Source organism: Sander lucioperca, chromosome 12, assembly GCF_008315115.2.
Source record: "Sander lucioperca isolate FBNREF2018 chromosome 12, SLUC_FBN_1.2, whole genome shotgun sequence".
Taxonomy (NCBI): Eukaryota; Metazoa; Chordata; class Actinopteri; order Perciformes; family Percidae; genus Sander; species Sander lucioperca.
Genome location: NC_050184.1, coordinates 16993606 through 17065694, shown reverse-complemented (window position 1 = coordinate 17065694; position 72089 = coordinate 16993606). Strand labels below are relative to the sequence as shown.

Sequence of the window (72089 nt, the reverse complement as noted above, 5' to 3'; positions counted from 1 at the left end):
TTCCCAAGGTCTCTCTATTTCCCAAGGTCCCTCTATTGAACAGACACACGGCACACACACACACACACACACACACACACACAATGTTGGGCAATGTCAAAAACCTTGTCCTATGTCATCTGTACATCTCTTTCTTTCTCCTCATTCAAAATACAGAAAAAAACATTAAAGCAGCCATATTATGCTCATTTTCAGGTTCATAATTGTATTTTAAGGTTGTACCAGAATAGGTTTACATGGTTTAATTTTCAAAAAACACCATATTTTTGTTGTACTGCACCGCTCTCTCTCACTGCTGCAGCTCCTCTTTTCAGCTGGTCTCTGTTTTAGCTACAGAGTGAGACCTCTTTTCTTCTTCTTCTTCTTCTGTACTATCTTTGATTGCACTGCACATGTGCAGTAGCGCAGATGTAGATCATGTCAGCTAGCTAGCTCCATAGACAGTAAAAGAAAGGCTGTTTCTACAACTTTGGTCAGTTACAAGGCAGGATTAGCTGGGAGACTTCTAAATGAGGGCGCACATGGAAGTAGTTCTTTTGTAGATTATGGTGAACTTGTGTGTGTTGTAGCAGTGCTTTGCTATTGAGAACGAGGTAGCATGCTAGCGTTAGCATTAGCGTTAGCATGCTAACGCTAACGCTAACGATCACTTCACTGCTGAGTAGACGTCTTTATTTATCCAATTGGTTCTGAGGGTGTTGGTTCTGTCTGTCAATGTGTCAAAATTAAAGGAGAATTCTGGCCAATTTTTATGTTAATCTTGATCGCTATAAATATGCAAGTACAGTCGACAGAAAAAAAACTGAGCCAAATCGGTGCGGTCAACACAGAGTAGCTGCAGCTATGTCTACGAGCTTCCACTTAGCTAAAACGGCAGTTGTCGAGGCAAGTTTCAGAGTGCCTTTGTGCCTCTTAACAGACACAAAATGCAATTAAATTGTCTGTGCAACATGAAAAGGGCCCCTACGTGACATTTTCAACTCAGACATGTTTAAATTCACCTACCCTGTCTCTATCCTGTCTGTCTCACCTACCCTGTCTCTAATTGGACGGAATTCTCCTTTAAATTGGTGATAAAATGATTATCTTCTGTGGCATATTGCCTATTAGGGCCATAGGTAATAATAATAATAATAATAATAATAATAATAATAATAATAATAATAATAATAATAATAATACAAAATAAAAAAAAAGAATATATATAGTGCCGGTGGGAGGGGGGTAATATTTTGAGAAAAAACTCATAAATTAGTGAGAAAAAACTCAGAAATTCTCTGAACTGTCATCACCACAGGACAGTCACCTTTTGCCGGCTAAATTGGCTAAACTGCAACGGCTGCCGAAACGGGTGCCCTGTACACAGCTCACACTAACCTTTTCACGGCTAAATATAACTGTAAAGGCCGCTAAACTGTGACAGGTCGCCACGTGAAAGGCCGGCGGTCGCCCTAATTTTGCAGGATATCATACAAATTGCTGTGCATAAGTTTTCTTACGATATCATACAAACCCGTTCATCAGAATGCGATGCGCGCAATTAAATCTTGGGTGAATAGAATGAATGTTCTTTGAAATAAAGCTATTTAAATATCAATCTGTATTGGTCCTCTCCCGTATGATCCCTGACCTAATGGAGAGATTTTCTTCTGGTTAAGTGTCCAGATCCCATTCTCTCAGCCTACTCCACTTCTCTAGTGTTAACACACTCTGCACCAGTCCCTACTGCTGCCGCCACACTGCATATACTGTATATACACACTTACACACAGATAGACGGGCAGACAGACAGGCAGACACACAGACGCACACCTGTCTCCAAGTTGATTTGTTTGTTTGTGTATCAGTAGTTTACAATAAGCAGCCGTTGTTGCGGGACTGTGTGAGCGGTGGTGGTGGTGTTGTGTTGCCGCTGGCTTCCTGTCTGTACTCTACCAACCTGTTTCCTGTGTGCGTTTGCCTCCATGACAGGACGCCTACAGACTTCCTCCCCCAGATTAGTGTGTGGCTCTGCTGATAAAAGTGTAGTGGCACTGTGTTTTTTTTTTTTTCTCTCTCTCTCTCTCTCTCTCTCTCTCTCTCTCAATCTATTTCTGTTTTACATTTTCTTTTCTTCTTCACTACCTGACTTCACACCATCACCAATGGAGTGGTTTGAAAATTGATGGCCATGTGAACATATATGTATATATACACATGCACACACATGTCCACATCTATCTTCATTGAAGCTAATAGAGATGGACAGAGGACAGAGGGTCTGAGAGAGAGAGATAGAGAACATCTATCACATGGGGGGAGGGGGGGGTTCCAGCCAGACGAAGGGACTGAAGACAGACTGAGAAAGGAGGGTAAAGGATGATTTTAAGATGACCAATATTAGGCATTCTTCTCACATTTTTTTCTTTCCCTTCATGCAGCGAGCTCCTCTCTCACTCGGCCCTCTCTGCCTCGGCAAACAGATTGCTTGGCCTTGGATGGAGTGAGTGTGCTCGAGTAGATGGAGCGTTGGAGGAGGGAGATAGAGAGACGCAGAGACTTTGCCCTGATTTATGCCCTGTTTCTAGGCCACAGCCTTCATGTAACACCCTACAACTTCCAATCTCCCTGTCTTCTGTAAGGTTTAAGGAGTCATTGCTACTTAAAATGCCCTCTCTTGTGCATGAGTGAACCAGCCTCAGATGCTTTAACATCAGCTTGTGTGCATACAAAGAGCTCAAATCTTGTTGTTAACAGTTATGGTTAACTATCGTATTGTTGAGTTACTATTATGAATGCCTTTAGGTCTCCTGGGAACCAAAACTGGAAACATTGCTTGGAATTCCCAACAAAGAGGGCCCTGCATGTCCCTGACTCCAGAAAAATGCTGTTCACTCTCTCGCTCACCCTTCTCACCCTGCTGTGGCCCCATTGGCTGTCAGCGGGGCCATTCATCCTGGGAGCGGCCAATGAGCGATAGGCTCTGAGTTAAGCCAATCAAACTGCACAAAACGGTGACATTGAGGGAGATGCTGGGAATAGCTGGGCCAGTGTTTATGGGCTCCTGCCTGTCTGACAGAAAGCAGAACCCCCTGACGGGGGAAAAAAAAGCAATTAGGCAATTACACCATCTTGTCCTATAAGGATCCCACATCACACTTGTTTTCTTAGCCTCTACGTGGGCCGATAAGGGACAGCCGCCGCCACAGCTGAGGCAGAGCTGAGAAATGGTCAGTGGAAAGACCTGTGGAGGATGGCAGAAAAGAGGGATGGGGAAAAGCTGGAGGGATAAGAAGGGGATCAAGAAGTAGAGATGGGCAAGGGGCAAAGAGAGGGGGGGATAGAGTTCAGAGACAGGATGGAAGGAGAAAGTCAAGGAAGATGCCTGTTCAGGGTAGAAAGATGAGTTCTCTGGCTAAAAAAAGGTTTGATTTGAATCTTGACTGCATAGTTTGAATGGTGGAACAAAGGTGATCGGCTCACCTTACATAAATTATACCAAGTAAAAAAGATGCCATGATGCCAGATTGTTCAGATAATAACAGGGACTTTATCAGCTTACTAAAAAAAAAAAAGTAAACGTAGTTACTATACATATTTAATTTTGTTTTAGCACCCATGGTCCACCCACACAGGTGTCACCCTATTTGGCTCATGACTGTGTGGGCGTGTGCTGTGCTTATAAGGCTGGGCAACTTACACTTCGGTCATTTGTATTGGGACATGTACAGAAGTATGGTTTAGCTCCCCCTAACTTAAACCAGAGCTCTGCTGTGCATTTGATTTGTTCCCATACCATAATCAACTAGGTAAGACAATACAAAGTCTTTAACTTGGGGGTGTGTTTTAATGTACAAACTCAATGCTAACTTATCAGGCAAGAAGGTAGACTTTCAGGATACATCTACACTACTACGTAGCAGAACTGAGGAGGTGGAACTGTTACTGAACTACAAAGCAACCTTGGAGATTTCAAACCAAAATGGGGGCAGCAGTGTTTTCAACTGTCTCCATTTTAGGGGCTCGGAAACAAAAGATATTTGTTTTGAAACCAAAATGTAGTGTAGATGTAGCCCCAAATTAAAGTGGACATGTTTTACTAATTCCTTCTCCATGTTTACTCAAGCAGGAGTGAGTAGAAATAAAAGATAACACTGCAAATCACAAACTGGGTTCATCCTTTCTCTTATGTTGAATAAAGCAAGAGCTCATTCCAGCTGAACTTCATAAACATCTTGTCATGGCATGTTGCTCTACAATACTCTCTCTGCATATTTGAGTGGAAGATTAATGAACAGAAAAGATGCAAGCACTTGATTCAATCATAAGGACAAAATGTACATCTTAACTCTCTGATCCAGGTTATAGAGTCATGGTGCTGTGGATGCTGAGTCACAGGATCAAACCTGAAGCTGGCAATAGAACAACCAGTAACCAATCCATCTTACTGCAGTGAGGAGCAGGACACCTGGGTGGTCTGGCATCTCTCACCCATTCTCTCCTTGTATGTCTTTCTTTTCCTCCTCTTCTGTTCGTTGCTCCTTCACTCTTTCACACCCTTACTTTTCTTTCTGTTCATTCTCTCTTCTCTTGCTCTCCATGCCTCCTTTTAACCATTCCTTTGTCAAGCAAGCCTATCCAACTATCCAAATGCACCATAATAACCTAGATAAAAGTCATAAAAAAACCTGTTTTTTGCAGTGCTCCTTCATTTTTCTCCTCTCCTCCACTTCTTATCATCCACAACTTTCTCTTTGTTTCAAAGCCAGTTATTCTCTCTTTAAGTATGCCATTGAGAGACACATAAGGTCCTCTAAGACCATTTCAAAACTAATAAACAATTGTCAAGTGAGAGGGAAAGCAGAGGGAGCACAAGCCACTTTAAAAGCACATCAAAGGCTGGAGGAAGGAGAGGCATGAGGATGGGAAACGTGGATGGATGAGGACACACACACACACACACACACACGCACACACGGATATGGGGAAATGATGTTCAGAAATTATTTCAAAGACTTATTGCTGCAATAGCAATTTACATTCAGAAATAACCTCGCCATATAGTCATTTTTATTGTTGGTGGTGAATTCAGCTCTTCAGATGGGTTCAGATTGCCTACCTAAGCATGAGGGATGTAATCCAGCTCAATTTGATCTCATTGATATCAGCCTCACTGTAAACAGTTTACTCTCCTACAGCTGTATCACAGTTACATTAAAGGGACAATTCAGCCATGTATTAACCTTACCTCTATCTATCTGAATGAGGGATATGGTGTGAAAAAAAGCCTCCAGTTGTTTCCAATGTGGCTCTATGTCTTGCCAGCCACAGCTGCAAGACTCTGCTCTACTTCTGTCCTCCAGTGACATCACTGGTGTATGGAAGAACTACAGAGTGCTACTTTAGCTTTGGTAGCTGGGGGCACAATGCTGTTCACAGAATGCTATTGTTCTCTTCTCTTCTCGTATTGCAAAATAGCTACGTTTCAATCAGCAAGAGGATATTATGGACAAGATTTTTTTTACAGTGTACATTTTACAGTGTTTTGACTGACTGGTGCCTACATTACCCACAATGCAGCTCAATTCCCGACAGTCCAGTCAGAGATTTGGGTGTGTTTTGCTAGTAGCAGGTAATGTGGCTTCGGGCTGCTAGCCTCAAGCAGATATGAGGAGCGGACTGAGGAGCGGACTGAAGAGTCCCCCCCCCCACCTCCTTCATTTCATTTTAAAAATTAGTATTCTTCAGCCCCAACCAACACTGACTCAAATGACATCACTTGAGGTAATTTGGCAGATTTCACACAGCTCCCTCTGGACAAACGATCCACATTTCATACAACTTCTTTCACATATGTAGTTGTACTCCCAAGACCTGTAAACAGACATTGATAATGCCCATCATTTTCAGAACAGGTGGATGCCTGGAAAAGAATTTTCCTCTCACACCTCCACTGCCTCACCCCCCCCCCCCACACACACACACACCTCCCACACCCAAATCTCACCCCTATTCCTGCTGGAGGAGCCAGGCTGGCTGAGACAGAGGGAGCCAACCCTTGGAGGAGGTGGAAGAGGGGAGGCGGAGAGGATTGGGAGAGGAGGGAGATAAGTCGACTTCACAGCCCGTGACATAAATCACATCAAGACATGACAGTAGGACATTGACCAGGACCACTGATAAAGCCCAGCAGGGAGGGAGAGAGAGGGCAAGGCAGACAGAGAGAGAGAGAGTAAAAGAGAGAGGAGCAGGCGCAGGAGGAGGAGGAGGAGGAGAAGAGGCCCTTTCAGGTTATTATTACCCCTACAAACTCCCAATCTCTAGCGATCAGTGGTCACTAATGAGCGAGTCCGAAGAGGTTCCACAGTGAGTGGGTGGGTGGCATTGTTTAATACAGCTGTCTGCTTCTGCTGCCCTCCATTGTTACAAGGAGGCTGGTTGTGTTATTGTGATGGGGGGAAAAACTCATGAGCTCATAGTCTGTGAAGAAAGATTATCTGTGAGGTGATTAGATGGTCTGGGAAAATGGGTGTCGATTGATGCAGATGCTTTGTGTTATTGGGTAGGACAATGGAGTCCACTTCTTTAGCAATGTTTTGACAATAATTCATAGGACATCATCGGCCATTAGTCAAAGGCCGTCATCAGGTTTTAAGTAACACTCTAATGAAGCCCATCCACATATCACGGAATATATGAAGCTTGGTGATGTAGTGACTACTCACAGGGCTAGTTGATCAACTACTGCAGCTAGCGAGCTAACTGCTAACATGTTGGTTGGCTGGGAGTATACTCCCCTTTGCGCGATGTAAATGTCTTCATCCCATGTCCGCTATAGGTGCAGCTTGGACTCCTATGTGTACGTCCACATGCAGCCCAAAATGTGTGACCACAAGAGTGTCGTCTGCGCACGCTTGATCTGTTGGTCCAGTTGGTGGCGAATGCGACTCTAGCTGGTTTACAAAGAAGACGAAGGTAATAAAGTGGACGCTTGTTTTGGAGAGTGGATGTGCGAGGAGGGTGCGATTTGCTGGGGATGCGTGGGATTTTCCTCTTTCTGGTCTACGTATACCTGCCTCTGCTGAGTTATTTTTATTCCCAGGGGGGACAAAATGTATCTTCCCCTCAAAGTGATATCGCCAATAGGTGACTATGAGCTGGTGAAAATATTTTGTTTTCGCCGAAAAGTGAACTTGGCTCTCCGGCTTGAAAGCGCTGTGTTTTACATTGAATATTGAAGTGCATATTTAAGTGTTTGGCATGCTTGGCCGAGTGGCACTATATCCATGGTATTGCAATGGGGATTTCATTCTTGCATGTTTTGTTGTGCATGATCAAAAAACATCCCCCCCTTTGCTTTTTTCACAAATCACACCCTGCGTATACCCATATTTATATAATTCGTCTTTAAAGGAATAAATAGATCCCACATGGCGTTGGACTCTTGGCGAGAGATTATGCAAATGCTGGTGAATTGGGAAATGGGAACGCATGGGACACCAGACCGACGCGGACACTCAACTGTAGTATGAATGGAACCACCTGTACGTACCATTTACTCCTGTTTGTTAAATGTTTGCTAAAGTAGTCAGTTGGTTGGAAAATTATATGGTGCAGCACAGCTAAACTAAAATAGATTTTTCTAATTTGGACTCCATGGCTCTCTGTTTCCTCAAAGGCCAACATTGTCAATACTTATTGCTGATGGTGAAAGGTGCAAATTCACCGGCTAAAGTTCATCAAAGATGAACTCAAATTAAATGACCAAATATCTTGTTTGTCCATCATGCCTAGACAAGTCTATATCCACTATGTTCCACTTCCGGGATTGCTCCGGTGCTGCCGGATATTCCACCGGATGTCACTCTTTTCGGCCGGATGTCTGTCACCTTCCGGACTATGGTTAACTGCTCCTCAGATCTCTGCAGGGTAAATCCAGACAGCTAGCTAGACTATCTGTACAATCTGAGATTTCTGTTGCACGACTAAAACAACTTTTAAACATACACATTTTCCACCAAAACAAGTTCCTTCCCGAGGCTATTTTGCAGGGCCAACGTGACTCTTTCCGGCGCTCAGCACTGCCCCAGACGATTGTGATTGGATTAAAGAAATGCCAATAAACCACAGCATGTTTTTCTCCCATCCCAGAATGCTGTGTGAGCTAGCCAGACCCTCCTCCGCAGCGATGTGAAAGAAGGTCTGGCAATGCGTGACTATGCCTAGACCAAAACATAGAAGCGTTTTCTGATTTAATGCCACTTTTGGCAGGATGACATAATTTGTCTGTGTCTTCTAAAACAGTTACAAATCCTTTTAGAAAAAATACATCTGTTTTATGATGTGACCATGTGATGGCTAAGGTTTGGTTTAGTTTAGGCACAAAAAACCCAGACTTGGTTAGTTTTTGGGAAAGGATTAAAATAAGCACTTAGTCAACGTTATGGAAACATTGGGTTAAAATTACAACAAGGTTAGGGGACCACTTGACAACTTAAACAAATATTACTGTAAGAAATATTGGCAAAAATCTGTTTGCTCAGGTCTGCTTAGGCGCTATCAAACTAAAGAACAATTCCTTTTTCAGTGCTCTCTTTGCATATGAGGATTTTTCTCCCTCAGCTTCTGTTCTCTAACTCTGTGGGCACAATGAAATAATGGGGATTCGTAAACTGTTTGACGGCTCTACATTCTGCCGCATTACTGTTTACTCGAACGGCTAATTTGTTACAAAAACCAAACGTCTCTCTGTATACCAAAATGCCCTCCTTGGTTGCAGAAGGCCTGTACATCACTGCGACGGCCATTAAAAGCCAAGCAAAGAGTGAAGATGACAAATGGACAGGCCATCATTCTGAGGCCTTGTAGCGCATAGGCTACATCTAGAAATCTGATGACACATTCAGCTGTTGAAATTAATCATCGGCTACAGCACTGTATGGCACAGTATTTTGTTACCAGTTGCAATAATGACACATTGCAGATCCTATTCATGCGTGTGACTGGCTTTTTCTTCATTGCAACAGCAGCTGAGGCTCATGTGTATCGTAGTATTTAGAGTCAGCCATCATTAAACTAACAACACAAGATAATTTAAAGTGAGATAACATCTGGATCCCCACACTCTTCAATTCAATTGTCCTCTAAACAATATAGGAGAGACACAGAAGAGACACAGCAATGTCATTGTAAATGGTTTACTGTCAACTTGGGACCAACCTAAGCCACACAAAGGCTCAAGACATCAAAGTTCAAGAATTCATAGTCCTCCACTACACTGTAAAGCGGGATTTATGCTTCTGCCGAGGCTCTATGCAGAGCTTTCGCCATAGCCTACGTAAGTGGACTGAAGTTAATACTTGTGCGTTGGTGTGTGTGTCGATCTCTTTAAGAGAATAGCAGGGCCGGCATGTGTGTGTGCGTGGGGAGTGTGTGGTAGAGCGAGTGAGAGCGTGACGGTGTGGAGCGAGTACCGACTCGAGAGGCATGGTGGGAGAAACAAAGTGTTCCCCCTGTGTATTCTGACCACGGTCGGAAATCTGTAGCAGGAAAAGTTAACCCTCTACTTAAAAAATCTAATCAGACAGCTACGATGGTTAACTGCTCCTCAGATCTCTGCAGGGTAAATCCAGACAGCTAGCTAGACTATTTGTCAAATCTGAGTGTTCTGTTGCACGACTAAAACAACCTTTTAAACGTATACATGTTCCACCAAAACAAGGTTCTTCCTGAGGCTATTTTGCAGAGGCACCATCATTGTGTCCGGGGCCTAGCGCCACCCAAGACGATTGTGATTGATTTAAAGAAATGCCAATAAACTAGAGCAAGTTTTTCTCCCACCCCGGAGTGCTGTGTGGACTAGCCAGACCCTCCTCCGCAGCGCTGTGGAGGAAGTTCTGGCTATGCGAGACTAGGGGCACTGCAACGCTACCAAGCCACGGCCAAGCTGACCAATCACAGATGTTGCAGTCCGCGTCGCCGCAACGTTTAGTTAATTTTTTTGAGAGGTGCACGGTCAGGCTACGGTGTAGGGTATGGGATAGGGTCCGTATCTCCACGTACCTACGTACGTACCCACGGTGTCGATTTAAGTAATAATATAATAATAAATTGGCCTTAAGTCCACAGCCCCCTTGTAGACCTTATCAGAGAGCTGTGATGTGTTTGCCAGACTTGCTGCTGGAGATGGAAACTCCACCGACCCACCATTTTTACCGAGTTAAAACCTGGAAGTGATGGTTTCTTCAGTGCTGCATGTTAGTCATCACTCACTGGGTGATTTACTGGGTGAAGAGACAATGGTAACTCCAGGAGTCAAATATGAATGTGTGTGTGTGAATTAGAGAGAGAGATGAGGTCTAGGTGATTGTAATATAGAATGTGTCTTTTTGTGAATGACACAGTGTTTGTGTGTATGTACGTGTGTGTGTGTGTGTGTGTGTGTGTGTGTGTGTGTGTGTGTGTGTGTGTGTTTGTGTGTCTGCGTGATGTATTTGGGTCTGGATCCCCCTGGGCAGTGGGGCCTGCTGCCTGTCAGGGTGAGTGGCCTTATCTTCCCCAAACATTTACTTAACCCTTTGTCTTACAGGGTCCAGGACAATGAGACAGGCACGAGGAATCCCAGCACACACACACACACACACACACACACACACACACACACACACACACACTCCCTGATTACATAGAGTTGTCTCCACTCTGCCCTGCACACGTTCTGGTCATACTTCACCCCTTATAGATATACATTAATACCAATCAATCATCATGCTGCGCTGCATCTTACAGCATATGTATGTCATCTCTATAACATGCAGTACATGCTGGACTTCAGTCATACACATGAAAAGGATGATCTCTCTTATGACAATGGTTCTCCTATGTGTAATAATAGTGAAGATGAACCAAAAATTACAGGTTTGATTTAGACTTCAAACTTAAGATGTTTTAAAGAAGTACTCAAGGGTGATTATTCCACTTTCTTCTCAAACACAGACAAGAGTGGAGTGGAGAGATATAATAATTGAAACAGGTGTTGATGAACAGGAAAATTAATCATAAGTTCAACTGAACACCCATGGGAAGTTTTGGAGTGACGTGTTACACAGCGCTCTCCGCCACCGTCATTGAAACACTCAATGAGGGAATATCTTTTGGAAGAACGTTATTGGACAGCCTTGGTGAATCTATGAAAAGGAGCTATGCAGCTGTTCTATGTGGCCCAACCCCTTAATTAGACAGTTAATGTTAAAATGATTTTTATTGAAAGGTATTTTCTAATATATAGTAGACACAGAAATGTGCTCAGCTCAATAAAATTCTAAATCCACTGAGACATAACCAATTTACAAAATCCAGTAACAAAGAGAGATCTCAGGGTCCCATGCTCCCAAGTTGGAACAGAATTTGTGACAGACTGTAACCAAACAAGCCACTTTTCATCACAGTTACACTCATCCCCTTGTTTCCTTTCCTGTACATGTTGCTAGTGAAGTCCAAGCTGTTCCAGGCATGAAACCAATTTTATGGTTATAAGACACAGTTTTAACATAATTGGGCCATTTGTTTGATTGCCCCGTCTCTTGTTCTGGCCGAGCTGGCTGAAAGTATTTATTTCTTCTTTTCTCGGCTGCTGTAAAGACAGTTATCTGTACGTTTAGCTGATGTATGAGAAGAATGCAGCAATCAGCCTTTGTTTCTGTGTCAGCTGAGAGGAGGTAGGATGCCGGGATTAGGTAAGTGTGTGTGTGTGTGTGTGTGTGTGTGTTTATATGTGCATGTGTGTGTGCTTATCCTTCACTGGCTTGCCTGAGGTATTGCAGTGGAGCCAAGTAAAGCCCAATGTTTGAGGGTTAACGGGAGTAGATATTGTAGATAGCTATAGAGAGAATTTGATTGATGGCTCAGCGTCACATTTTACAACCCGATTTTAAAGCTATAGTGCGCACTTTCTGTCGCCCCCATGAGGAATTCTAAGTAATAAAACAAACAACACCACGCAAGCCTTATGGCAGTTACACACCAGGCCGATAATCGGTCATTGACTCGAGTCTGTTCGGTGTGTTCCGTGCCGTTGTCCGTTGGAGGGGCTGTTGGCCTTCATTTTGGCCGACCTGACATGCTCAGTCGGAGACAGGGCAGTTGGAACTCTCCCGGAAATGGCAAGCGGGATGAGTGTGACTCTAAGCCTCTCAAAATCTGACGAAAATCTTTTAAACTGACCTTTGTCGATCTGATTCAGCAACTGCATGGCCTATTTCTCGCTTAAAATGTTTTCAGAAACACGTTTCGGTGAACTATTTTAGTACAATATGAGATCGTACTTTGAATGAGTTGCCAGTAAAAATCCGGAAGCAGCAGCCAGACCCATGTGACGCGTTCGTCTAATCAGCTGCTGTTTTTCATTTTTTGGGAGACAATACAGATTAGTGCCGCCTGCTGTTATGGAGACGTATTACGTCTCGTCGCTTTGGTGTGTTCCGAGGCACTTTTTTGACCAACTCGGGGAAACTGATCAGCCCAACTGCCTTTTCTGCCAACGGTCGGCCATCTGGTTGGTGTGTAACTGCCTTTAGGTGATCGCGCACCACCACCACCTCTCCCCCACCCCTCTCCCAGTAGCTCAAGGAGGACACGGAAGATCGAAAAAACAGGATTGACTCTTCAGAGGAGGTAATCATCTTGTAGTTTTTACGTCCTCTTCGTCGCCAAAGCTGACCGTTGCTGTTGTGCTTTCTCAGCGTTGACGTAAAACGCATCACTCCTCGAGCTTCTGCGCGCAAAATTCGCTGGAAGGCCCCCTTTTGTAAACATAGCCATATTGAGAAATACAGAGAGAGTTATGTGGAGCTGATAAGCTTAACTAGCGGTGTATCAACTCATTCGGCAATGGCTTATATGTAACGGACATTCATTAATATAAATAGTTGCACACTAAACGTTCAATTGTTGATATCACCACTCCAACAGCAGACCGATGTACAGTATTGCACGTGATCAGGCTGTGTTGAACTTTGAATATATCCCTTGCAGTAACTGGGTTTACATTCTTATAATTTATTCGATATTGAGCGACGGTGGTGTCTAAGCACATGCTTAGATAACCGCATTGCGTCTTTAGTTACTGAACAGGAGACTACTGCTGTGTTTTCATTCACACATTCACAGTGATACAAAGTGGTAATTGGGGTTTGTTAGTTATAAGTTAGGTTATAAGTTAGGGAAACTTATAGATCTCTTACTGAAACAGGACTTCCTGGATCTTGTTTCATCACTTCCCTAGTACTGAAACAACATGCCCCCACTGGTCTCGCATTGCCAGACCTTCCTCCATAATTGCTGCGGAGGAGGGTCTGGCTAGTCCACACAGCATTCCGGGATCGGAGAAAAACGTGCTCTGGTTTATTGGCATTTCTTTAAACCAACCATAATCATCATGGGCGGCGCCGGACAGAGCCACGGTGCCTCTGCAAAATAGCCTCAGGAAGGAACTTGTTTTGGTGGAACATGTGTACATTCAAAGGTTGTTTTAGTCGTGCAACAGAAAACTCAGATTGGACAGATAGTCTAGCTAGCTGTCTGGATTTACCCTGCAGAGATCTGAGGAGCAGTTAACCATAGTCCACAAATCGACCTGTGTTTAGAACACCAACACAAAGAAAGCGGAAGGTAACGGACATCCGGCCGAAAAGAAGGACATACGGCGGAATTTCCTGCGGCAACGGAGCAATCCCGGAAGTGATACGTCATGGATATAGACTATGCCACCACTAATCATACCTGCATACTGTACATACAGTGGGGACAAAAGTGTAAGAATATAGCATAGCAGCAACAACATGTTTATGTAATGTCCCTGCAAACTCTGAGAGAAAAGCAAGAGGGACAGTGCGCCAGACAAGCCTGCTTTGACTCAGCATAATCATGCCCAGCTTTACACTCTCTCCACCAGCTTTGTCTCTATGGAAACGAGTAAATTTAATGCCCTTTGCCATCACCGTTTTGAATGGGAAAATGTCATCCACGTGAATCGTGTAGATCCGAAGAGTTTTTAATTTGTGGGGTGGGGGGGAGCTAATACAGCACTGGTGCCTTAACGACCGTTATCTAACGGACCGAATTGCAACGTGGATTTCGGTGCCTTATTTAGGTGCCACTGAAATGCCTGCGCTTCTCTCTGATGCTCCGAAATGAACATTAGAGGCAACCTAAACATCGCCGCATGTCACGCGAGTTAACGCTACACTTGGCAGCAGGTAACATTAGCCTACCGGTAGCTAGCAGCTGGAGTGAAATGCTGACAGGTGTATAAAATGTGTCACCTTTTTCAGCCCTTCTGAGTTTGGAGGTATGACTAATGCTGGCCCTTGCATGTTGTTTTTTTTTATAAAAAAAGGAAAGATTATTTCCGTGAACTCTTGATTCAAATGGAATATGAGTACACTGAGAAAAGGAGTAAAGGAAGAAAAGATGAAGTGCTCACTCCTCCATCTAATCAAACAAATCATGATTAAAAATACGTCACAAAAGAGAAGGTTCTGGGTCGGATCTATGAATCCATTCCTCCTCTTCTTTTAATCATTTCTTTCTTTCTTTCTTTCTTTCTTTCTTTCATTTCAAACAAATAACAACGTCAGATATTGCCAAACACTTTTACAACATGCAAATGCTCAACTGAACAGTGAGTGTATGGCTTCAATTCAAATTCTCTCTCTCTCTCTCTCTCTCTCTCTCTCTCTCTCTCTCTCTCTCTCGCTCACTCTCTCTCTCTCTCTCTCTCTCTCTCTCTCTCTCTCTCTCTCTCTCTCTCTCTCTCTCTCTCTCTCCCTGGGTAACCTAGCGGCCCAACTTGGCTAAACCCACTGCAGCCAGTCAGTCTTTGGTCTGCGCATTCTTTCCCTCGTGGAAATCAATGAAATAAATAGGGTGCATCTCAGCGCAGGAAACAGAGGGGAGGCTGCCCCGAGGGTTATCCAGAGTGCACATTCAGAAGCTCAGACAGAAACAGATGAGCCAGAAAGACGGATGAAGGTAGGGACGGAGAAGTAAGAGAGAGAGGGAGAGATGGTAGCTGACAAAGGCGGGGGAGAGAGAAACAGATGAAGGTAAAAGGAATGAATAAATAGAGACCAGGGAAAGAACTTAAAACGACAAGAGGGAGGCTTACTCAGTCAAAAGTTTGCAATGGAGATTTGAAAAAAAAGGAAGATCAAAACCAAAGGAAATCACCAAATACTGGAGCAAGACATAAGCAGACAGAAGTGTGTGGAGAATAACATACATAGAAAGCGGAGTAACCATTGAAATGAATGAGAATCCCATACTCTGAGGTGAATCTAATAAAGCTTCAGGATTTCCATATACCCACTTAAAAATGCTCAATAACATGCAACAACATACTTTCCATTATATTTTTGATATATTTAGAATTGTCATCTGTGTTTTTTTTTGTTTTTTTTATCTTTGCATAGGCTAAATAAAGGTATTTTTATAACAAATTGGTTGATAAAAGTGTATCAGAATGCAGGAAATGAAGTCTTTGACACTCAAAATGTCCCTGGTGGAGGGCACCCAGACCCCCCAATATGATATAGGTCCCATTCTGGCCCATATATATACATATACAGTACAGTATACCCACTACAATACATTAGACTACAGCACTGCAGCAGACAGTACAGCGATAGAAAGAGGAGAGGAGGGGACAGATAGAAAGAAAGAAAGGAAACAGGGGGGGTGGCTGAAAGGAGAGATAATGGAAAAGGATGAGAGAGAACTCCATGTGCAGCGCTTTACGATGGCTATTATGATCATTATTTAGTGCGGCAGCAGCGGGGATGACTTCACCAACTGGAGCTTCATCAGAAGATCAAACACAGTGCCTGTCGGGGCCACTGGCAACACACCGTACAAAGCTTAACTCCACTGATGTATCTTCAAAGTGTAAGAGGAGAATATACACAAAGGTAATACAACAGCCCTGAGTTTTCTGGAGCAGACCAAGAACAGATCAGCGCTGGCAGAAAAGTGTGACAGTGGTGGTTGTGGTCCATGGCAGTGGTTCCCAAACTTTTTCACATCAAGGACCCCTTAGCCTCACATTGCCAGACCTATCTCCACAGCATACTCCTGCATAGAAGACAAAACGGTCAGGGGTTGTTTGCATTTTTTTTAACCAATCACTCTGGTGGCGCTAATCTACGGTTGCAAAAAAAGGGGGATCTGGTGGCCGGGTTGGATCAGTGGGTAGAGCAGGCGCACATATACTGAGAGATTTATGTCTCGATGCAGAGGTCCAGGGTTCGAATCCGACCTGTGATGATTTCCTGCATGTCTTCCCCCAATCTCTCTCCCCTTCCTCACCTAACTATCCTATCAAATAAAGGCGGAAAAGCCCAAAAAATAATCTGGGAAAAAAAAGGTCTTGTCTAGGTGGAACATTTGCACCCTGCTAAAGAAACACCACATACAATATTAAATTATGTAAACTGTTCACACAATACAGTAATGTTAGATATATAAATTAGCTGCATACATGGTTAAACGTCATTTGCACTTACCAGTGTATTGCCGTGTGTATTTTGCCCGTAGCAAATCCCTGGCAACTGGTCCCAAAACATCCCAGTTAGAGAGTAAATGCCCTAAACATATTCTTTGTAAATCTTTACAATCATTAATTTAAAGAACCAAGTAGGCACAATCCAATTTTTTTCAAAACTTGCCATTTGTTTTGCGTGAAATGTTAGCTTACTTCCTCTGAGGTTCCAGTTGCTGTTCCTTGAAGCAAAGAAAGCAGAAGGTGAGGGACATCCAACGGAACTATCCGGTAAATGAACCCTTGTCGATCCAGACTGAGGACACCTAAACTGACACAAACTAGACCAGGGACCCCATTTTTCAAGATTTTGTCCAAGGATCCCCCATCTGATAGGATTGTTGCTTTTTGATGTTTTATTACAGAAAGTGTATGAAACACATGACCAAAATAGTCATAGTCATACATTCTGTCATTGTGTAATTATGGATGGAATTATAGTGAAAATCAATTATTCCCCTTGTCGCTAGGGATCCCATGGAACCCCCTCAAGGACGCATGGGGGCCCCCCCTCACACTGGAAAGTTAAGTGCTAAACAACCACACAGAAATTACATCTTTGCAATATGTTGTAATTGTAATTGTTGTAGGAAAACATGATGGAATAAGAATCTACAGCATCTACTGTACCTAGGCACAGCTAAATGCTAACATCAGCATGCTAATGTTTGCAGGTATAATGATTACCATGTTCACCATTTTAGTTTAGCGTATTAGCATGCTAACATTTGCTACTTAGGAATAAACACAAAGTACAGCTGAGGGAGTAGCATTAGTTTTGCAGATATTTTATCATAGACCAAAGCACTGGACAAATAAAATCTACAGATGGTGGATGATGGCGCTAGTTAAAAAGTTATTACAATTTATACTGAGGGGAAAGTGAATGTCTGTGCCAAATGTTATGGCAATCCATTGAATAGTTTTTGAGATATTTTAGTCTGGACCCATACTGCTAGCGTGGCTAAAAGTCACCTGTCATGTCAAAACATCACAAAGGTTCGGCTACATATCATTTCAAACATTGTATGAATGTAAATAAAATGTGTTGCCTGACAAAAGGCATCCTTCATGACTGACGCAGTCTGGCAGACAGTTCTGCTGATTCTAGTTGCTGCTGTTTTTGGGCAACACTGGTATTTTCCTTTCATCCTGGTTTACTGCGGAGATGTCACTGACTCAAATATGCCGCCTAATGTGTCAGCTGAAAAAGTAAAAAAAGCAGAAGTCTGACTGACAAAGGATAATATAAATATGCAAAGACTTTTAAACAATATATATAGAGAGCCGAAGTCACGCCCTTCTTCTTCCGGTCCATGGGACCTATCTTTCGAAAAAATATGAACGGGAGTCAATGGAGAGATAATTATTTTTTGGACCGATTTGAATTGAGCCATGAAGTACACATATGATGTTCATCAGTTTAATAGAGAATTTTGCAAGTCAAGAAAGTCTCAGTTTATTGTTAAACTGTTGAAGTATAAGACTGTGAAAATACGTAATTAGAAAAACTACACACTTCAAAGTTGCATGGATGACATCTCGCTAAAGCTACGATGTCTGTGTGTATCGTACCAGGGATGTAACGTGACTCAAATGAGCAGAGGACCTTGCTTGTTCTTTTGCTTATCTGCTGAAAACACTTCACTAGATAAAACACATCTGGTAAGATAACGTTACATGTGTTGTGGAACAGAGCTATGCTAGCTAGCTAGCGAGCAAGTTGAGCATCAAGCTAGGTGATGTAAATTGTGTGAGACGAGAGATGTAGTTCACTGAGCGGTTTCACACAAAACTAAGTGGTGATATGACAAACCTACGGCTAACTGAGACTTTCTTCCATTGAAAAATTCTTTTAAATTGACGAACATCATATTTGTAATCCATGGCTCAATTCAAACGGGATCAACAAATAATTTGCCTCTCCCTGTTCACTACCGTTCATATTTTTTCCGAATTAAGGTCCCATGAGGTCCATCGGAAGGGGCTAGACTTTGCCTCACTATTTCCTTTTAACGTGAACATTGCCTCTTACAGTATCTGCTGAGTCGCAACATGCTGATACTGAACGTGTTTCCAAAACATTCACTGACAATGTATTTCATTAGTTTACCTATACAGTATCTGCGCATGATTAATGTATATTATGCTTGTGTTTAGGCACTCAAAGCACTTAATGCTAGGAAAAGATGATAGTCTTGGTTAAATATTAAGAAACTCAAAAGTAACTTTAAGCAAGAGACTTATAAACATTTCACCAAAATCACTAATCTTGACCACATGCTGAAACATTACCATAATAAACAGGAATCACACGCATGACTCTGGATGCAAACGTCTCGGCTCTCGCCTCTCGCCTCCAGCGTCAAGGTCTATTTCACAATTGGAAAAAATGTTGCAGCAAACTTGCATTTTTTGGGTGGCCTATTCCTTTAGGATTCACAGTTTTGGAGCTATACAATTAAATTATGAGTGTGCTGTCAGGCTCACAGCCTGGACTATGTCACGTTTAAATTCAAAGTTTTCACATGACAGAAGCATTTTTTAGATGAACCTTTACACGCAAACACCTCCCAGCGGAGAACTGCAGACACAGGAGTATAATTCTAATTTTAATGCCGGGTCAAATGTCTGTCGATATGACGAGCCAAAATGGGGAGGACTAAAAGTTCAATTCTGGCATATGGTCAAAATGGAGAAGCTGTGAGTTGCCAAGATATCTTTATATCAGTAAAACCTTCTTCTCACACTTTCATCGGCTCTCACATAAGCACAAGCACATTTTTTTCTCATTTTTAACACAGGTTAACCTCGATTTAGCACCCATTTCAGCCCAGGAGACATAGGCCTACACCATTTTAACCCACATCCATAGACTGCAGGTGAAGAGTGCAATTCTATTATTAGAGTCTGTGCACAGTTTAAAATGCTCTTTTCGATGAAAAGGACATATGTCATTTTTGCCTTAGTGTCGCTTTGCCAGACCTTCCTCCACAGTGCTGCGGGAGGAGGGTCTGGCAAGTCCACACAGCATTTTGGGAAGGGAGAAAAACGTGCTCTGGTTTATTGGCATTTCTTTAAACCAATCACAATCGTCATGGGCGGCGCTAAGCACCAGCAGCAGGCCCAGTGCCTCTGCAAAATAGCCTCGGGAAGGAACTTGTTTTGGTGGAACATCAGGGATCAAGGATCAAAGGATCAAACCAAGGATCAAACTTTATTCTTAATCGTCACATACACACAGTACAATGTAGTGAAATTCTATTACTGCATTTAACCCATCCTACGTATTAGGAGCAGTGGACAGCTATACATACAGCATTCAGGGAGCAACATGTGTACGTTCAAAGATTGTTTTACTTGTGCAACAGAAAACTCAGATTGGACAGATAGTCTAGCTAGCTGTCTGGATTTACCCTGCAGAGATCTGAGGAGCAGTTAACCATAGTCCTCATTTATCCACCGGAGTTTAAAGGTCCAACACAAAGAAAGCTGAAGGTAACGGACATCCGGCCAAAAAGAGTGAAATCTGGCTGAATTTCCAGCGAGCAATCCAGGAAGTGGAACGTCGTGGATAGGGCTGTCCCAAACGATTATTTTTTAAACGATTAATCTAGCGAACATTTTCTCGATTAGTCGACTAATCTAACGATTAATTTTTCAATTAATCTAACGATACATTTTTCAATTAGCGATTATTTTCCCATTGCTCAATTATTAACAATTTACACAAAACAAATTTTAATAAGGTTCAAATCTCTATTTATTAAAATTGTTTAACTCTGCACTGTTCAAGTAAAATGAATGTGTAATGCAACCTGAAGCCAGATGTAGGCTATCAATCCAATAACAAAATAAAGTCACTTTCAGGAGGAATACAAAAATAAAAACTTAAAGTAAACAAGTGTAAAAAGAGTAGTCTGTATTTGCTTTTTTTTAGCAGTAGTAGGTAAAATAATGAATAAGCTCTTGTTTAACCTCCAAGCTCTTCTCCCTTTAATCTTACAGTAAGCAAGTGCAATTTTAGCAACATATGAAATCAGATGTATCAAATAAATCCAACATAAGGCAAGTTGCAGAGTGTCTAATATATGTAATCGATTGGGTCACTCATGATGATGGTAAACCAAAAAAATAACACTGCCGACTGATTTTGATGATGCTTAATGTTAAGTCATAGCGGGGCATTAAAACGAATCAACGGACTAACATACCATTGGGCTACTACTGGGAACACATTCCATGTCACTATGTTGATAATCGCACATGCTTGGGAGTAAAGCTTAGATCGGGCCCAAAAAATCAAGCCCGACCCTACCCGAGCCTGTGCACGTTGTGTCCTGGCCCGGCCCGGCCCGGCCCGGCCCGACACATTAACTGGAATTATAAGCCCGAGCCCGATTTAAACCAGACAATTTTTTAATACGTGGGCTGTTATAACTGACATTATAAAGGACTCGTGAGATATCTGAAACAATCTGGCCTTGTTGCGCAATTATGGAAGACAGGAAAGAAAGTAAAAAAAGAGTAAAAAAAAGAAAGTAATGATTAAAAAAACACAAATGCTTGATTAAGTGCCCGGCCCCGCCCGGCCCGAGGATAGTGGTGGAAAATATCGGCCCGACCCGGCCCGTGGGTCAAGTTCGGGCTCGGGCTCGGGCAGAGAATCTAAACTCTACTTGGGAGGGAAAGGGACAAAAAGGTGAGCAGAAGTTACGGTGTTTTGCTGCTGTTATCCTGACTTAGGGATTTTTACAAAGTCTACAGACTACCACATTGGCTCAGATTGGCATTAAGAGTAAAATACTCCCACACTTTAGAAGACCATGTGCAAGCCTTTTTATCAACGTGTTGTTGAACTTGCGAGGAATCCATACTGGCGCTGTTGCTGGAGGCAGCCATGTTGTTTTTAGACTTCTATGCGTGACGCGTTGACGCAAATTATTTGTGTCGCCGCATTTACGTAATTGATTACGTCGACGAATCGTCCCAGCCCTTGTTGTGGATATTGACTACTTTTGCTTGAGCCTTCTTTTATGAGAATAGCACTTCTTAAAAGTTGGTTGGAATATTGAGAAATAAACAAATAATAAACAATATACTGGACCCCTGCTGTCAGTAGAAAAAACTATTTCTGGAGTCTGTGTGTTGAAAAAAAGACTTGTTGGCCCTTGCTGAGGGAGATCAGGCAGTAGTCCATCTCTGATGAGTCAGTGACCTGCAGGCCAAATGGGAGGTGATGTGTGAGTGTGTGTGTCCGCATCCCTGAGTGTGTGTGTGAATTTGTAAAAAATACCAGCAGACCCTTGGAGCCTCAGCGCCGGCCATCGCCGACGCCACCCTGACATCGACTCCAAGGTGGTGCTCTGGGAACTGTGGACACGCCCACTCCGGAGGGCTGTACCTGGCACACATCACTCTGCACCTCTCTCTCTTTCTCTCTCTCTTTCTCTCTCTCTCTCTCTCTCTCTCTCTCTCTCTCTCTCTCTCTCTCTCACACACACACACCCACCCACCCACATTCTCTCACACCATTCTCTCTATAACATCTGTATCTCACTTTTACATACCCATTTTTTTTCCTTCATCCCCTTATTCCTCTTGTTTACATCCCCCACATTTTACTCCAGATTTGACTCCCTATTTCCAACATTAGTAGTGCAACATCCTCCACAATATGGTCATATATTGTTTATTAACTGAAACAATATTCTTCCTGTAGTCCCAAAGACATAAGACATAACATTCAGTGTAATACATGACATAATGCATGGATTTGGAGACGGAGCTTAAAAACTATTTCCCTCATGCTCCTGTGTCTATATACTGCTAAGAACACGTTCATGTATTTAGTCAATACAATGTATTTAAACTTTTTTCCAATAGGTTACTAATTGTTGGTTGGGGGTTTGCTGTTTGGTGTTGAGAGACTCATTTGCTGCGCTAAGTTAAATGTATTAAGCTTAAGACATGTTTTAGTTTTTTTGTTTACTTAGTTATTTCCGTAAACAAAAAAAACAGTGTGCAGCTCTATTATCTGAGCAAATACAAGTAGACCTGCTGGATCGGGACTTGGTATCGGCAGATAGGCTATTCAGTATTTTAAAAATCGGATCGGATCAGAGGGTCAAAAACGCTGATCGGGACATACTTGTGACTACAGTGTAATTTACTTTGTAATATGATTATAGGATGCAATAGGAAAAGGGTTTGTTAAAAGCCACATGAAGCTGATCCAGGATTTTTTTTAGATCCCAGAGGAGAAGAGAGGAGAGGAGAAGAGAGGAGAGGAGAAGAGAGGAGAGGAGAGGAGAGGAGAGGAGAGGAGGGGAGGGGAGAGGAGGGGAGGGGAGAGGAGAGGAGAGGAGAGATGGATGGACACATTACTATCCTTAGACAAAGCCTATAATACCATGTAATCCCTGTAAATAATTTTAACATTTTCAAAATGATATGGTGTAGTCTTTTTGTGTTCAGCTAATATTCTTCTATGTCACCTTCCTATTGTGTTTGAAATCACCTGATGGTAGTGTTGGAAAACTTGAGTCCTGTTATAAGTTCAACAGTGCATGATTAAATATTGCAGTCAAACTATGATTTTATTACTTTATCTAATTTACCTGTCTGGTGTTTTTCTATATTTTTCTTTTTTTTGTTAATGAATCATAAAAAAAAAAAAGCCTAAGCCAATTTTATTTAATAAGCCCAAAATCCCTAGCCTGGCTCCCTGGCGCCCTCCTACATACTTCCGACCAATTTTCATTTTCCTTCATTACTCCGTCTGGGTTTGTGGTATATTCTTGGGTTTTCTCCGTCCAAATATTTGGCGGTGCAATCAGCGAACAGAGGGAGTGGCTGAAAACGATGACGTTGAGTTTCGGTTACCTTCGGTGAGTTTCGTAATGGCGGCGGAGAAAGATGCGAGCGAAGCCATTCGGTCCGTTGTGGCAACGCTGTCGAATATCCAGAAGTTACAGCCCGAGTAAGAACAATCTTTGCTGAGTTTTGTTGGTGGCCATGATGTTGTGGCCGAAGTGGTGAAGGAGTGGCTAACGCTAGCAATGCTAAGCCGACGTCACGACCAAACTTTAGCGATTGGTTATGGCAGATCCAGAGTGGCTCTGGGCAGATCCAATAGTTTTAAACTTTAACAGAGTACCCGCCTTCAAGGAAGTTAACACTTGTCAATGGAGAGTGGCCAGAGTCTTTGTACAAATGAAATGTACGAGAGTCTGGTAGGACCAGGCTACAAAATCCCCCCTCCAGCTCCACCCCTACCCTCACACTCTGGGAATCAAGGTGGTAGCAGGAAATAGGAAAGAAAAGTAGTTAGTTGGTTTACCCTCTGTAGTTGGGTCATAGTAGAATATGTTTGCTGAGTAACAATGCATGCTGATCCACTTCTATAGCTTCAGCTTGCAGCAGGGGGTCACAGAGAAGAGAAGACTGCCCCCTGTCATAGGCCATCATAAATTATCTCCACAACCACTCTTCCCTTTGACATGACATTTTATATGGATATTTATTTAACAAACATATACTGAGCACATTCATCTTTCCAAGAAAACCCACATCTAGTTTAACAAATACGGCCTTTCCTATTGGACCAACTTTAGGACAAACTACATTTTTCGCCGCCTTCCTGGCTGGGCGCTGAGAGTTGTATTGTGTCTTGAGACACTTTCATAGTGTGGGGTGTAATAAATACAGTAAATGTTTTCAATTTGTCTTAATGAATAATATTTTAGGAATATTATTTTGATTCCTGTAACCGTTGTCAACTTTTTCAGTATCACTGCGGTTACCTGATTAAAAAAAAGAAGAAGCCGCTGACAGTTTGCTTTCTCTTTCTCAAGATTCCTCATCACTTCTCCAGTCTTCTCTCCGCCTCTCTCTCTCTCTCCCTGCCTCTCTCTCTCCATTTATCTGCTCCTTTCACCGAGAGTAATCCTCAAACCTTCTACATTTCTCAATCCTCCCCTCTCGCTCCTTTTTTATTGCTCCCTCACTGTTCGTAGATCTCCTCGTCCTCTCATCAACTCTTCTTTTCACCCATTCCATTCAGCACCACCTCCCCCTCCTCCATAAACCCCCCCCCCCCCACCATGGCCCTTCGTCACTCATCTGAGAAGGGGGGGTTGGGGATGGTGAAGGCAAGGGGAGGGCCTGTGGGGGTTGAGTAAGCCTGGACTTGACCCCTGCTTTCTGGGCTCCGAGTAGTCTCCTCTCCACCCTGGGCCAGTGACGGATGGAGAGACGGCTCAGCGCACACACACACACACACACACACACACACACACACACACACACACACGCAGGGAGAGTGATCTCTTTTTACTATGCTACACTCCCACGAGTAAAATACAGATAGCACCCATCTTTGTATTAAGTCTGAAACACACACACACACACACACACACACACACACACACACACACACACACACACACACACACACACACAGAATTGCAGTCTTGGAAATGGGAGACATGGAATCATGTGATGGATGTCCATTTGGGCGCCTTCTTACAAATCCATCCGTCTTTACATCACTTTACATACACATGTACACAGTAAATGTGATGAATACCTACTACAGTACAGCATTTACTGTACTGGTTTGTATAGAAGTGCACATACAGCATACACTGTATATGGCAAATCCAACTTTTGGATGAATGATATTTAATTAGGTCATCTTTTATCATTCACACTGTGTAGTTTGAAAGCTTTAGCAATTTCAAATCAAGTCCAAATAATTACCTAGTTTCCATGTTCAGAGCTTACAACCACAAGTCAGTCAGAATCAGTCTGGCAACTTAAAAAGCAGAAGCAAGTTATAGTTATAGATATAGCAAACCTGATGCTAAGTTACACATCCAGCAGTTACGGAGCAATATTAAGCTTCATTTGGAATCATGTTTATGGCCAATTGGTAAATTTAAGTCCAAGATTCACTATCTTTTAGCTCTGTTTTTGGTCTCTACCAACTCCTGCTACTCTGGTGCTGAGCAGGTAGTGTACAGTGGGGTTGTAAAGCTTTGCCACTGAAAACAGCTGCCTGCTGAGGCTGAAAACGACGCTATGATAGTGCTGAGAGTGAACTTAAACAGTGAAGTTGTGGGGCGACCTCTAGCTCACCCAGTAAGAGCGTGCGCCCCATGTAGGCTGAGTCCTTTGCAGCGGCCCGGATTCGAATCCAACCTGCGGCCCTTTGCTGCGTGTCATCCCCAATCTCTCTCCCACCTTTCCTGTCTATCCACTGTCATTGTAAAATAAAGGAAAAAATCTTAAAAAAAACTAAAAAACAGTTGTGGGCTGGACAGTTAAACAATGAGCTGAAACTCACTCTAAAGTTCCAAGTCGAGAGGAGCTGCAGATTCAGGTGATAAACGATACGAGACGATAACAGTCGATACGATACAACTTTATTGTCAGTTCACACCGAAATTAATTTTGCGTTCCCGAGCAGCTCCGCTCAAAAGAAGAAATAAAAAGAAAAATACACACAGAGCTAGACAACAATTACACTACTATAGTATAAAGATGAAGACATATCAACAGCCTTGGCAAAGAAACATGTAGGTGAGTGATCCCTTTCACATCTTTTCACAGGGACAAAGAGAAATGTCATATTTCCATTATGTTTTCCACATTCTTTTCGTTTGTGTTTAAGGTTTGACCGACCCTCTTTTATTTATGTCATCTCATTGTACCCGACTGAAAAATTTACTTCACCAACTGTTTATTTTAATGCGACCAACTCCTAATCTAGGTTGGTGTTCTGGAAAATTTCAAATTTATGCCACATTTGGATGAAAACCTGTCTATTAATTCTGATCTGAATGAGGCTACTACATCATCTCTTCCTTTCGATTCAAGTTTGTTTCCTTAAAACAATTAGTTTTCTCAATTATTTATTTTTTTATCTCTCCAGTGTGTGGATCTGTATGCACCCGCATGTGGGGAAGTCCTTTTTGTTCACGGCACTGACTAATGCCTGATACATCCCAGCTATCACCCTGGGTTTAGAGCAATGAGATGAGCTACAGCTCGGCTTGGCTGCTTTCAAAAACCTTAAACCCCTGTGTTAATAAAGATACGGAGAGGACAGAGGGGGCAACATAAAGAGAATACCACTCATGTCATTTTTATACAGCAAACATCGTATTCACCTCAGAAATCTGGACGAGGAATCACAGCGTAGAACACAAATCTAGCTCACTGGCACTTTCGCTCTGTATCCCACAGAGCAGGTTGTGCCAGCTGACAATAAATATCACAGCAGTGTATATAGTATACACACAGACTTAAGCTGGCGATGGATGCCAGTGCCAAATGCTTTTGTTATTACTGTTAGGGGCTGGCTGGTACTATGGAGTGCTGCGAAGGGCTATGGGGTGCTACAGAGCTATGTGGCTAGGTGTGAGACAGATATTTCTGAGGGAGGATAAATCAGCTGTATGGGATTCAGTGAAGACGAGCATAATTACGTGATCATTCATGTGGGTAACAATATGCAGTCAGGGAGCATATATGTGCTATATGTAACTGTACAAATAAAGGAAGGTTTCTCTATTGATTTCCCCTTTGAGGGAATTTTTTTGCGCTCCCCCCTCCGCTCTCTTCCTGTAACCTTTTTTTGCTCAAGGAAACAATCAAAACGGTCACGGAAGTCATCGTTCTCGGGTGTCTCCGAGTAATCCATCACCCCGTTGTTTTCTGTCTTATTTTAGGCCTTGCTCGGCCTCTCCTGTTGTTGTCTTATGTTTTTCTTCCTAAAAATGGAAGAATAAGTCTACGAATAGACCCGGCCTGGGTTAAGAGCTAATAATATCAGCAGATTGTGTGATTCATGGTCTTTGCTGAGGGCATGTCTGCCTGCCCAGTAAGGTTCTTTCTTTCTCTTTGCCACGGAAATACTCAAGGAACAAGGTTATCAGACCCATGAAGAAACATTTACCAGCATGTAAGTTCTCTGTTGCTGGGTCTATGCAGTAGGTTACCTCTGCTGTGCAGGGTGAGTATTATTGACTTTAGATAAAGTATGAATAAAGCCTGTATAGTTGAAGTTGATTCACCGGGCCCCTCAAATAACCTGCTGTTCTTGCATTAGTTTGTCCGTGTCGGGCTATTGAGTTATATAGGTTGGGCCAGACTGTATTGTTAGGGTTTGTCTTTCCAGTCAATTGGCCATGTGGGCCTTAAGGATATAGTCTGGATCAACAAAAGTACATTTCCAGGATAAAGCCTGGACATCCGTTCTCAAAATCCCTTCACTATCGGAAACAACCATAACTTTCGAGCCAGCAAGCTACACGCTGGAAATGGCAAGTGTTTGGATTGGAAAATTTGGATCATGCAACAATGCAGGCCTACTTGACATATTGTGATTGTAAAGATTTACAAAGAACATGTTTACGGCATTTACTCTCTAACTGGGACGTTTTGGGACTGTCTGGCGGGATTGCTATTACACACAGTTTATTAAGTATTAAGTACACACAGCGATAAACTGTTAGGAGCAAATTATGTCTGACCACTAATTTAAATAGCTCACATTACTGTGACAGTTAACTTCATTTAATATTGTATGTGGCGTTTTCTTTTATCGGAGTGCCACCGTCGCTGCGTTTCATTTACCTCGGAAGTTGGAAGCCGGAGCTAGGAATGATGTCACACCCAAGTGGACCGCGTTCCAGTACAACACGTCTGAATAACCGCTCTAGCCAGGTTAGTCATTGCTAGCAATACCAGTTGATAACAAGGCATTATGCTGTATTTTGTGCATACAAACAGCATAACAACATTTCCACAGATAGAAGTTGGACAGCACTGTTTGTACGATTGGTATGGACACAAATAAGACTGACATGTTAATAAAATGTATATTACTGCAGCTTTTACTACTGTTAATGCACAGAGCAGCCATCTTGGATTTTGAGCTCGGCTTTGCTTGAGGTACTGTAAATCAGACTTCAGGGGGTGTTCCAGTTGAAATTTTCTGACTTGGAACTCGTAAATTCCGAGTTCAAATGGAACACATCATAAGTCAGGTTAGGTTAGTGAAAGGTTAATGAGTGGGAGGGAGAGACGGAGAGGTGAGGAATGAGAAACATGCTGAAGAACAATGCTCATCTCACCTCAGAGAGGAGCAGAACAATGGTGACAAATCAGACACCTCCATGACCCCAAAGCCGAGGTCAGACACAGCTACAGTTCATGCAGCCAGTGCTACAAACCAAGAAATCCCCCCCAATATATGGTTTAAAATTAAAGTATTTCCTAAATATTTCCATTCATCCGAACATTGTTTCCAAACTAGCAAATTATGGTTCATGTTATTAACTGTAAACAGGTGCCTAATTTGCTTTTCATTTGCATTTGTATTCTAATGATCTCAGTTACAATGTATCTTCAGTCATCATAAATCTGTATAGATGCATAGATTGGTGTTAGGCACCTGCTGATTGAGTACCCAACATTGTGTGTGTGTGTGTGTGTGTGTGCGTGTGTGTGTGTGTGTGTGTGTGTGTGTGTGTGTGTGTGTGTGTGTTTTCTCACCCCACCTCCCCCCCCAGGTAAGATGTACTTTGGTTTATGGAGCCCTTGTTGTATTACAACCTTTGCCCTGTTTGTTCTGTGAACTTTAGACTGCTGAGGACGTGTTCCGCTCTGCACAATGGTCTTAATTCCACCATATAGTTGGTGTAGTTATTAATTAATGAAGTTATTTATATGTTAAAATGTAAACCTAAGTTTGGAATTGCAAGCTCTGATGACTTCCTGTTTTAAAATGAATAAAGGAAACATTGGTGTTTCTTACTACTAAAAACAGATGTGGCTTTGAATAGAGCTCATCAGTGAACAGAATAGTAAATCACGATACAGCCACGTCTCCCTGACCTGCCTTCATTGGTGACAGCCAACCAGGTAATGATCTGAAATGTGCTGCGGGGCGTACAGTGGAATCTCAATCATTGTCTGTGGCCGTGGTCCCCGGTGGCCGCGGCGCAGCTATTGTTTATTACTATTGTGAAATAAAATCACTATTAATTAAAACGTTTCAATGCAGCAATAGCCCACGCTTATTATCTTAACAGCAAGCAATGAAAATGAGTGCTCTCACTCAAAGTTAGTTAGTTCCGTTGTCAGGCAACTGCAACAAATATGCATTACATGAATAGTCTATGAAATCATCATATTTGGATATCAGAAATTTTCATCAACTTTGCATCCAAGTTATACTATTAGGTACTTCCCTGCCAACCATGTTGAAATGGAATGTGCACCGCATGCCGAGTTATAAAAATTTAGAGGTACACGACTGCACGTTGCGACAACTTGCAGCGCCTTCGCGCTGCACGCGAAAAGCATGATGATGTAATTTTCTGGCTCTCACACCTCTCACATTATAGCCACCATAAAAATGGCTTAAGGTTTTCAATGATTGAGGGTGGAGGCTCTTTCTTGATGCTCAGAAAGAGGATGCTAAACTGAATGCACATTTACTCGCATAGTCACTGAGCATGTCATTTATTCAGTATTCTGCAAATTAACTATAACTTTTTTCTTGCAATTTTCAGAGCACTGCGTTTGCGTGACATGCCTCCCAAGACTGTTTGCACACACACACACACACACACACACACACACACACACACACACACACACACACACACACACACACACACACACACACACACCATTTTGTTCCTGTCACGCAGAGTGAAGAATAGGACCTCAGGGCGAATCACTGAGCTGACAGCTGGCGGAAGTTTTGATTTAAAGGCTGAAAATTTGTTGAATAAATGTATGTGCTTCTTTCCAACATCCCATACACTCACTCTCTGGCTCTCTCTCACACACACAAAAGGCAGTAACCTAACGAGGAGCACAGTACAGAAGAGAATATCCTGTTTGGTTGGAGGCAGTAATTGAATGGAACATTCAAGGAGCAGAGCCCCGGGAAAGACTGTCGACAAAGAAGAAAAAAGACCTTTCTGACTATCGGCCATTCATTTTAATGCTGGACTGTGGCCCTTTCTCACATGTCTGTCCAGGAATTGAGTTGTAACACTGCACACACACACACACACACACACACACACACACACACACACACACACACACACACAAACATTTAGCTGTCATAGCGCCGTCCAGGAAGACAGAATGCTGCCGAGAACATGAAGGAAGGGGAAATGTAGGGCCCTGTAGCTGAATCTCTCTCTCTCTTATTGTCTTACAAAACACACACACACACGCACACAGTGAAAGAGAAACCTCTCTCTTGAATGATGAGTCAGGGTATGAAGAGGTCTGACAGACCAAATTTAAAAATTGTTGCAAAGACGCAGCAGTCATCATGGCCTTGACACCAGTCTGACCCCAGCCTTGATGCTTCCAGGTCTAAATCAAATCCAAGGTTTCGTTGTCACCACTAACTGTCAGTTGAAAGTAATGTATTAGCCTACTTAACCTAACAACAGTAAATTACATGTGTATAGCAGGAAACGCAAAGGTGGTCAAAGAAGGTATACTGCAGAGGGTGTAAATGTAAATGTATGGCTGCATATGTATTCCTAATTTTAAGCTTCTCTTACAGTATTTAGGGAGTGTACATAAATTACTGGAGTGGTGAGGGGGAGGGATGCAACATTTACTGGAGTGTAATAATTGTGTACAGTCCCTTAGTGTTTAAAAACAGTATTGGTAGTAAGTTATCTTTGAAAAAGAGATATTTACAAAATTAAAACAGGTATTGTCACTTTTTTCTCCACTTCCTTTTCCGACACATGGAATTGGAAGCACTGAGGAAGTTTTTCAAAGCCTATTTTTGGGATCCATGGGAAGGTTTAAAAGTGGTACCTCAAATGTGGAAATTGGAAAAGTAGTCATAACTTCAAATCATCTTTTAAAATAAACCAACCCAGATTCAGGTCAATAGGCTATTGACAGGATGTCCTCAAGCATCCCCACCTCTCATCCTCCAGTCACTAGAAGTTTTACTGTGACATGGCTCTAATGAAGCCACTCAATTCCCAAACAATTGAGTGAAACAGTGCGTTCCATTTGTACTCGGAACTCGGATTTTCCGAGGTCAAAGTCGGAAACACACCCCTGAGAAGCTGTTGTAACATACAGTTATAAACACTTCTGTGTCATTTGTGTCACACTAAATCAGTCGTACAAGCAGTGCTGTCCATATTCTATCTGTGGACATGTTCTTACGTTGTTTGTATGCACAGAAAAACAGCGTAATGTGTTGTTATCATTTGGTGTTGCTAAAATGGCTAACCTGGCTAGAGCTAACCCCACTATGAAAAATCAGACTTGTAAATGGAACGCATTCAACTCGCGTGTGACGTCATTCCCAGCTTTTGGCTTCCGAGTTCCAAGGTAAATGGAACACACTACAAATGCTGCAATAAGAATTGTTTGAGTGGGAGAGCTGTCTCTTTAGCACTGAGCCACACTGAAAGAAAAGCGCTAGTGCTGGTAGCGCTCTCTCTCTCTGTGTTTGTTTAGGGATGGAAGGGGTTGGGAGTGCAAGTATTGACTTTGAGGTTACAACTGTTGAGAATCTTCATTCAATTGATACTGTAGTTGGTAAAGAGTTTCATCACCTCTTTAGGAGCTGCTCAAATATCCACCTTTTAGGTGAACTCATTTTAGACATAAAGCATATTTCACTATATTACGTGTCTTTCTCAATGTGTTATTGGCGTTCTTGTATGGATTGTTGATGTATGTATTGTTAATTGTGAAGTCAACGTTTTTGTGTGTTTCATGCTGAGTCTGCACTTTTTTTGTATTTTGTATTGCCCTTTAATGCGCCTTAATGATCTACTCTGACCTCAAACCAATCCCCCTATTACATAATTATTTTTTTCCATCTGTCCCCACCACTTTTCAACACAAAGTGACTCAAACAAGTTCATTTTCACTGAAATGAGCCGCTTCAAAAGAATATTTTTTTTGTTTTTGTTTCAGTGGATACATCTATTTCCTGTGTCCACTCACAACTGGGGTCCCTCAAGGTTCAGTCCCGGGTCCCCTCCTCTTTTCTCTGTGCACCAACTCTCTTGGCTCTGTCATTCACTCACATGGCTTTTCCTACCACAGCTACGCAGACGACACCCAATTACTTCTCTCTTTTCCCCATTCTCAAACACAGGTAGCACCACGTATCTCTGCCTGTCTGACTGACATCTCTTATTGGATGTCCACACACCACTTAAAACTCAAAAAAACTCACTGCTTTTCCTTCCAGGGAAGGCCTCTTCCACGCAGGACCTAACTATCACCATTGACAGCTCTGTGGTAGTCCCTACCCAGACTGGTAGGAACCTGGGTGTGACACTCAACAATTTAAATTTTTTAATATATCAGTAAATAATAATAGTGTTTTTGGGATGTTGTTTTCAGCCACTTGTGGTCCCATTTCGATCTCTAAACCTCCAGCTGTTCATTTCAAGCATCCACTTTCTCTCTTCTCCCTGCCAGACTAAAAATTAATGTGTGTGCATCTTCACTTCGCACTGCGACTGGCCTCTCCCAGCAACAGATAAGACAGCCACATCTTGGCCAACGGTCATAAAGCTGGGCAGTGTTGGTGGTGCACCGGTGCCTGGATGTCGCCATGGCGGCAGTAAAGCAGCAGCCTTGTTGCTGACAGGCATGTATTTTTCCCTCAACGGTGCGGACAATTCGAACCCGGCTGCCATAAAGCGGAGTTGGAACCCAACCTTTGGTCGACACTTAAGCAACCAGCAGGAGAACACACCCTCCTTGTACACACACACACACACACACACACACACACACACACACACACACACACACACACACATATATATATAACCTACCTGACTGTGTGCATTGGAGCATGGGCAAATATATCTATGCCTAATATACATGCAAATACACAACATCTTTGCAGAAATGCCCAATAGACAATGCAGTGCAGGGATCGGAATCAGAAAATACAAAATATAATGGTGAATGTTAGATGATATGGCCATCAGCTGGAGGGATTCTACTGTAAATAGAGAAAAAAAGTAAAGTAAAGAATAAAGAAAAAAATCACCTGATAGTTTAAGTTTCAGAGCATTTGGTTCCATCATTTCATCATGACTCTGGCTGTTGCCAGGGGTACGTGAAAGGCTCTGCTAACTATATCCGACAAACTACAGATTAGAAATGACTATTACTAAAACCAAATTGATTACAAATTAGTGTGATGCTGATTTTATTAAATGTGCAATAACCAGTAGCCTAAGCTACCTATCAACCCTATTTGTCACCACATATGTTGCAATTGAGAGTGTGTAAAAAAAAGAGCAAGGAACTTCAAATAGTTAGCTAAAAGGTATCGATTGATGGTTAAACTAGATAGTTAAAGTAATGGATATGCATAAAAAGCAACAGTCTAACCCAACCAATCCAAACGTTGCATGCAAAAATATTGCAGAAATATGAACTTTTGTCTACTAAAAATGATAAAATAATAGTCTATAATCCATTCAAAACAAATGTTTGGGTGGTGCTGGTGAGGGTAGGTCTATTAGCTGTTTGTGTCTGGTTGGGACACACTGATTTATGACATGAAAATCCATCTCGGAACCCAAGGAGTTAGATCATCTCAAACTTAAGTACACTGAAGATACTTATGAGATTTACTCTAAAACCAAAGACATGAATAAAATGTGAATCAGTTTATTAACCTGAACAGATTCAAAAGAGCATTGAAAAAAGGAGAGGGAACAAGAGAGAGTTCTTTAGAACAGTACAACAATATAATCCCCTTTACATACTGACAAACTACAAGACAATAAAATTAGATTATGTTTAAAATCATTTCAAACTTGTTTGTTGTGCCTTCAATTTTTAAATGAAAAAATTGTGTCATTGCACTTTCATTGATTAAAGCAGTAAAATGATAAAAACTTCTGATATGTAGTCATGATGTCAGAAACAAAGCGACTGGTTCTGATTTTCAAATGAATCATACAAGATGCATTTTATATCTTGTAAAAACACACACAATCTAAGCGTCATAGCTTAGCCAGCCATTTAACAACAGCGAGCATTGGGCTATAACTGGTTTTAGTGTCCACCATGACTTTTAACTGTCCTTATCTCAACATAAATAATGTGCCTATAAAAGTTAATCATCTGCACGTTTGTAATGAGACATGTTCAACAGCCATAAAAAAAGGTATTTTCTGTCCATTTTTCCACTTTTCTTTCTGCGATGCCAATAATGTGCTGAAATTGCCCTCATTATATTCTTGAAAATACCACAGAAAGCAGTGAGGGTTTATCAACAAACACCAGTGACAGCAACAAAAACTTAATGAAACTAAAATCAGTTATCAGCTATAATGTCTTTTTACATTCCACTTGATTTTTTGCATTGGCGTATTTGGTGATGTATTTCTCCAAATATTGAGATTTCTTTTAGTAATAGGTAGTTCTTGTTGTCCAGCTGAGGGAAAGTGGCTTGTTGGGTGTGAATTCAGGAGAAACAGGGTCAGTGTTTAGTCCTAGTTCAACTGTCTTCTTAGCTCTGGCTGAGCTGTTGAGTCCATGTGCTTTGGATAATACACACTTTTCCTTTTGTAGAACCGCAGCCCAGGTACCCTGTGTCCCTTTGAAGCTAGTCTCGCATTGCCAGACCTTCCTCCACAGCGCTGCGGAGGAGGGTCTGGCTAGTCCACACGGCATTCCGGCATAGGAGAAAAACATGCTCTGGTTTATTGCCATTTCTTTAAACCAATCTCAAACGTCTTGGGCGCTGAGCGCCGGACACAATGACGGTGCCTCTGCAAAATAGCCTCGAAAAGGAACCTGTTTTGGTGGAATATGTGTATGTTCAAACGTTGTTTTAGTCATGCAACAGAAAACTCAGATTTGACAGATAGTCTAGCTAGCTGTCTGGATTTACCCTGCAGAGATCTGAGGAGCAGTTAACCATAGTCCTCATAAATCAACCGGAGTTTAGAATGCCAACACAAAGAAAGCGGAAGGTAATGGACAACCAGCCGAAAATGAGGGACATCCGGTGGAAACACCTGAAATGAAACTTCGTCGATATAGACTACTGTGAAGCTAAAGTATGTTCCAGGTGGGCTGGTACAGAGCCAGTGTGTTACAGTGTGGCAAGCGGATTAGGTCAAGGTGCTCAGGTGAAGAGCGCTGAACACACGCATCCATCAGACACCGCATAAACCCCAAATTTAATGTTTATACAACACAGCTCTCTATTCTCCTCAGCATCAGAGTCAAGAGGAATGGTTGCAGGATGGAGATATGGCCAAGGTGAGCTGTATCGTGTCAGTATGGCAGTCTTGTTGGTCGAGGTTTTTTCTCATGCTTGAGACAGAGCGCACCAGGAGTTCTGTGGGGCCATGGAGGTTGGTGTAAAGGGATAATCCTCGTATTTAATGTCCACGTGTCCTGATCCTGTGCTGTCTAAATGAGAAGCCGTCTGCAGGGACGAAAAAGAGAGACATTTAAAGTGACATTTAATGTGTTAAAAAAAGGTTACTTTAAAAGGTCTCTTTACTGATTTTACACATACAAGTCAAATTAATTATCATGAGGAGTACTACTAAGTCTGTGAAAACAGCTGTATAATGTCTTCCGTGTCTCTGGAAGGAGCTTGAGTTAAGGCCTGGTCACAGCAGCATTTAAAAAGTCAAAAAGTTGCAATAAAATTAATGAATTGCAATGGATTAGCCATGATCAGTGGATTCAATTGCAAGGGTTAAGAAAAGTAACGATGAACATTTGCCAGACTTGAACTTTGGTGAAATCCGACATGTGAATGTGTGCCATTGACCAATTGCAAGCTGCTTGACGGTGCTGATATTTAAGGGAACTGGGAGCAGGGTTCAACATCGAGGAAGTTATTGGAAAAGATACGTTGCACCATTATCTTTTATATAGCCTCCTCTGTATAAACTGTTTCACAAAAGAGGAATGGTTTGCAGTAAGGATCGACTGATACTGGTTTTTCAAGGCCAATACCGATCATTAGCAGTAAATCAAACCGACAACAGAAATTTGGAACCGATGTGCATGCAAATCTGTACATGAAAATTAAGATTAAGATTTAAGATCGGAACGTTTCAGTGCTTTAAGCAATTATTTAATACATTTAGAAACTTTCAACATAATACCCAGTAAAAGATGGTCAGATAGTGTTGTGGGCAGGACATTAAGTCAGACTCAGTGGTGAGTGAAACCGAAGCAGAGGGACAGACACAGAGCTGTAGCCGAGCCAAAGTAGTGCACTTTTTAATGAATTAATTTTATCGGTTATCAGGCAAATAAAACGCATTGAAGAAACTGTACGCTTTTTGTCCCAATAGCAACTGAGCTAGCAAGTGTGCTAATGGTCAACAATTAGCACAATCAGCATTTATGAATGATATGGTGTTTAATCCTGATAATTCAATCCAAAATTCCATTGCATATACTATCCTCAGTGGATTTATATGGAAAGGAGGTTTACCTGAGTGGCAGACGTGACCGTCTGTCCAGCGTAGGGGGAAGGGGCCATGCTGGGTTCGCTCTTAATGGTTGAGGCGTGTTCTGAGACTGACAGCGATGTTGGGGAGCTGGTGTCAGAGGCGGTGGATCCTAATAAAAAAATACAAGACAGTCAAATGAGTTCTCAGATTGAAAAAAAACAAACTACTATTTTGATTATATGTATATTGAGACACTTCAGAATGATTTGTGTTTGGTTGATTTGGATTTGTGAGCACTTTCCCTCTAATCACTTTGAAAAAAAAAAATAATATATATATATATATATATATATATATATATATATATATATATATATATTTATAACATGTCATGCAATTTGTATAAACCAAACTAGATTTAGATTTAGCCATCCATCTATTCCACTTCATTCTCCCCTCTCTGTTCATCTGTTGGCCCTACCTGTGGATGTTTTATTCTTGGGCATCTTGGGTTTGCGCTTCCTGGTCTGAATGCTCTCTTTCTTCATAGCCAGAGGTCTGGCCACCTGTAGGGAGTAGAGCAACACACATTAGTTGAGTTTACCTCCCAGTCCCTGATACACCAGAGGCCACAGTGTCATGACAACCCACACAACCAGTCCCCTCCAACACTGCCGCTCTGATAACAATGACCACAATGCCCTTGGAGAGGTTTTACACTGTGCAAATAATGAATTGCTCCCTACTGTAGCAGAAGTGTGCTAGAGGAGCTGTTTTACACACAGGTTAGTGGGGAAGGACATGAGAAGACTGGGGCTACAGCTACACTACTACGTATTGGTTTAAAAAACAATATATTTAGCTAAGGTTTATGCATTGCGTCCACGCTACTCCAGAGTTTCTGAGCCCCTAAAATGGAGACATTTGGAAACACTGTTGCCCCCATTTTGGTTCGAAAACTCCGGGGTTGCTTTGTAGTTTGGACGGGCACAAACGGAGACCTTTGGAAATGACGACGCATGTCAGTTAGTCTTATCACTTAGGTAGGCTTTCAGACCTTTCGGTAACAGTTCCACTTGGTCGTCGCTCCAAGCTAAAAAATCCCTGGTCTTCCTTTTTGCCATTGTTGTTCTTTCTCCAAAGTAGTTTCTGTATTGTTATACATACACGATTTTTAACCACAGATTAACGTCAGACAATCTGTTACCTGTTTATACCGGCACGTGCATGCCCAGTGTATGCGATTGCTAATGTGATATGCGTTGTCTAGTCAATATCAACGGTGTTCCACTTCTGGGATTGCTCCGTCGCCGCCGGAATAATCGCTTTTCAGCCGGATGTCACTCTTTTCAGCCGGATGTCCATTACCTTCTGCTTTCTTTGTGATGGAATTTTAAATTCTGGTGGATTTATGAGGACTATCGTTACGTGCTCCTCAGATCTCTGCAGGGTAAATCCAGACAGCTAGCTGTCCAACCAGAGTTTTCTGTTGCACGACTAAAACAACCTTTGAACGTACACATGTACACATGTCCTCCCGCTGCGCTGTGGAGGAAGGTCTGGCAATGCGAGACTATGCGTTGTCAGACGTGTTTACATGGACAGAGATTAGTTTTGCTACTGGAGCTAAAACTCTTGCGTGGAAGGAGATTGTTTTTGTCTCAAAAACGCTGCTTAAATATGAAAACGTAGCAGTGTGGATGTAGCCTGGGTTTAAGTAGGAGACATTATAGGCCAAATTAAGCAGCAGCAGAGATTTGAAGAACTGGAGCGTATGGTGTGACCTACCCCATGCAGCTTCATGTAGAGGCCACAGGCATTACACACTGGTTCTCCCTCAGCGTTGCGTCTCCACAGTGTGGTGGTGCTGGTGTGGCAGTTAGTGCAGCAAAGGCCGGCCCGGCGAGATGTGGTCTGCTGCTGGTACAGAGGAGCAAAAAATGACATTTGGCTGAAAAAAAACAAACAGCAATTTGACTTTTGTTGGCTGAAAGCCAAATGAGAAATCTCAGTGCAGGCAGACATAGGCTCACAACTCACATCTTTGTATCCTTGAACTATAGTTTGAGAAACTTGAGTTGAACGGTTCCCTTAACTTTTAGTATGAATTACAGGATGTCAGTATGGGGCTTTGTACAACAATGATAAATGTTCCATTATCCCTCCATATACCCATGCAAAAAATTCTAATAAATCATTAGTTGGACCAACCTTTAAAGACAACAAACCAAATAATTATTTTTGTCTCACATGGCAGTGGGACAATCTAGCTTGGTTTTGCACAATAAGTGTGGAGCAAAAGCACTGCATAACAGCAGAGGGAAAGACAGAGTCATGTTGCTTTGGAAAGCTAAAAGTGGCCCGTCCAAGGGCAAGGTCTCTGCGGGACAAATGCAAACAGGGAACACAGCCCAGGGGTGCAAGGAGAGGTTGGGCAACTTACAGCTGCTCCAGAGAGGCAAGTTCCTGGGAAATATACAGCTGGGAAGCCTTGACACCCTCCCTCACCGCACCACCACGCAGCTTTTTACTTTTTCTAAATGCTCTCTTACCACAATTACCTGTATATTGTATAAAATTAAGTTGCATATTAAACTGGGCCTACAATAACTAGTAGGGCAGCCTGAAGCCTTTATACATACCTTTTTTGCATAGAATACTAAGCTATTCAAATAGCCTAATAATTGTTGGCATCATTTTATAAATCATGTTTTAATGTTAAACATACATGTGGCACAGTGAATCCTTAGTATTTTTTTGATGAACTTTGTTTATTGTTTTTTTTTTGCACATATTGTACATTATATACAGTTACAGTGCTTGTGAAATATAACAGAATTGGAAAAAGAATACATTTATTTAGGCTTAACTGTATCTGTGAATGGCCTTAATGACTACCTTACCTATAGGCCAGTAAGCAGTGGGGATTTATATTGGATTCATGTTAGCACCCTTTTCTTTTGGCCATTTTCTGCCTTTATTTTGGTAGGACAGCTGAAGACATGAACGGGGAGAGAGAGAGGGGGGAATGACGCCTGATGATGCGTTGAGGAGTAAACCTCTATATATGGGCGCCCGCTCTACCAACTAAACTATCCGGGCGCCCATGTTAGGACTTTTTAATTTTAGGAAAAACGTTTAAAAATTAACAATAATTTGGAGGGCCCCCTGCATTGACTCTGAGGACCCCCTAGGGGTCCCGGACCCCACGTTGAAGATCCCTGTTTTGGAACAAATATTGCATGTAGATGATTTTGACTCATCAATTCATGTGTTTTTGTTGTTGTATTTAACTGACTTTTGGTAGTATCAATATGCGGTGGTGGAATAATTCAGAAATTTGACTGAAGTCCAATAATACACCAGTGTTAACATACCCCAAGTAAAAGTCCTGCATTCAAAATTGTACTTAAGGGAAGTAAAACAGTGTAATTAAGATGTATTTTGAGTATTAGAAGTAAATTCATAATGCAGATTGGCACCCTTCAGTCTGTTGTGGTAATGTATTACAGTACATTAAGAGCATTTTAACGCCATAGCTGTTTGGAATGAAGCTGACTGTAACATTGTGGAGTTGTTTAAATTATGAGAATGTGTCATATTTCAATAACTGATCAGATGTTTTAAATGAAAAATCCCAATCTGCGAAGTAACTTGTAACTTTTTACTTGGCAGATAAATGTACTGGAGTAAAAAGTACAATATATGATGTAGGCCTATAATATTTTTATTTATAGCGGCCCTAGACTATCATAAAATTGAATTACTCAAATTGAGTACAAGTACAAATGTAGGCTACTTGAGTTAATGTTGGTAGGCTACTTATAGCCTAAATTGTTCAAACTTCCATATCAATTGATATCTAAGAGTGTGTTGTGTGTTAGGCTGCAGTCTCACCAGTCGTTTCTGTGGTTTGATGAGCGGCCTGTTGATGCCGTTCATTTTGTGGTAGAGGCCGCAGGCGTTGCACAGGTAGTGTCCGGTGCCGTCCCTGCGCCACAGCGGCGTGGACACGGAGCCGCAGTTCACGCACTCCCTGCCCTCATTGGCCATGTCGTCGATCAGGTCTGAACAACGGAGGAAAGACAAGTGTTAGACACAACCCACGTTGTATACACAACATTTTAATTGTAGGCCTACATCACCAGCGAGACCATTCAGACAAATCCCTATAGCCTATATTTTTGCACATTCTGCACTCAATCCATTAAGCCTCTTTATCTTCTCATGTTAAACAGCTATTTTGTATTTGTTTCTGTTTTTATTGTTTATTTCATATTTCAATATGTTTGTTTGTTCATGAATGCACCAACCACCAAGGCAACTTCCTTGGAAGTGTTACTTACTTTGCAATAGGCTGAAGCAGGGGAGTCAACTCATTTTAGTTCATGGGCCACATCGCCCTAATTTGATCTCAAGTGGGCCAGACCAGTAAACCACTCCAGAAAGATTAGAAACTTTATCTGCCACAGAGTTTCTTGTGAGATTGATGTTGGCAAATGCAAATTGATTCCGCTACGACAGCGTTCTAAGGCCGTAGGAAAATAAAGAATGTTACAGAGAGAGGGGTAATAATATCAGAAAAAACTCTTCGTTCTAAGATTAAAGCCGTAAATTTATGGAAAGGGAACTCGGATATTCTCTGAGATTAAAGTGATACATTTGGAATTGGAATGAATTACTTCTCTGCAATTTTCACACTTTGCAAAGTCATCAAGTGGGCCTGATTGGACCTTTTGGCGGGCCGGTTCTAGCCCATGGGCCGTATGTTTGACACCCCTGGGCTAAACCCTTTACTGATTCTGATGTTACTGTAAAACTCATGTAGAGCTTGATCCACCATATACTTTATTTATTTATTTATCTAGCCTATTTATGGCAAAGATATTTTGATGGAACTCAGTTAAGCCCCTGACACACCAACCCGACGGCCGACCGTTAGCAGAAAAGGCAGTCGGACTGATCAGTCGGCTCCCCAAGGTCCAAAAAAGTGCCTCAGAACACACCGAAGCGACACCGACTTGAGCGTAAGTTCTGCGCGTGCGCGAGAGGTAATACATCTCCATAACAGCACGTGGTGCTAATCTGTATTGTCGCCCAAAAAAATTTAAACCGGCAGCTGATTGGACGAATGCGTCACGTGGGTCTGGCTGCTCCCGGATTTTTAAACCGGGCATAATGGCGGCTTCGTTCGGAATACGATCTCATATTTTACGAAGATAGTTCACCGAAACGTGTTTCTGAAAACATTTTAAGAGAGAAATAGACCATGCAGTTGCTGAATCTGTCTTCATTTCAGATCAACAAAGGTCAGTTTAAAAGATTTTCGTCAGATTTTGAGAGGCATTAGTCAGGCTCATCCTGCTTGTCATTTGTGGGTTAGCACTCCACCAATCAGACTGGTCATTGAGTCCGACTGCCCGTCCTCCGACCCAGCAGGTCTGGTCGGCCAAAATGAAGGCCCACGACTCCTCCATTGGACGACGGCAGGGAACACACCGAACAGACTCAAGTTACTGACCCCGCCAGACTGTCCGATGGCCCATTATCTGGTTGGTGTGTCAGGGCCATTATGTTCAGCTGCATGCATTAATTATTTTTTTTAATTACAAATTAAAGTCTGATTAAATTTATTTTGTCCATCTCAATCCCTTTGTAATTTGACTGTTTCTCATGTGACAGCATTCTGTTTTCTGAGAGAGAAGACGTCACATCATAATCTGGCACAAACAATGTTGCTAAAAAACTATACGGGGGCATGAATGATGGGGGGGTTCTGGTTACGGGCCAATGCAGAATGAATAGCCGGAGGAAGAATTTAAACCCCCTCTGTTCCCTGTGATGAAGAGAGACAGACTGATGGAAGAATCTGTATGAGGAGGGGCGGAGCGCTGTGTTATCAGCCTGAAGGCTCCAGGGGTCCCCCCCCCAACCCCTCCCATCCATCACAGCTCTGACACACGACGGACTCCTGGCATTAATTGCCCAAATTCCTAATGCCTCAATTTAGAGAGAGAGAGAGAGAGAGAGAGAGAGAGAGAGAGAGAGAGAGAGAGAGAGAGAGAGAGAGAGAGACTGATGAAGACCTGAGAAAAACCTCATGCAGAGGTCAGGATAAAGCTGTCCTGAGGCTGCCTTTTTCTTTGAACTTGTGATTGTGGTTTTCATTATTCCTGAAGAAGAAAATAAATGCTGCGTGGTTTCAGATGACCAAAACCACACAAAAAAAACCCTGCCCTTAACCCTTAAAACATGATCTTAACCATTAAGATTATGTTTAACTGAACCGTTTCCATAAAAGCTTATAGAAATGTCTGTACTCAGTATTATTAACACACACAATTCTAGTATTATAGGCCTATTCAACATACTAAGTGAGATTCAGGAACATTTGGTGCGAAATTCCGTGGTGGAAGAAATGTTCAGATCCTTTACTTAATTTAAAGTACTAATACCACACTGTAAAAAAAAAACTCTGTTACAAGTAAAAGTCCTGCTTTGAAAATGTTTCTTAAATAAAAATATGTAAGTATCATCAGGAAAATGTACTTAAAGTAATAAAAGTAAAAGTACTCAATGCAGTCCTCCCATTTTAGACACCAGAAACGATCCAAACAGTTCTGTCAATCAACTAAGTGATTAATGGTCTAATCATGTCAGCTGGACTTGTAGGCCGTTACATTGTTGGGTAGTTTAATTTATAATAAAACATGGGATTTTATAAACTACATGTGTTTTGTGTGCAATAAACTCAATTTGTAAAGCAACTTAAGCTGTCAGATGCATGTAGTGAGGTAAAAAGTATTATATTTCTCTCTGAGATGTGGCGGAGTAGAAGTACAAAGTGGCATGAAAAGACTCAAGTACAGTACAAGCAGCTCAAATTTCTACTTAAGTACAGTACTTGAGTAAATGTAGTAACATTCCACCACTGGTGAAATTTCTTTCCAAATGAGATTTAATCAATTTGTCAGGAGGTGCGAAAGCGTCTAAAGGCCAAATCATCAAACACAAACTGCTGAGTCATGCAGGCTCTTAACAAATACCCCAGTAGCCATCAGATCCATGTGACTGACACACACATTGCTGGAATGTAACTAAGTACGTTTACTCAAGTACTGTACTTAAGTACACATTTAGAGGTACTTGTACTTTACTTGAGTCTTTTCCTTTTGGTGCCACTTTCTACTTCTACTCCGCTACATTTCAGAGAGAAATATTCTACTTTTTACTCCACTACATTACTCTGACAGCTTTAGTTACTTTATAAATTTAGATTTACAGTTTATAAAATATGATGTTTTATTATAAATTAAACTACCCAACAATATAGCGGCCTATGTCTAGACTAGCTGAAATGATTAGACCATTAAACACAGAACTGTTTTTTCTTTTCTTTTCCAGTTTCTAAATGTGAGGATTTTTCTGCATTGGGCATTGTTACTTTTAATACTTTAAGCATATTCCTGATGATACTTACATACTTTTACTCAAGTAACATTTTCAATGCAGGACTTACTTGTAACAGAATACTTTTTTACAGTGTAGTATTAGTGCTTTTACTTATTTAAAGGATCTGAACACTTAGACCTCTGAATTTCACACCAAATGTTCCTGAATATCACTCAGTATTTGATGGTAAATATAATATCATTAAGTCATGTATTCCAAAACTACCCAAGGGCCTACAAGTCCAGCTGAAATGATTAGCCGATTAAACCCACAACAGTTTGGATCGTTTCCAGTTTCTAAAATGTGAGGATTTTTTTTTGCATTGAGTACTTTTAATATACTTTTAATACTTAAAGTATATTTCCCTTATGATACAAACATGCTCTTACTTAAGTAACATTTTCAATGCAGGACTCATTCTTGTAACAGAGTAGTTTTTTACAGTGTAGCATTAAAGGATCTGAATACTTGTTCCACATTCTGCTGACACAAACACTGAAATGTTGTCATCGTCAACATCAAACGCTCGTGCTCCTGGAGATGTATGAGACGTTTGAGGCCTTGCTGTCTGATCCAGGTGATAACTGCTCTCTGATTGGCTCTTTGTCAGTCTCGTTTTGTCCCCGTGTGTATTCATCAACTCTGTCATCAAAACACTGGACTGTTGCTTCGGGGATTCAATTAACACTTTAATTGATTGCTTCTTCTTTTTTTTTGAAGAGCCTCTCTTCTGAAGAATGTGTATTGTCTAAAGTGTAATAAGCCTATAAGGATTATTTCGGAGACTTTGATTGAATCTCGTCCTCTCGACCCCCCCCACCCTCTCAATGCATGACCCAGCTCTAAATCACTCACCTCCTATAATAAATAACAAGCCCGGCGTCATATAATCTGACCTGCATGCTTTCACAATCCTTGATAAACGAACGGGCCAACCAACGATCACTGAGTGTCGCAATAACGAAAATAAAATGACACATATTACTTTTTTTTTTTCATTCTTAACTTAAATTGTTAAATTAAACGACTTCAATTCGTATGACATCGTGTTATACATTTTTGTTTTGGACCGACTATGCCTGCACACTGCTGCCTATTTGTCTTGATATTTAAATCTTATTTCCATTTGATTGTATTTTTGTTTTATGTGTCACTTTGTACTCAGGTCTCACTTGCAAATGAGATATTGCTCTCCATGTGATTTTTATTCTGATCAAATAAAGTGGGCCTATATATAATAACAGAGTATTGAGTCATTGCTACAAACAATGCGACAATAATGTCCGGAAATGGGATTTCAATTTGAATGCATATTTGCTGATATTTTGAGACGTAAAAAAAGTTCGACATTCCAAACGGTATCGTTTTCTATGCTGCATGTGCACTCGATGTTCCTGTTGTGTATTCTGCAGAAATGCTTGTTGTAATGCTTACAATGACTGTCATTTGCATATGTAATGCCTTTTTTTGTGTTTGCTGTAGTGGTCCATTGACAGCGCATTACATTCTACCTGTTGTTATTAGCCATTGATATAGCTCTGTAGGCAAGCTGTTTAGCAGATGACTATGTTTGGCTTTGCTGTATTGATCTGTAATTATTCCTTTCCTAATCAGTCTGTACTGCTGCGCTTCGTTGTTACAGAACCACACACACACACACACACACACACACACACACACACACACACACACACACACACACACACACACACATGCATATTTAGACCAACAATCTAAACCGTAGACCTGGACTCTGCATCTCCTTTTCATCCACACACAGATCATTACATAATAATGTAGTCTTTGCTACAGCAAAGCAACGATAATGTCCAGAAATGTGATTTCAATATGAATGCCTATTTGCAGATATTTCGAGGCAGATTTTAGGCCAATTGATGGTAAAATATTAACGAAAAAAAAAAAAAAAAACGTCAGTATTTGGAGGAGAAGGCCTACAGGTGAGGGGCATAGGGATATCATTGTCCAAATGTGATTTTTTTTTTTAATGGTTGGACATCGTTCAGATGAGAGCAAAGATCAGACAAAAAATATCCACAGTTGGATTTTGCTAAACCAAAATCAGTGTGCTGCCAATAAGGATGTGGATCCGAGGATGTCATGAAACATGTTTCGTTGCCATGGCTGCTGATATGTCTCAACAATTAAACATGTGTCATTGTTTTTGTTTTTCTTCTTCTTTTTGAGCGGAGCTGCACGGGAACGCAACACGCATGTCAGTGTAAACTGACAACAAAGTTATATGTAGGGAATTGTTTCGTATCGTAGCTAATTTAAGATAAAATATGTAGGCCATATGAAACCGAGTATTGTAAAAACCAAATCAGCTGGTGGTATATATCATATATATATATAATGGCCTAGCTGTAAATTGTTAAAATGAGAGCAAAGATCAAACTAAAATGTCCACAGTTCGATTTTAAGATTACCTATTTAATATGAAACCAGCGAGTATTCATAACCTAATCAGCTGGTGGTGATGTTTTAGCACTTTGGCCTTGACCAAAATAATATTTTCAGTGATAGAGAAAAAAAAAGCTCTTCTTGTCTTTCTTACTTTTCCTTCCTTTCCAACTATGATATATATATATATATATATATATATATATATATATATATATATATATATATATATATAAAACAATATATTTTGTCTAGGCCATATCTTTTTTTCTGCGTTTATTGTTTATTTCATATTGTTTGTTTGTTTATGTATGCATCTTTCACCAAGGCAAATTCCACATAAGTGTAACTTATTGTGGCTATAAAACCATTTCTGATTTCTGGTTTGACTTCAAGAATCAAAATTCACTTGATGGTCACGATGTAGAAACTATAGCTTTGGGGCCTGTGCTTACCCAGACTGGACTTTCTCCCAGACAGTCCATGGCGTCCCTGTAGACTAATCACTCCGCCCTCGAAGGGTCCCGGCGTCCAGGACGACGTCGCCATCTCCGGGCTCATGTAGGCGTAGGGGCTGGAGTAGGAGCCTCCGACCGAGCGCACCAGCGCGCCTCCGTACTGATCCGCCCGGCCGCCGTTCCCGAGAACCAGCGGGCTCTGGTAGCTCGCATCCCGGCCGGTGTTGCTGCTCACGGGCGGGCTGTGCGAGTACGAGAAGCCATGCGGAGGGTGAGGGCTGCTGGGCGTGAAGGAGGAGCCATCCGTGGCGGCCTGGGGCCAGCCGTGGTGCCCGCCGAGGCCGTGGGACTGGTGGGTCGAGTCGCAGGTCTGCAGGTAGGGCAGGGTGGGCAGCATGCCCGGGACTCTGGGGGTCGGGACGTAGACCGGAGAGCTGGCCGACGGGTGGATGTAATTCCCGGTGTCGTGCGCGTAAGGGGATTGGTTGGAGGACAAGGCCAGGCTTTGATACATTTTCACAACTGTTTGGAGTGTTGGGAAATAAAGGGAGGATTTGTCAGGGCTGGTCCCAGTCCTGTGGAGGTGATTCTGTCCACACGTAGAGGCTCTTCCACCCTCGTCAGAAGAATTTGTCTGCGCCTTTTTGAACAGTTGACTTAATACAATTCGTGTGGAGATTTCTGTCCTATGAATGAAATAATCAGAGAGGGAGAGAGAGAGATAGAGAGAGGGATTTTATAAACGTGAGAGCAGAAGAAGAGACTTCATGCCTGGCAAAGTTATGGGGAATCTGGATATTCACATTTTATCATATTCATTCATTCAACCTTAATTTATCCTCGAGAGATCCTTGAGGGCAGACCCTCACTTTCAATGTCATCGAGTCAAATTACAAAGAGAAAAACTGAACAGCAACATAGAAAATACAATCACAAGAAACATAGAAAGACAATCAAACATTCTGAATTGGAAACTGATTTGATAAAAAAAAATTAAAAAAAATAGGATAACAAGGATGCAAAAAGAAAGTTACAACTATGTAAAGCAATTACAAGTAGAAGTTTGCAGGTACAAAACCAGACTTCCACATTGTCCAAGAGGCATACATATGAGCAAGTTGTATTGTGTTAAAATCCCCAAAAAGAATTCAAGTTAAACTAATGTTGGCTTACACTTTAAGTCGCGCATGGAAATAGAGCTAAGTTCAACAGTCACGCAGCATCATCAGTCATATTTCTCCTGCATCATTGTGATTGACATGACATGGATTAAAATGACATTAACTGATATGTGTTCGCGCAGATAGAGGCGACTATCAGCGACCCCCCAAGATATCCCGCGGCACCGCACTGCCTCAGAAAATCACAATAACCATAATGGAAACCAAATAAACCAAATCCAACAGCGCAACAGATAGCAAGCTCCGTTCCATATCTCCCATGCGTATATTTTCTATCAATAGTACCTCAAATCACATAAAAACGCTGATAATACAGCGCTTGCCGAGGAACACCATTTCTTTCCAAGAGCTCTCAGTGTTATTATCTCACCAGATAAGGACGGCCGGGTGATAAAGCAGTCCGGTCCCTTTTCAGACGTCCAAAAAACTCAGTAGGTGAGTGTACAAACTTTGTCGCTCCACACAGATACGAGAGACGGACGCGGGAGCAGAGCGGAGCGTCTCCACACAGAAAAAGAAATCTCTTCTTTTAATGCGTAAAAGTTGCGCGCACTGATCGGAGATAAATGAAACCAAAGTTATGTTTTTTTGGGTCCGGGACGACTGACGACTGTTCCTCTTCCTGCGCGTATCTGGAGATAGTTACTGTCGCTGATAATTGCTGATATGGGTGTGCTCCTATTCGCTCCCCTACTGGAAAATTTGTACGGGAGAAAAACACGTGACGCAGTCCGCTGCTCCGAGGTAGGCCTAGGTGGGCAGGGAAGAAGGGAGGAGGACCCCTGTGTGTCGGAGAGAGGAGGAGCGGGCCTTAAATCTGAGGGATGAGGGGTGCAAATGTACGCGCGCATTAATTGCACCTACATCCACCTTTTTACTAGATTTTAAATCTGTGTTTTATTAGAAAGAAGGACGCCACCTTGGATAAACCTGCATTTTAAATCCAGGCACGATATGAAGGATTCGATTCGATTCGATTTGATTAGATAGACTTTTATTGATCCCAAATTGGGAAATTTCAGCGCTACAGCAGCAAAATATAAGACACACAGCTAGCACACATACAGAATATATATAATAAACAATACATAGGATAGAATACTATAACAACTATTGAAACGATAGAATAATAGAGATAAAGATAAAAGAACTACAAAGGAAAGAATGTAGGCCTACAAACGCATAGGCGAATACATATGTAATATAAAGATGTAAGTAAAACATATGTTTGTGCAAGTTACACTTAGTGCAGTATTGTGATGTATATGAGTCTCATCTAACTCTCAGTGATGAAGGGTTAAAAAGTTGTATTGCCTGTGGGAATAATATCTTGTAGCGGTCAGCGCGACACTGAAGCTGAAATGACTCTCATGCAGGGGATTTCCTTGAGGCTCCAGAAATGGTTGTGTGCAAACATTTGAGGGTGTTTAGGGGGATTTCAGTGGTGCCCGAATTTACATTTGTCTGCTGCTTGTTTAGGGTCACCTTACCGTGATGACGACGATGATGATGATGATCCATCTTTTCATTCACAACATTATTAAACAAGTTTGGATATTGGCCACACCTGCTCAGTCAATTCAATACTATTCAATTCACTTTTTTTTAATCCCCTGGGGGCAATCTTAAAAGCACGAAGAGTAGTTCTGACTAATAATAAAAATAAAAAATATAAGAAAGACACACAATGCCATATAGAGAATAAGAGAATAGCAGCAGCAACACATGTCCAGTTATATATATATATATATATATATATATATATATATATATATATATATATATATATATATATATATATATATATATATACAGCATATATTCATATTCATGTTTAATAGGTTTGTTGTTTTATATTTGCACTTTTCACCAAGGCATGAGTGTAACTTATTGTGGCAATACATATTTTTCTGATTGACATATAAACTGGTGCTGATGCTCTTCTTTTATTGCACTTTTAATTGAATGTATTTCAAATTCTTACCAGGGCAACAAAAAAAAACCGGGTGGGCCAAACCAATTTTTTGCACAGGTGACTATGAAAGAGTACACCAGACGTCTTCATTTAATATTGATCCAATCAGTGGTGTTCGGAATTTAAAGACACGCGTTGTAGTTAAAGTGTTCTATTGGAAAGGGAGAGTTGGGTTTTTTTTCATGGTGAGATAAATGGGACCGAGTTGTCTGTAAAATAGCTGCAGTCCGATAAGAAATATACGACCAATAACTAACCAATAACGTGACGTTGTCAAAAGGTGCCAGTGGAAATGATTTAGCACCGGAGAGATATGAAGGGACGATAGCTCGGATAATGGGCGCTTACGCTAAAATAACATGAGTTATGATGCCGCAGGCAGCTATAAGGGGAATACTCGCTCACAGAAAGAGATACACACACTCTCATTGTGTAATCAGGGATGGAAATGCAGTACTGATAACGTAACGTTACTTCACTGATTCCAGTGTATTGTCCTCGGGTCAAATTTCGTTTTCTAAAGTTTTTATATCAAAAATATGGGATTCATTCAACCAAATGCACCAAAAAAATAACACGGATGGTTCCACCAAACAGGAAACTGTGTGTGAATATATCCATCAACATATAGTCTACGTTCCTCGGATTAGTCAAAATAATTCATATTTTCTGGGGGCTTTTAACTCAAAAATCGGAGGAAATTACATATACATGAGGTTAATTGGCCATAAAGTCAACAAGTGGTAATACGTTAGTACAATAATAATACAATAGTTGGCTAAAAAGGTGATGTAAGATATACAGTATGAAGCCTTCTTTATTGGCCATGTTGTGCGTGTGTGCACATTTTTTTCTTCCACTTCTCTCTTTCGGGCTCATCTTTGGAGAATAAGTTGCTGACGAGCAGAGACAGACGTGCCACAGGAGGGAGACAATTTGGTGATGTTATTATTTTTATTTTTTTGCTTTATGCTTTATAAACAGACCATAACAAGACAACACAAGAGTTAACAGGAAATAGTTTACATGAAGCAAAGGCCCTGGATACGACATTTAGACCTACATGTTGGGAATATGCAGTATTAGGAAAATGAAAGTGAACTGTTGACTGAATAACAAAACAAATATGAAAAAGTAATTTCATTCTACGATAACATTTCATAAATCGACACGTGAAAATTAATTGTAGCAGAAAAATGTAAAGACGACCGGCGACAACAGCATACATGTTCAGCCTCTTTTTATTTCCATTGTTATTTAGTTTGATGTAGGCCCATTTGTTTCTGTATGGATTGTTTGTTTATTTCATATTCATGTTTAAATATGTTTATATGAATGCAGCAAACCGAAGCAAATTCCTAGTAAGTACCTGGCAATACATCTTTTCTGATTCTGATCCTGTCTTTATACCTTTTACAACTGAGCCGAGCGAAGTGTATTAAAAAAAATGTTAAAAAGTGAAAGTGACATCCCGAAAAACTATAATTCAGAATCAGAAAAGGGTTCATTGCCAAGTAAGTGACAATTGAAAGGGATTTGCCTCGGAGATTTCTGCGTATTTATACAAAGAAACATATTGAACATGTCATAAACAGGGACAGCAATTAACGCTCCTTTAGGGAAATGTGACCCATGCAAATGTGTTTAGGGCAGATATATAGCCTATTATTGGAACACTTTCTGCGAGCTTTCCTTCGATTGATCTTTTATTTAGAAACGCTTGTCAAGCCTTTCAACCGACTAATACCATTATAAGGTCTGACACTGTGTCTGTCTGGAGTCCATTCATTAATCCTTCCGTTCCGTTAGTTTCTCCGTCAGCAGGGTTGAGTGGAGTCTGTCTGTCTGCTTCCCCTCTCCCTCCGATGGCCCAACACTTGATGTTGATTTGTGAAACGGCTTCGCACCAAACATCTAGTGCCGCCTGCAGATATCTAGTTATCATTTGTAGCATTTTATTTTTTATTACTATTTATTAAATTGCTGGGAATCATTATGTGGCCCGTTGGATAATGAAGGCCTTGATAGTTTAGGATCTATTCAATCCATTCTATGAATCTTTGATTCCTAAAGAGAAACGTGTGCCATTGTTTTTGTAATCATCTGGCATTTTAGATGACTCAGAATCTAATTCCGTTTTTATTTTCTAATATTGGATTTTATTTGATGCATGAATGTAAAACTAAAGGGTAGCCTATAGGCTTTAAATCGATAATCTAATTTCAACAGATGACATCATTGCTCTCTTGTTTTTTTAAAAAAAAGGCTCTTTTGTTTATAATACATATATACAGTACATATATAGCAGCTATGTATATACATATGTATACAATATATACAGTGTATATATATGTATATGTTTACATGTATTATGTATATATACATGTACATACACACACACGCACACACACACACACACACATATATATATATATATATATATATATATATTGTACATACCTATATACATATACCAGCTATGTATATATATATGTGTACAATATACACAGTATATATACATTCTGTCCCACACGAGGAACACATATTACTCTCCCTTCCATTCGCAGGAAGCAGCTCCATGGTTTGAACCTAAATAGAGAGAGGAAGGTGGGCCACAATTTGAACATATTCCAGTCTGTAAATAGCTAATTTCCAGGCACATTGTGCAGTTTGCACGTCTACCACCGCCTTGTTCATTCAACAATGTGTTTACTTCTAAGTTAAGCCTGCTGAGAAATCCATAATGATTTAGTATAACGAGATATGTTTATTTGTATAGCACCTTTCCAAAACAAGGCGGTTGAATGTGTGTTACATAAACGATAAAAAGTCATCAATGGAATAGCCAGATTGAGAAACAAGCTTAATTGTGTTCTTCCCCACAGTTAAAAAACAAGTTGGATCATGTCCATCTGTTCCATATTAATTCCAGGAGACGTTTAGCTTAGCTTAGCATGAAGAAATGGAGGGTAACCATTACTGTTACCGTTAAATCTGCCAACCAGAGCATGTGAGCAGAGCACAAGCCGGATGATTTTGGATGGAATGCAGAGCGGAATTTTTAAAATGTTGGAGCGTCGACTTATCTCCCAAGCCAATTTTGTTGAGTTTGAAGCGTGCTTGCGCCCACATCTGTGTTAGCCTACTGCAGCGCAGTAGGCTACATGCAGATGAATGGCGCCCGTCAGGGTGCGAACTACGGGGGACCTAGGGTGAGCTCGGCTCCCCTTAATAAGACATGGGCTCCCCTGAAAACGTGATTTGTGAAATTTTGGGGGGTCTCTAAAAATACTGACAATGTGTCATTTTGACATGCAATTTCAGTTTTGTGTAATGTGATCATTGTGGATTATACTATTGCAAATATTCATTCATGCATGACGGTGATTTAAACCTAATTCACTTCAATAAAGATAACTACATGCTATTCTTGTCATGAGCATCAAGGCGTGGTGGCGCTGTGGTGCAAATTCAACTCATGTTTAGTACATGTTAACTCAAAGATTCGTAGAAAAAATATAAACGTTGGAGGCCATTAATAGGCGCGCAAAGTCCTTGAAATCTATTCTGCAGTTAGCATAGCATATAGCCATGGCAAAAAGAAAACAAGGCAGTTTAATTTATTTTGAACCGATTCACCTGCTGCAAGATGGAGGTGGTAACAACTCGTCAGAGGCCGGTCACGATCCTAACCCCTCTTGCTCCTCTCTTCCGTTAAATTGGAACAGCCAGCAGTGGAGAGACTGGAAGAGCCGATATACATGGCTGTTTGTTCAGGATGGAAGCTTGAGGTGCATCGCTTAGGCCTAATTGAACGGAGGAATTATGGTATTCTTCGGTAGCCTGAGTAACTTTAACCGTTGTTCATGTGAAATCTCAAAGACAGCCTGATGCTTTGTTTATAGACTATTTGTGGGTGGCCGTTTGCTGTTTGACCTATCAATTCCTGTCGATAAAGTACAATAGGGTAAATCCTGTATAGTGCATACACTTGTAGCTGTTATGTAAGTTGCAAGCGCTGCAGTTAGCATCATATAGCCATGGCAAAAAAAACAAAACAAGGCAGTTTAATTAATTTTGGACCGATTCACGTGCTGCAAGCCCTGTTAGCACACCTCCCGCTGCTGTGACAACGCAAGAAGAAGCTGAAGAAATAATGTCCTCTCTGGCTGAAGATGGTGGTTTTAACAGCTCGTCAGAGGCTGGTCACATTCCTAACCCTGAAATTCTCACCGTTTCACTACGCTAACATGCTATGTTGCCAACCAGCACCTCTAACGCTCACTTATTAACCCTTGTGCTGTCCTCCCGGGTCAAAATTGGCCCGGTCTGTTTTGCTGTTTATAAATCATAAACTATAAATTATCATTGGCATTACAATTTTGTTTTACATCTTCTAAGCCAACTTCATTCCAGCTTCTTACTAATAATTTTATACCTATATTATGCCAAATTTTTGGACTGATGTTATGATAAGAGGAACTTATGTTGATTGATTATCACAGCCTGTTTCGTGCGGAACCATCCATGATACTTTGGGGGCAATTTAGGTAAAAGAAACCCATATTTTTTTATAGAAACTTGGAAAATGGGTCAAATTTGACCCGAGGACCACATGAGGGTTAAATAGTAATTTCCTTGTTTTTCCAAGGTCCAAACCAGTATTGAGCGAGAACCCAGTGACCGGCAAGCGCGAACCGAGCTGCAATGCAACCTAATGGAGCAATTGTGCACCCTCGATTTTTGTCCACTGAAAGCTTTTTGTCTTTGCTGCTGAAAGGCTCATATTGTTACTAAAAGTGTCTGACAGCATTGTCGATCTCGCGAGGTGACTTCTGGGCCGAAGACAGCGGTGCGGAGAGTGGAGTTGTTGTTGTTTTGGAGTACGGAAATTATAGCCTCATGTTATCTAAAAGATTTCCAGTGCCGTGGCTCAATATTTAGGCTAAGTGATTTCAACAATGTGGATGAGGTTATTATAATTCAAAAAATATGGGACCGATTTCAAAGATTTTTGGCCACATCAGTCTATTAGACACAAATGCATGGGGAAATGGGGTTCATGTTGAAAAAAAAATGTCATTACCCTTGTTAGGTTTTGGTTGTTGGAGTCTCTGCTGGTTGCCGGGAAACCTCACAGTCACCACCAGAAAGTCACTGCTCTTGGTCAGGAAATAGTCCAGAATATAAGTAATATAAATTGTTGTTTCTACAGTTCAGTTAGTTTAATCGGATAAAATATGTAAGGGTTAATGCCTGACCAGGTGTCCATTATCAGGAGTTAATGGATGACGGGGAGGCCAGAACTCTCTGACGTGCAGCAGAGTCCATTAATTACCTGATAAAGGGCACTAACCCGCTTATACCATGGTCACATGCCAAAGATTGTTTTTTTAAAGACCATTATTATACATTTTTAATGCGTTTAAAGTTTTTCAAACAATAACTCCAACACTGGTAACACCTGTGGGGTTCAAGAGTGTAACTTTGGATTCAACATTGGCGGGGCTGAGCTCTCCACTTTTGAGCAAAATTGAAATTTTCAACGTCAAACGCTTCACTCTCTGCTTTCTGGTGAATTTTCCTGCATCAATTTATGGTGCAAATGTCTTTATTTATCTTAAGGATATTATAACAGTTTTTTTTGGGGGGGTTGCAATGACCAGTTTTAATTATTGGGGGGGGGGGGGGGGGGTGTAACCCCACCCTGCAAATTATGCCATGGATTTGACTAATACCTGGAACAATCATTCCCATCCCATAAGGTTGTTATGCAATGCAAGTGTTCTCCACTGCTCCAGTAAATAGGAAGGACCTTAGATACGACTTGGCAACTGGACATGTTTCCACATGACAGTGGTATCAATCAATTTATTTGACTGGATACATGACAACATAATGTCCCATATATAATGACATGACATGACATGACAAAAATGTAGCTAAAAACACAAGGAATACAAAGGAATAAAACCATGATCAAATGTGTATTGGCTTGCCCTCATAGGACCTCATCCTCTATTATAAAACAAGGGATTTGAATTGATTTCTTTTTTGCATGTCTTCTCCAACCATAATAACTCTGTAGGCCGTAACCCCAATCTTTCACCCTTGAGAAAACGCCAACGAGATGGTTTAGCACATGGAGTAATTCTCATCTCTCAGTACGGGAGTCAGATTGCGACTTCATGAATGAGGTGATTGGTGAGGGCTCTGCTCCGCCACAGCCTCATTTACTCAGTCCATCATGCCGCTCACACGGCTGTGTGTTGGGGAGGGGGGGCGTGCCACTATTACAGCTCCCTCCGGTCAGTCTGTGGTTATGTCAATAAAAACCTGGACCCGCAATGCGGCGCATTCCTGTGGCAGGCCGCATATCTGCTGTTTATGTCAGTTTTTGGTAATGTTACTGTGGACTCCCTGATAGGCCTATCCACCAGGGAGGACAGAAATGCCTTTTAACTTTGATCACCCTCTAAATGCAACGCCACTGTCCTTTACGGCTGCATTCTACTGGAATGGAATTTCAGCCTCTATCTTCATTTTACATACACATGCCTGCAAGATAAGTTAGGAATTTCCCAAAGGTATTTATTGACTGAGAGAAACAGACTAAAGTTGTGTGTGTGTGTGTGTGTGTGTGTGTGTGTGTGTGTGTGTGTGTGTGTGTGTGTGTGTGTGTTTCTGTGTGTTTCTGTTGGTCTTGTTTTGGAGGCCTTTTTCTCTAATTTCTTGTCAGGTGCAAATTGATGCTATGATCACTCCGGATAACATCTTCATTCATCACTGAGAGAGTGTTATCAACTCAAAGAAACCCCCAAAAACCACAATGAGCAGTTAGCAAAGACATGTGGAAATCGCTCTGATAGTACTGGTATTGGTAGAAGAAAGTAAACAAAGGAGCAGACAGCTCAGACAGGAGTGAAGCTCAGACACCAGTTATCGTTACGGCTACGGCTGATTTTAACTCAACAGGAGGCAGATCTCCGCTGCATTTCTCCTCTTAGCTTGATGGCAGATGACTGTGTTCCCATATGTAAGGAGTACAAATCTGAGTGATGTGTAGAGGTTGTCTTTCTGGTCTGGAATGACAGCAGAAAGTGATGTGTGATTGCAATCAGTCTGCTGTGTGTGTGTGTGTGTGTGTGTGTGTGTGTGTGTGTGTGTGTGTGTGTGTGTGTGTGTGTTTTCAGGCGCTCTTTTGAAGTACAGGGACCAGAGTACACAAACATATGTATGAATAGTACATATTTTGTCTATGTGTCATGCCACTAAGTGGCCCATCCCACACAGAAGTACTGTACATGACACCAGTACAAAAGAGATCTACTAGCTTCGGGTCCAATGTCCACACACAACATAGGCCTATACTCTACTTTGCACAAAATAAAGAAAAAAACATATTACAGCAGCCACAACACCATAGTGTAAGGGATACATTGTCCAACTAGAACTAAACATTTCATACACAAAACAAAACTACAGCCACAGAAAAATAAATGAATAAGTAAATAAATAAATCACTTCCAGACGAATCAAATGTTTTATGTTAAAAAAACCACACTAACAGATCTATATCCTGCCTCATCTCTTTTACTTCAACTTTGTTAAATAACTGCAATCTTTAGTCCTGATAATATGGACAATACAAAGCAAAATTAACTTGATTTTCAATTTCATTGACATTACATAAAGAACACAGTCCGTCTTCCTTACTAGTGCCCGACCAACTTCCGGTTTACATAGTCATAGTCATTTTTTCCCCCAATAGGCTATGTCTATCAATATTGTCATGAATATGCCATTTTAATCTACTACTAGACATATTGTGTTTGGAAATAAATATTTCACCCATTTATTAGAAGATTGGGGTCGTTTGATAATGTATGAATCAAAATGTTTTATTTTTAGGTATTTCTATAGAGCAATCATTAGATGAAAACGTGCAACATATACATATACATAAACTCTAAGAACCCCGGTGTTCATTATTTGGTTTCTAACCTCTGTGTGGAATCTCAGAAAGTTGTTGCTGTTTTTTTGTGAAACAGAGATGGGCATACCATTTGCTGCACTCTGCATTTGCATACGAAATACAATATGGCTACATGTTATTCTCTCCTAATCCTATTCCACCCACTGCACTTCACAAAATGTTTGTATCATACATAAGTTATCTAAATCAGATATTAAATTCCAAGAATGTGTAGTTTCTTTGTGATCGCGGGATCAACTCTCTGCCACTGTCACTGCCCTTAAGTTCACAATCAGCAGGACCCAATATAGGCTTCATAACAGTTCGATCATTTCAAGTTCATTCAACTTAAAATGTCAGAACTTATACAAATGAGTTCACTTGAAGCGTATTCACTTGAAATGATGAGCTGAATTAATATACTGCTGAGAGTGCACTAAACTCAAATTAAGCATAAAGAAATATGATCAGCAAATTGGTAGAATTATAGACCCCTCTTTTTTTAATGCATTCACATGAACGGTCCGTATGATATCGTACGAAAATGTATGCACACCAAAACGTATCGTATGAAAATGTATGCGCACCAAAACGTATGATATCTACAAAATTAGGAGACCGCCAGCTGGTCACGTGACGCCCAGTGGTCACGAGCCTGACCTGGCTACGAGCTCCATGACGCCGAGCGGCAGATGCTAGTAATTTATCTGCTACAGAGATTTGTGACGCCAGATACAGACCTCTGTTGTATCAGTGGTAGTTGGTGGTTCAGTTACCCGAAAATAGGTGACGTTTAGCCGGGTACAGAGCACCGCGAGCTGCCGCTCGTATCGGCGGACATTACGGTTAAATTTAGTCCACAAAATATGAGCGTTTTGCTGCGATGAAAGTTCGGATTAGGCACCAAAACGACTAGTTAAGATTAGGAAAAAGATAATAATAATAATAATAATAATAATAATAATAATAATAATAATAATAATAATAATAATTTATACTTTATTAATCCCACAAGGGGAAATTACAATGTTTTTCACTATGTTGTTATTACACACAGGCCTGAATTACACACACATGCTCAGTACACGCACTAATAGAGAGATGTCAGAGTGAGGGGGCTGCCCATGGAAAGGCGCACTGAGCAGTTGGGGGTTCGGTGCCTTGCTCAAGAGCACCTTGGCAGTGCCCAGGAGGTGAACTGGCACCTCTCCAGCTACCAGTCCACCACCATACTTTGGACTGTATGGGGACCCTCCGGTTCCCAAACTAACTCCCTACAGACTGAGCTACTGCCAACCTCGATTTTGGATTGAAGGAACACGCATTTCCTGGGTGAAAGGCTTTTAGTCTTGTATGTTAACGCCTGCCTATCAACCCCGACCTCCTCCCTATGCGACCAGCCGCGTTTTATTCAGCGGCCATCAATGTAGCGAATACAGTAAAAAAAAAACGTGGGCTGCTTACTAATTACAGTGCTTAACTTTTCGTAGCTTTTTAAACGAATGGTTCATGAGAACAGGCTGCTTTTTTGTAATTAGAAGAAAACAGATGATGGATGCTGTGTGTCTTCAATACATGTCATTGTTGCTTCTCATAGCAATAAACATTTTTATATGGGAGTGTGAGGGGGGTCAAACAGACTTCCTCTTGCCTCAGGACATCAATGTGTTATGTGTCATGTGATATCATCAATAGTTGTTGGCAGCATTCCTATGAAGAAAAACAACAACGTAACCAGCATAAGTAGGACTACGCGAAACAAATACTATTGCTGATTCTCCTCAATCAGTCAATAGTTTACACTTGGTTCTGCTTCTACAGTTTGCTCAAAACTAAAAGATTTTAGTGGCAATTTCCATTTCCTTTCCCAGACCTCCAGCAGACTTATGCTGCCCCGTGGAGCCATGCAGGATGGGCAGACATCCCCCAACCCCCCTTCCCTTATGTCATATCCCTGGTCTACGCTGTGGTCACATCATCCCCAAAAATTTGAACTTTCTCCTCTTCTCTTACAACTCTTTATAATAATGTTTTTAAATCTGGTTATATATATTTAAGTCTACGTATTCTTATGTACGTTTGTGTGTGTGATTGTTGTCTTTTTCTATTGCACTGCAAGTGGCTGGTGGAGCACAGTTGTTCATTTTTCTAAGTACACAAGGAACTATGACAATAAAAAAAATCTGAACTCTTAACTCACCCTCGGGAGACTTGTCCCAGAAACACACAGGGAGCAGATAGAGGGGGGTGAAAGGACTCGGAGGGCTGGAACACACCCCTGGTGCTCTGCTCACTGGGGAATGTGAAGTAGGAGTCAGGCTAATCTCCAGCACCCACAAGAGACTGGCTCCTGTCTGCCTGGCTGCCACTTCCCTATCTGTGTGTTTCATTTCAGCCTGTCAGGCCCTATCTGGGCTGCTAGTGCTGCTGCTGCCGGGGTGTAGGCCCAGGGACAGCAGGGCCAACAGAATATACACTCACACATAGAACTGGGAAGGCTTAACCCTTGTGTTGTCCTTGGGTTAAATTTGACCTGTTTTCAAAGTTTTTTTGTATCAGAAATATGGGTTTCTATCAGGGGTGATTCTAGGATCAATGCTTTAGGGGTGCCTGGCACCCTTTTAATGTAATTTGTTTTAAACGTTATTCTAGTTGGCTAACTGTGTATTTTAACATAATTTTGGACCATCATGATAGGGGAAACACTGAATTATGTAACTAAAAGGACAATTATGAGAAAACTTACTTTAATGCTGAGCCACAGGGCCATTGCTACACAGGTGAGGTGGTATTACAAGGGAAATCAGATATTTATCTGTGGATAAGCAGACATTTCCAATATCAATAACTTTTTTTGAATAATGGCTGACAAACACTATTTTCTAAAATAAAAAATGGCTCAGAATTTTTTTCTGAATGATCTAGGCCAGAGATCTTCAACAGGGGGTCCAGGACCCCTAGGGGGACCTCAGAGTTACTGCAGGGGGGGGCACCAAAATATTGTTAATTTTTTGAAATTTTTTTCCAAAATTAAAATGTCTCAACAAAAATCCAACATATTATTAGCAAATATAAATCAGCCTATTAGTGAAATATCAAACACATTATTGATAGGCTTACTGGCCTATAGGTAAGGTAGTAACTAAGGTAGCCATTCACAGATACATTTCATCCTAAGGATTCACTGTTCCACATGTATGTTTAACATAAACACGTGATTGTAAGCCCAGTTTATTATGCAACTTAATTGTATACAATATATGTAGTAGGGGGTCCCTGATCCGTCTCCTTTTCAGTTAAGGGGTCCTTGGCCGTTGAGACCCTTAATCTAGGCATCTAGATTCTGGGTTTAGTTTCACGATGCTGTGATATTCCTAGAACATAACTCCTTAGCTCACAATAGATTTACACAGACTTTTTTTTTTTTTTTTGCAATTATTTTTTAGGAGTGCTGGGATCAAGTTTAGGGGTACTTCAGCACCCCTAAAAAAGGGCTAAAATCGCCCCTGGTTTCTTTAAACCCAAAAATAACATCCATGCATCCATGTTCTTCGCAGGTAAAATTAATGATTATTTTCATTAAATCTTGGGTGTGTTCACAGATAACAAGCCTAGCACTTGTTCAATTTGATGGATTTGCTCCATCGCCTCCATCGTTTTGGTTGGTGTGTGTATTTCTTTTCCTAAACAAAAATGGCGCTTACGACATGTCACACCGAACAGTGTATTCATTTGTCATGTTCTGACTGGCTGGCTTGTAGATATGGGTCATAGCAGCAGTGAGATTGTGAAAATTTGGTCCTAAATTTCTGTCCAAATTTTGGTTTTGAAAGCTCCAAATGGGCCGTTGGCGTACATCTCTCACAGTGAGAGCTATAGGAACACTGGTTTGGGATTGACGACTTAAGATGTTTCCATGTTTCTGTGACGAATGTAAACGTTCATTGCCCAAAATCCAAAGTTGCGCAGTGTGTAGGGGCCATTAGTCTTGTTTGGAGGTGAGCTGGAGAAAGAATAGAAAAATAACTGCCGAATCCATGGATGCCTTTGATCTGGTACTTAGATACATTTGTTGTCTCTTCTCTTCTTTAAGTCCCACATCCTTATAATTATTGCAATTTCTTGTTTGTGCTTTGATTTAAATAAATGAAAAACATGTATCTGCACCTTTATATTTGTTTACAATAATTTACATAATGTGTTACCACGTTACCAATGTGCATGGGAACTGACAGAAACGCTTAAAATGTATTACTGCGGCGCAATAGGTGCGGTGACAAACTTTGGGAGCACTTACATGATGTGCTGGTGAACCTAAATGAGAAAGTTGGGCACACCTGTGCAACCAATGTAAAAAAAGTTAGTCTGGAGTCCGACGTCAAATGATATAAAGCAGGGGTCTTCAGCGTTTTTTAGGCCAAGGAACCCTTAGCTGAAAGAGAGATGGAGCAGGGACCCCTTATTACATATAGTGTATACAATTTAAACTGGACCTACAATAACGTGCAGGGCGGCCTAAAGCCTATACACACAGGCTTCCTTTTTATGGTGCATATAATGCTAAGCTAAAAAAATTTAAAATGTTGGCATATTCATATATTTATACATCATGTTTTGATTAAATATGGCACAGTAAATCCTTAAGCTTAACTGTATCTGTGGATGGCTACCTAATGTCTACCTTAGCTGTAGGTCAGTAAGCCAATCAACAATGTTGTGTACATAAAAAAAAATCTTTACTAATAATATGTTGGATTCACATTAATGTATATTTTCAGACATATTTTATATTTAAAAAAAAAAAAAATGTTTTAAACCATTGAACAATAATTTGGTGCCCACCCCCTGCAGGGACTCTCCTGTCAAAGATCTCTGATGTAAGGTGTCATATGTTGTACAGATTGTAAAGCCTTCTAAGAAAATATTTTAGTAAACTGGACTGGACTGAGTCACCTCAAATTTTAGACACTCACAGCTAAACGTAGCTGAAATTTGCCCCAGTGCATTTTAAAATACATAACTTGATCAACGTTGTGTAATTCCAACGGCCCGCCTGCTCACTGTCACTCTCTTTGTGCCGAGTGCAGCTGTACCTTGTAATTGTTGAATCACTGTTACCTATCATTACTCTACTTAATCTCCTGCAGATTGAGCCTTTCTTTTTTCGACCAAACAATGGTGAAGAGTTAAATAGGGTGTGAAACATCTTCCCCCACAGTCCCATAAAAGGCCAATTTACACAGATCATTTACCCGTGGTTCAATCGCACAACATAGAGCCTCGCGGCCAGCTGTCACACATGCTGCTAGCTGGCAAATATGTAGCCCTGGCAGTGGGAGGAGATTATCTGTATGTGCATGTGTGTATGTGTGAGAAAGAGAGACCCAAGGGTGCTTTTCAGGGCTTGTGTGCATATGTGTTTGTGTTTTGCTGCTAATCTTGCTATCTGCATGTGTCTGTGATGACTTTTATGTTCTGTATTAGTGTTGGTTGTCTCCAGAATGACTCATTCACAGCGGGATTGATCCATGCAGGTTGTCTCCGTTCTCTCAAAGGTCAAAAAGCACAAGTCTGGCCTCAGGAGATGAGCTAAAGACCCAGGCAGTGGTGATAATGTGTGTGTGTGTGTGTGTGTGTGTGTGTGTGTGTGTGTGTGTGTGTGTGTGTGTGTGTGTGTTTGTGTGTGCTGAAGGGCATGATTATTGACTTATGTTTATGTACAGATGATGAGCATGTGATCACTTGACCAGAAAATGCTGTCATAACATTTGTTTACTTATAAACGGTGAAGCGTGTCAAACTTGTTTTGATGAAATTCAAAGTGAGAGACTCAAGAAGAGCACAATTTGTGAGTTTTGAAAGATGAAATAACGCTGTCTTTCTGTTGCAAACAAAAACTTGAATTCATAATTGAGAAACACTCTTGCTCAATTCAATACAGGTTTTTCTGCCTGTGTGGCTGATGTTAGCAATCTTTAAATAGATATTGCTGTGCATAGTCTATGTAAAGGAGTGGACGTAGCCACTGTGGCGTCACCCAATAGGTTTGGGGATGACCGCTTTGAAGCCTCGAGTTTTGCATCTTGGCCGTCGCAATTTTGTTTCTTTTTGGAGCCAGAAGTGACCATACTTGTTCGAGAGGGTGGAGCTAAGTTATCCAACATGGCCGCTAGACTAGCTAGTTGGTCTAGTATGGTTAGCAAGATGCAAAATGTATCAGCCGATGAGTGTCTTTACAACCAAACGCTGAACAAGAATTTTTTTTCGGCCACCATAATGTTACAATTCACTTTCATGAAGTAAAAACACACATTGAGAGGGTCAAAGGTAACCCCGTGCTAGCAACTTGTCAATCACAAGGTAGGCACGCCCTAAAGCATCCCCTGAAGACTAGAAACTAGCGATTGAGACCATGAACTCATTATGAAAGTGTTTACTGAGGTAATAAATCAAGAGAGAAGTAGGGTCATTTTTGAATTAAATTTTCTATACAATCAGACTTTTTTTTGCAACCAGTGGAGTCGCCCCCTGCTGGAAATGAGATGGAATGCAAGTTTAAAGCACTTCCGCGTTGGCTTAACTTTTCAGACCGTAAGGTTGCTGCTTGTGTTTAGCTGACATTACTGAATCAGTTTTCTGACTTTATGTCTCTTCTTTACATTTGCTGCTCTTAAACTATGTTTAGCATTTACTGTTATTCGTATATTGCCAAACTAAAATTTAAAGGTTGATAAGCAGTCAAACACATTTCTCAGTTTAATACACTCAAGGGTTTTGCTGTTTAGGTCTGGTATGACCAGTAGCTTATCGTGGCTAATGTTAGCTAACTTTGGTTACATATTGCTCTGAATTATTTCAATCAATATCAACAAGTACTATCTTTTTCAATGGCATCTCATGGTGTTTATCAGCATCTTAGATATGCATAGATTTTGCCCAATTGTCACTTATGGTTAACGGCTCAGGAATTTCTGACATGTCTGCTACTGCTACATTTTAAAATGAACATCATGTTATAAATTAAAAATAAAATAGAATTGTATTCAAAACCTATACTTCTGATCCCAAATGTGCAGCTTTATCTTCAAAGTGATAGTTAACAGGATTCAATCAGTGAGGGTGTGAACTGATAGTGATGCCTGGAGCTGTGTTGGATGGAGTCCACTAGTCCACCATCCACAATGTTTAGACACTGACCTCATCAGGAAACATGACAGGACTTACCCTCTGTCTAATTAGGTAAACAATAAACACTTATTTTTCTTCTCCAGAAAGAAAGGGATAATCTAAACCAGAGATCTTCAACAGGGACCCCTAGGGAGTCCTCAGAGTTACTGCAGGGGGACCGCCAAATTATGGTATAATATATAATAATGTGTATTATTATTTGTATGTTTTGAAAGTTGTCTTAACAGGAATCCAACATGTTATTAGCATATATAAATCGGCCTATTTGTGAAAAAAACACACATTGATGATAGGCTTACTGGCCTACAGGTAAAGTCTCTAAGGTAGCCATCCACAGATACAGTTTGTCCTTAGGATTTACTTTGCACATATGCTTAACATTAAAACACGATTCATAAAATCATGCCAACAATTATTATTTTATTAGCTTATTATTCTATGTACTAAAAAGTTATGTAAAAAGGCTTTAGGCCGCCCACACATTATTGTAGACCCAGTTTAATATGCAAGTTAATTTTATACAATATATGTAGTAGGGGGTCCCTGATCCATCTCTCTCAGTTAAGGGTTCCTTGGCTTGAAAAACGTTGAAAACCCCTTATCTAAACGATACTTCATTAATTGATTTGTAACATGTTAATTACATACAAGACTTGAAACTCTTTTAAAACATCAAAATAACATTGTTGTATTGTTTGTGTTAAACCACATTCCCCCAAACCCCTGTTGCTGTTTTTTTTTCTCGAAAAGCTGAACGCATTACTTGATTTTTCACTAGCTGAACTTTGCATTGAAGGCTTCCAATGGTTTCTCGTTTATAGTAATTACCAAGCTTTACAAGCTGTACACACAACATTGACATATTATCCCCCAATAAAGTTAACAGTTAGCAAACAGTTGCTTATTTACACATCCAGCAGACACACTGCCGCAATAAATAGCAGTCATTGTTTGTGTCCACCTGATGAATGTTAGTCCAATATTCAGTCTGCGTGTATCTCTGACCTGGTCTGCACCAACAGCCCGTACTCATTTGCAACTCGTCAAATTCTGACGCTCAGTGGCTCTCAGCATCAGATACCGACGCAGAAATCACCCTTTAGTGTCTGTATGGGATGCGCCGGGCAGAGCAGTAGCTTCAAATATTGCAGCTTCAAATATTGCAATGATCATGATTTTCCATCAGACTTACAAAGTCCCTGTTGGAGAACGTGCCTATATTCCCACAGCCCTATGTTCCCAAATTTCTAAGAATTTTTTTTTCACTGAAAATTAGGCCCTCTTTTCCCACAGCCCTATGTACCCACATTTCTAAGATTTTTTTCAAAATTAGGCCCTATGTTCCCACACTTCCTTGTTCATACATTTGTATCAGATTTTATCCCCCTAACCCTAAAAATTAATTAGAAATATGGGAACATAAATTTCTCCAGCAGTGCCAGTAGAGCCAAAACAACATGTGCTTCGGACAGGCTGTGTTGAAGCAGAATGGCCAACAGCCCACACCTGTGGCCTGAAGTGGCTCACAGACAAACAGAGAGGCAGGGCCTCATGCCCAGGGTGTTCCTATCAGACCTGCTCTTATCTTGAGTAAATGCCACTCGGCACATTTGTCTGTCTCCCTGCCTGCTGGAGAGCTGTTGGAATGCTCAGGTAAGCACTTTACTTGACTCACCTCGCTATAGCTCAAACTCCACACCTCCCCTTTCTCTTCCAACTCCAAGTAAGACTGAGGTTACACGCCCTCCTCAAACCTCCCACTTTTATTAGTTCTTCCTTGTCTCCTCTGCTAACCACTACACAAGTCTGCTATAATAGTGTTTCCCCTATAATTTTATGGCAAACAGGTACCCCCACCAGGCCAGATCCAATTTATTTATTTTTTTAAGGTACTTTTTTGGCCATTTTAGGCCTTTATTTGACAGGACAGCTGAAGTCTTGAAAGGGGAGAGAGAGGGGGATAAGAAGCAAAGGGCCGCATGTAGGAGTCGAAACTGCTGCTGCTGCTTTGAGGACTGAGCCTCTGTACATGGGGCGCATGCTCAACCAGGTGAGCCACCCAGGCGGCCATGATTGAATTTGTTTTTAATGGCAAAAATAACGCCAACATCCATTGCTTTAAATTCAATCTGCAGCGCCGTGAATCCATGAACGAGGCAACTGTCTGTGATTAGTTCACGCCCGTAATAGCAGGACAGTCGACTGTGCTATCTAAACTGCTAAATCACTTGAAACGCTGTTGGTAGCCTGCCGGTTGCCAACAGGCCTCGTAGTGAACGGCATGCTAACGTGCTGACGGATTCTGCGTTTTTGTGTTTTGAACTGAGCTGAACCAGAGAATATTTGGTTAAAACTGATCGATGATGCGGTTTTGCCCTCATTGTTCCCCCGTGAAGTTTGCTGGAAGTGATGTAAGCTGGGTCTGTAACACGTTCATTCACCAATCAGAAACTTTAACCCACCCCCTGACTTTTGATGACTGAAGTTGACAGATATTTTTCTCCCTGCAGCAAGTTACACTATGGATAAATAAAAGTATGAAAGTATAGATAAATAAATAGGGCGCCTGGGTAGCTCACCTGGTAGAGCGCGCGGCCATATATAGCCACAGGTTCGACTCCGACCTGCGGCCCTTTGCTGCATGTCATTCCCCCCTCTCTCTCCCCTTTCATGATTTCAGCTGTCCTATCAAATAAAGGCAAAAAATAAATAATAATAATAAATAAAATTATAAATAAAGAAATAATAGTATAAATACATAAAAGTATTAATAAATAAATAAATATAATAAATATAATAATATAATAAATATATAGTATAAATTAAAGTATAAAAGAATAAATGAAAGTATAAACGTACAGATAAAAGTATAAAAGCTTACCCAATGCATTTACACGCACACACAGACACACACACACACACACACACACACACACACACACACACACACACACACACACAGAGACACAGAGACAAACATACTAAGCTGATAATGGAGTAGGAAAATACTTGCAATAGCCTGGCTGACCTTGGGATAGAATAAGCACACACACACACACACACACACACACACACACACACACACACACACACACACACACACACACACACACACACACACATGCACACAAAAAACATGAATAAACCATTTGGCGTCTGTTCAAACAGGTCATACACATGAGTAAACTGTTGTACATGGTTGTCACTGCAAAGTGATCCCCATGAGGTTCCCACAGTAACACTGCACTCAGTGGAACTGATTCATTAATTCATTCATTCTCTTCATTATCGTCGAATAATATCGGGAAAAAAATGTGTTTTAACAAAAAAAAAAAAAAACAATATGAGGGATTTTACAACACTTTACAACTAGAAAGAGAAAAAAAAAGAATTTAAAACTGAAGGAGACATTAAGTATCAAAGTATCTGTGTCCACAAATGGTTAAATACTGAGCTGTTTGTTGAGCCACCCTCTAATCATTAGCTGGGGTTATGCAAGAGCTATCACCTGCATCAGTGTTACATGGGTAATAATGCCGACCGTTGGATTTTTTTTTTTTTATCTCCAGCACACAAACACAAAGATGGACACAGACAATTCAATCTGTAGGCAACATTTGGATCAAAAATGTGCAGCTTTTGTGAACACTTTAGGTAAAAAAACTAAAATAATATAGGCTACTTCCCTCGGTCAAAAATGATCCACCCTTGCCCAAGCCCCAGTAAACCTCAAATTCACGACAAACCAAAACCAAAATACTTCTAATAGGTCCCTGAAATAAACCAAGCACTCAGGAGAATAGTAAGTCTTTTTTTCTTTTCAGTTTCTGTGGGTGCTTCTGCTTCTTCTTCTCCTCTGGGGAAACACAACCGCATTGCATTGTGGGATAAAGGAGTACAATGTAGGGTATGTATTGCATGTACAATTAAATTAGCATTGCATTGTGGGTATTTTATAGTGGACTATGTAGTGAATGAAATTAACCGCGGAGAATTTGAACACCACTACCAAATGGCAAACACTATATAATGCACAATTTTTCCCCAATAATGCTTTCCCACAATTCTACTTTTCTGTGAAACTGAGTCAGGTGTATGTTTTTGTGTGTGTGTGTGTGTGTGTGTGTGTGTGTGTGTGTGTGTTCTTTACTATGCTTCAGATAGTTAGAAAGCATTTATTGATACTTGATTTCATTTGTAAATGATTTTATGAATGGCAGGTCAAAAAAAGACACAAAGACAATCACTGTACCCTGAGTGGCCAGCTAAATATAATTTATATTTATTAAATAAGGGTGGGGTTAAATGGGGGGAAAGTCATCTAATTTAATGCTGAAAAAAAATTGTTTTTACTGCTGTTTACCTTGTTAACGGACCATTTTTCACCCTGAAGACAACTGCAGGGTTAATGGGGAGCTTTTATTGCACACAGCATGTGCAGGAGATGCTGTACAGAGAGTCATCAGGAGGGGGCAGTATGGACATTCTCATCAGTGGCTGTGACAGGTCCCTGCACTGCGTCTATAGGCTGAGAGACTGCAGTCAAGTCACAGTAGCTTCTTTGGAGTCACTGGTCTGATCCAACGCTAATGTATATTCACTGATACAGCAGGCCAACAGTCCAGTTGCTCACATTTAAGCAACAAATGCTAAAGTCTTGCATTACTGTTTTCCTACAGAGTAATGTGTGCTGCTGTGTTGTGCTGTACGCAGATCATTCAACTATAGAGCTCCTTCTGATTGAAATAATCTTCCTGTGTCTCTATTATATCTATTACCACGTACCGTTGCTTCAGGACATCTTTATTTTCTCATCTTAAAACAAACTGTCTATGCTTTTAATTGTGTATACTTAAGACGTTCCTGTTTTTTTGGGCTGAAGACAAACTGCTTCAATTGATCTTTATTCTTATGGAATTGATTTATTATCCAGGTTATTATTGTATCTAATTTCTAACTTGTAAAACAGCTGGAGGTGGGGGTGAGAGAGGGTGAGCAAGTTGTCTGTATCTGTGTATTTGTAGTGTATGTTTGTTATGTAACGCTGTTCTGCGTTACATAACGCTTGTATGCGTTTTATAACTATGTATTTGTTTATAGGACCCCGCTCGAAAAATGAGATGCTACATCTCAAGGGGCTATCCTTTCAATAGATTCAAAAACTTGAAATTCAAATAAAGTCAGTGTATTGAATTCTTCTAAACTCACAGTTTAATGGGGTTTTCAGCAGAGGCAATTCTAGGATCCGACCTTTAGGGCGGCTCAGCCCCCAATGAGAATGTGACACGGCAACCCAGTCTCACGGCAGTTCGTGAAATGTTCACGTAACTTAATCTATTGATTCGTGTACACGGACATGTTTATCTTGTTTTTTTCGTGATGGTCAGCACATTTTTTAAACTAATGTATTTCAGTGGGAAGCATCGTTCGTGATCACAGCACGATTCTTTCTGCCAGTCGGGCTGCAGCAGAGAAGCTGTATACAGCTTTGCTATTATTGGTAATTTTAGCCCTATAGTGCAATCAAAAGTGTTACCCCCCCTGCTAAATCAGTAATTTCATTAGCCGATAATCTCTGACCTTTTTAAAAAAAACAATCCGGCTCTTCTGGCACCACCTACAGCCTGTAGTGTGATTTGCAAAAATCCACAGCTCCCTGTTCAGATGCACCAATCAGGGCAGGGGGGGTGTCTAACTGCGTGTCAATCACTGCTCATGCACACACATTCATTCTCCCTTGTGGGGGGAGGGGCTTAGGAGACCGTTTTGGGCTTCAGTGGAAAGGGGGGAGGGACTGAGAAGTTGTCGATCTTCAAATTTTCTTCAAAGTCCTGGATCTTCACAATAATACCTACAGCACCGTTAAACAGTTTCAAGCCCTTTAAACCTGTAATTGTTTGTCCTCTGTCACTAACAGACAAGTTTGCAACTCTAACTTTACGCACCAAAATTGATTAAAACATTTTCTTTAGGGGGGCTGAGATGAAATTTAGGGGGCTTTAGCCCCCCTAAAAAGGGTCTAAAATCACCCATGTTTGTCAGACTGTAATGTGGAAATCAATTGACACAATGTGACAATGTTTTATCCACAATTAATTCTTTAAATTTCATGGACATGCAGTGGATGAAATTTAAACACTCCTGATGATTAAAACAAATGGACACTCTATTTAGATTATATTATAAAACATTTACATACTTTTTTTTCATTCATTGCAGAAGTTTTCTTGCTCTGTTTTGATTTGAGAAAATCTCTTCGAGACAATCTCATTTGGCTCCTATAATGTTTTGGTCACTGTTGTACAGATATACTATCATGCTCTCATCTAAGTGATTAAAATAACTGGTGTTTTTGCCGGCTGACATCACTCAGAATGAATTGT

At 41.1% G+C, this 72089-nt stretch overlaps 1 protein-coding gene and 1 long non-coding RNA gene across 3 annotated transcripts; both read right to left on the bottom strand.

The window, feature by feature from the left end:
- Positions 1-35609: 35609 nt before the first annotated feature.
- gata5 (GATA binding protein 5) lies at positions 35610-49263 on the bottom strand. 2 transcript variants are annotated; one of them, XM_031286783.2, is made up of 7 exons: positions 48939-49263; positions 47385-48073; positions 40954-41123; positions 38845-38976; positions 37538-37622; positions 37098-37225; positions 35610-36068 (listed from the first exon to the last, which is right to left on the bottom strand). In XM_031286783.2, exons 2-7 carry the CDS (start codon positions 47899-47901, stop codon positions 35949-35951), a joined length of 1152 nt encoding a protein of 383 aa, XP_031142643.1. In that variant the 5' UTR covers positions 47902-48073; positions 48939-49263; the 3' UTR covers positions 35610-35948. The 2 variants fall into 2 exon arrangements, with proteins under 2 accessions (XP_031142643.1, XP_031142645.1); XM_031286785.2 differs by having other exon boundaries at positions 38845-38973.
- Positions 49264-64388: 15125 nt separating this feature from the next.
- Positions 64389-68112, bottom strand: LOC116040966. The gene is made up of 3 exons (XR_004102806.1): positions 68030-68112; positions 67177-67179; positions 64389-64399 (listed from the first exon to the last, which is right to left on the bottom strand). It is a non-coding gene; the product is annotated as an uncharacterized LOC116040966 (long non-coding RNA).
- Between the last annotated feature and the right edge of the window lie 3977 nt (positions 68113-72089).

What these genes read in the sequence shown, in the direction of transcription:
- gata5 (XM_031286783.2), bottom strand. Translation starts at nt 47,901, where the DNA reads ATGTATCAAAGCCTGGCCTTGTCCTCCAACCAATCCCCTTACGCGCAC. An exon ending in TGGGAGAAAGTCCAGTCTGG is followed by an intron (nt 41,124 to 47,384) that starts GTAAGCACAGGC and finishes TCCGTTGTTCAG; the next exon opens with ACCTGATCGACGACATGGCC. An exon ending in CAAGAATAAAACATCCACAG is followed by an intron (nt 37,226 to 37,537) that starts GTAGGGCCAACA and finishes TTTTTTTATTAG; the next exon opens with GATCCACCGCCTCTGACACC.